This window comes from Parasteatoda tepidariorum, chromosome 9, assembly GCF_982258835.1.
Source record: "Parasteatoda tepidariorum strain Cologne lab strain chromosome 9, Ptep-v5.0, whole genome shotgun sequence".
In the NCBI taxonomy this organism is placed as follows: domain Eukaryota; kingdom Metazoa; phylum Arthropoda; class Arachnida; order Araneae; family Theridiidae; genus Parasteatoda; species Parasteatoda tepidariorum.
This window is the reverse complement of record NC_141763.1, coordinates 38509010-38581098: the sequence shown is the minus strand read 5'-3', so window position 1 is coordinate 38581098 and position 72089 is coordinate 38509010. Positions and strand designations below refer to the sequence as shown.

Below are 72089 nucleotides of genomic sequence, written 5' to 3'. Positions count from 1 at the left end.
TAGATAAATTTTTTACAGTTAAGTATTTATTTGAAGATAATTTATTCAAAGGCAATATCAACATAATATAAAATCTACAACAGAGAGTGGCTTGCCGAAAATTAGAACTATTTATATTGATACGAAACCTTATTCTTGTAATGTAATCAGAGTTTTTCAACAAATTATTTTATTTCCTATAGTTATATTTATGAAGTAAGCGAAGATAGCTCCTTTGAGATACTAATATTTTATTCTACATATTTACATTTATATACAAGTTGGTTTGATTTACAAGAAGCATCATCACAGCAGGTGATGAGAGAAATACTGACAGGCTGTTGGAACGTTGGAAATGAATAGTAACTCAGTATTCGGCGCGAAGCGCCGCTAACTGATTCATCTAAATTTACTAGGCATAGATTAGGTAGTCCTAAATTGAATAGGTACAATGATATGATTGAGTGAAAAAAGGATTGGAGAGACTCCATTTAAGAGATAAATCTATATACAAGCACTAGCACAGTTAATTAGTTAATTATTTACAGGATGAATAATATTAATAAGCAAAAAATATTAAAGTCAAGATAAACTATATACAAAATTATTTACAAATTACATGAATAGATACGAAATTATTTACATTATAATACATGTGGTAATCTAGGTAGCTAAAAACCATTGGTATTATTGTTAATATAGTGACCCGGCCGTCCCGGCAAGTCACCGCTCGTGCCGGGTTGCTCACTATTCTTAGGCTTACAGATCTCTGGCTCCCCTGGATCGGACCCTGCGAACAAGGTTGCTCCTTCACCAGGTTTACCAGAGTTCAGGTGTAGATGTGTTGTTTGCGTGTGTAGTGTGAATTGGGAATCATGGGATGTTATAATACTTAGATAGAATGCAATCTGATGAGAGAAATGCAGCGAGTGGGCTGTAATTTGAATTTTCGCTGATAATATCTGTGTCGAATATCTTATTGAAGTTTGCATCAGTGCAGTCCTGGGCTTTGTTATAGAATTTCGTATTAAGAGTGGCCATATAGTTAGCAATATCTTCTATTTTCATGTCTTTTTTCAGTAATTTATTACTTATTGCCCTTGGGGCCCCAAGCATGGTCCTTAGAATTTTGCCCTCAAAATTTGAGAGTTTCTTTTTTAAGTTTTCAGTCATGGTCGTAAGGGCTGGGCATGCGTATGTTAAAATAGGCCTAATAATTTGTAGGTAAATTGTTCTTTTATTGTTCAAGCTTAGTGTAGAGTTTTTGTTAAGTATTGCATAGAGAGCAAAAAATGCTCCTCTGCCTCTTTTTATTATGTCGTCGATGTGCTTACTCCAACTAAGGTTTTGTGATATTATAATACCTAAGTATTTAACTTGTGTTGTTGGGGTGATAGTGACATTGAATAGCCTTAGGTTGGAGATTTTGTGGGCTTTAATTTTGGAGTTGATGATCATAAGTTGACTCTTGTCGGGATGTAATCTGGTTCTCCATTTGGCACACCAGTTTTCTACTGTGTGGAGTTTATCTTGAAGTAGATCAACTGCCCTATTTGTATTTAGCGATTTAGTAACGATTGCCGTATCGTCTGCATAAAGGGCCACTAGTTCATTATTTTTGTTGTCTTTATTGATTGGAAAATCGGCAGTATACAGAATATAGAGGATGGGGCCTAAAATTGACCCCTGGGGTACGCCTGCTCTGATTAACTTGTACTCTGAGTAGTTGTTATTAATCTTGATTCTGAAATATCTATTGCTAAGATATGAGTTCAGGAGAAGCAGTAGATTACTTTCGAGTTTCATCTCATTTAGTTTTACAATGAGACCCTTATGCCATACCCGATCGAACGCCTTGGCGACGTCGAGTAGGATAAGGGCCATTGTTTCTTTTTTAAATTTTCCGTTACTTATAAATTCCATAAGAGTAATTACTTGTTTAGTGGTAGAGAGATTGGCCCTGAAGCCATATTGTTCATCGGGCAAATTGGTTAGGTAGCTGTTAAGTCTGATCTTAATAACGTTTTCGAAAACTTTGGAAATGGTTGAAAGTAAGCTGATTGGTCTGTGGTTATTGGGGTTTGAGGCATCTTTCCCTGGTTTGGGGAAGAGAATTATGTCAGATTTCTTCCAATTATTTGGGAAGTAGCAATTTTTGATACATGTATTGAAGATTTTTGTTAAGATTGGAATGATGCTAGGGGGTGAGTTTTTCAACATCTCGTTGGTGATATTGTCAGGCCCTGGGGCCTTTCGGTTTTTTAGCTTTTTGATAATATTAATGATCTCGTTATCATTTGTAAAGTGGAAATTATTATTATCAGGGTAGTTTGTTATAATATTATTGTAAGTGTTCTCCACATAATTATCATTTATTGGGCAAGAGGGTTCGTCATTTAAATTAAATTGTTCGTACATTGTGTTGGCAAAGACCTCTGCCTTGTCTGAATCAGTGTAGACTAAGTTGTTTGTGTCTTTCAGGGGAAGGTTAGTTTGAGGTGTTTTCTTGAGAGCTCTAGCCATTCTCCATATAGAATTATCGTCCTTGTTAAGTGATGAGACTTTGTCGTTCCATAAGGAATTTCTGTATTTTTTGCACTCGTCAGATATGGTTCTTTTTAATTTATTGGCTTCAGTTTTGTAGCTTGGGTTGGCTATTCTTTTATAGTATTTCATAAGTTTGTTTTTTAGCCTAATCTTCTCCTTAATCTCCCTTGGGAGCTTGAAGTTATTTAGGTTCTTTATTTTCTCTGTTGTGGCGTCCTCGAGAGCATTTTGCATGATATTGCTTAGATTAGTAATGGCATTGTCGATGTCTTCATTGGTATTGATATTATCAGACGGTTTAAGCTTAAGAGTCAGAATATTGTGATATAAGAGCCAGTCCGTGCTCTTTTTCTTGATAGTGCTCTCATTGATATGCAAGTTTGTGTTAATTAACACTGGTAAATGATCACTGCTTAAGTCGTTGATGACATTGAGAGCGAATGCAGGTCATAGAGTTGAAATAGTAGGTAGAGGAACCAAGTTTGCTTTACTCCTTCCGAAAAGACGCGCCATAGATAGCAAGCAAAGAGCAACAATCACGTGATGGAAAGAGTGCAATACTTGGCGCAGTATCACAAATGTTTGCGCACAAAATGTTTTAAACAGCTTTATTTCGATATTACCGATGCGCAAATAATCGCAGCATTTGAAAGAGAGCAAAAAAATATTTTCGTTAATCACATTTCTTTAATATTATTAAATGGGTTTTTAAAACATAAGGAGCTTTTTTTTTTTAACAAATAATTTTTAATTAAAGTACTGCCTTTATTAAAAAAAATTAAGTAGTTCTCGTCTTTACCCTTAACACTATTCCTTAAAAACTTATTCATTATATAAAAATAAAAAACGATATTTTGCACCACTTATATTTATTACTATATTCAGAAAAAAAAAATTGTAAATGTTTTTATTGCAAAGACCTATTTAATAAAAAAATTTAACAACATATATTGTAATAACTATTATTACATTTAACTATTGTTATTTTTTTTTAAAAAAAATAATAACTTCGATACAAAAATCACGATTTTTTAACGCTTACCAGGGCTTAAAATGTGAATTTGAAAATGTTGCCTTTCTTCTTTAATGAAACATAAGTTCATTTAAAAAATAAATTTTATCTTTACGTTTTAAAAGTTTTATCACTGTTAGATAAAGCAAATTGTAAAATTAAACAGATTGTCTGAAAAAAGTTCGATGCTTAGAAATAACGTTAATGTTGCAACACTTTTATCATTTTTATTTATGCTCACCAAGAGACTGCTCGAGAGGTAATATTAAATTTCGGGAAAAATAGCTTCGAGGAAAATAAAACCCGTTTTTAGTAGAACAGATTAGTTAGAAAACATATTTTTGATTAAATTTAATAACGTCTAGAATTTTATTCATTTATTGAATACATTAAATTATTTACAATATTAATTATTGTAATAAAGATTATTTACATTATTAATTTAGAATTTTGACTTCTTTTTTCCTGACACTTAAAATAGATATTTTCAAAAATTAACTACTGTTGCATTTTAACTTAATACTCAACAATTTGTCTAAATAGGAAATAAAATATTTATTCTAATATAAAAGTTTTCAGCGCCGAATAGAGAAAAATATAAGATTAAAAGTATTAAACTAATAAAAGAAAATAATAAAAGAGTTTAATTAGAAATTTTACTTTGTATTTCATGTACAATCTAATTCCATAAGTTACAAGGAAAATTGAATTGTACACGCAAAGTGACTAGTAGAAAAGCTTTCGAAATTTAAACGAAAAATACTTAAATAAAAGAGAAAGCAATTAGAATTTTTACTTTGTACTAAATTGTAGATTGAAATAAAAAAACCATAATCATTTTATGGACATTAAGAAAATTACAATGCCCCTCCATAAAAAACGTAATTTTCTTAAAAATAGTAAGCGCATTTAAAACTACATCTTTCAGCCAGCTAGCAAATAAAATATATACAATCTATACAAAGGTAAAAACAGTTGAAAGTTTACAAGAAAGGTTCAGGATGTTAAATCTTTGCCCCACAGCCAGCTGTTAGCCTTGGCCGTCTGAACAATTTATTCCATACCAATCCATCACATGAGCTAATTTACTGCATTAATTTACTCCTATACAACTTAGCCACTTCTATGTTATGTTTTTTAAATTTGTTGCACTAAATCAAACTAATTCTACACTTTAATATACTAGTAAAATAAAGTATTTCCAATATAGCAACTATTTTTAAATAAAAAGAAGATAAACAAGTACTTAATGATTATTTTAAATGTACCTTAATTTATTTTCTAAATAGTACATAATTTGTATTCATTTTATGTATAGTAACAGAATTATACAATTTTATTAAAAATTAATAATCTGAATAGCTGAGACTACTATACACTATTTTATATTTAAATACTAAAAATATTTCATAGAATTTAATTATTCATCAAACATATAAGAATATACAAATAATTGGTTTTTTAAGCATTCCTATATAATTTAAAAAACACAATTTCTTATGTACCACATTTTTTATTTAAATATATAAATTTAAAGGAAACATTTCAGAACAAGATAAATATTGGGTTTTAGTAATCAAGAGGTAAAGATATACAAAATCTTCGGAATATACAGAAATGATATCGACATTTAAAGAGAACAAAACAAAACCGAAAGTTAACTGTTCCTTGGCGCTAAAGTATCTCGCCAAGGAAGCCAACAAAGCTTTGCAGCTATTTCAGCTAAAAATAGAGTATATATTGAAATATACTTAAACATTATAAGTTTAAAGTTTAAGAAACAATAAAAACTTATGTTAAATGCAAAAAAAGTGAGCAAAAACGATCGTAATTGATTATTAAAGCAAATAAAACATGATTATCAGAGCATGACTGAGTATCGGAAAAATTTTAAAATCAATTTTAAAATAGAAAAAGTGAAAAAAAATGTCGCCCTTTCTTGTAAAAAGTTATCGGACAGTCCCTAGAAAGCTTCTCCGTGCAGCAAAATGCTCAGGACTTTTGTACCATTCTTATTTCTGAATTAAAAAGACAGACAGTTAATTGCATCAGACGATCGCAATGCTAAACGAATGGACGGGAATCGAAGCGGTCTCAGTGAACGGCGAGTTTGGGCTACAGTCACGTGACTTTATCTTGTCCACGGGTCGGGGGTTATTCTACTCTCTCTACCCAGTATATCAACTCTATGATGCAGGTGGCATGTTTGTGATCATAATATCTAAGATGTCTGGTCTGCTGTGTTGGTTATACGGAAAGTGAGTTGGGTCTGTGGGAGCATATACTGTAAGGCCTAGTTTTTTCACAAATGAGTGAAGCTTCAATCCTTGTTTATTATTAGTGTTGCATCCCCATATAATATTTTTAGCATTTAGATCACCTAATAGAATAGTGTCCATTTGATTATCAAAATATTTCATTAGGTGGGATTCTTTGAGATCATTGTCTGGGGGATTGTAAATAGTAGTGATCTTAACATTTTTATTGGCCAGTTGTACAATTACTGAGGTTTCATCAATGTTGTCAGTAGTCTTGGAGTTGTATAGTGATGACTTGTATTTCTTAGAAACGTATATAGCCGTGCCTCCTCCAATATGGGTCACACGATCACATCTGTAGGCGTTGTATAGGGGAATAGACAGTCTCTTATTCGGTTTTGCATGTGTCTCAGTTATTGAGAATATGTCGGGTGAGTATTCAGCGACAAAGTCGAGAATCTCAGCCATTTTCGTTGTCATGTTGTTGGCATTCCAGAGAATAATACTCAAGCAGATAGTATTAATACTAGTCATAATTGTCTGTTAGGTTTCCTTGATAATTTTCAGTGCTACAATTTTGGGCACTTACTTTAGTAATAAGTTTGGTTAGATTGTTTGCTGCTTCAATGGCTTGCTGCAGTAAAATTTGCATGTTCGGTTCCTCGTTTCCTGGGTTGCTTTTTAGAGCGTTTGCATAACTTTTGGGTTGGGCACTTCCTCTAGTAATAATGTTTCTTTTAAAATCATACGATTTTCCTTTATAGTATTGGTTTTGTATTTTTTTAACAGCATCCTGAAAGACTTCGCATTCTTTGGAGTTAGCTGAATGTTCCTTTTTGCAGTTGCAAAATTTGGGCTTATTCACAAATTTGTCTGGGCAGTCTCTAGTTAAATGATTACCAGCGCACTTAACGCATCTGGGTGGGTGTCGACAGTTTGTCTGGCCGTGAAAGTACTCCTGGCACCTATGACATTGGGTCGGCCTATCAGATTTTTTGTAATCCTCTACTCTTATATTTGTGTCGAGAATGGATCTGACCTCATATATTTGCTTGTAATTATTAGTCTTAACGAGATCGACTATAAAAATTGGTAGTTTACGTATGTTATCTCCCTGCCTTTTTTTAAGCTGGGTAACTTTTGATGCTGATATATTATATCTTTCTAAGAGATCACTATGAATCTCCTCTTCTGTAAAGTCGGCGGGTACACTTTTCAGTACGACTCTTAGTTTCCTTTCACTAGGAAGTGAGTATGTGTGATACGATATTTTTTCATTATCTAATAAAGAAATAATTTGATTTCTGTCTTCCATGTTTTTGACTTTTAAGGTATATTTACCGCTCTCTCCATTCATTTTTCCGTTACAGCCTGTGATACTTTTTTCACGTAAAGTTTTTCTAAAGTTCGTCCAGCTAAAGTTGCTATCATTGATAATAATGGGTGGTGGCATAGAGCTCTTTTTTACTTGTGTGAATCCCTCATTATTATCGTTATTTGGGTTATCATAGTCATGGGTATCCATGGTGTTGTCTGGATTAAGTGGGGGGTAGTCATCATTCCGCCTGAATTTTTTGTTTTGTTTTGTATGATTATGTTTGTCTGGGTTAGGCTCTTTGTTATAATGTTCATGTAGTGAGATTGCGCTTGCTACATTTTGTGTATTATAGAACCCGTACAATTCAGATCCAGTGATATTTTGGATTTCGGCTTTAGTGTCCGATTTTTTGCGTATTTCATTTTTATTTTTCGATAGGTAGTGCATAAGATCACCAGTTTTAGAGCTAAGCTCCATTAGGGAGTTTTCTATGTTTTCTTCTCTATCACTATAGTGTAGTAAGTTTTCTAAGACAACTAAGTTTTTTCTAATAAAATTTGTTAGGATATTTATAAAATTTGACTCAATCATATCATTGGGGGGGTTTTGATTAAATTCATTAGTTGAGTTTTGTTCATATTCCTCTATCTCTTCATCCGTAGTATCCTGAGTACCTAACGGTGTTTTCCTTTTCTTAGTTTGTTTGCCTATACTGGAGCGCCTAGCCATGTTGGATGCCAAAGGTCCCCCAGGAGGCCCGTGCGGTTTCGGCGTAGCCGTCCCCGTCGGTACCTCAAGGGAGTCAGAAGGCTCCAGACTCGGTGACCCATCGCTCTCATGGGTCGCGCATTCACTTTTCCTTTCGGAGAACCCTGATAAGGGCTGGAGTGAAGTGATATGCTCCGAATCAAAGGCATTAGCCGGGTTACTCAACCGCCCGGGGGTCTGGCCCCCACGGCACTTGAGCTGTCCTACGGCTAAAGCCTCCGCTGTTGAAGTTTTCTCCGGCGAGGAATCCATGATCCCCGCGGAAACGTAGCTCGTACTCCGTCGAAACTGGTTAGTCTGATAAGACGTCTTTCCTCCTCCTCGGTCAGAACCGGTCTCCATCTCACTGACAGGCTGTTATGAGCTATGAATCAGAAGAATCTCGGCATATTGGCGCGAAGCGCCACTCACCGATTCGCCGAAACTGTGTGGTCATAAACTAAAAAGTCCTAAGTTAACCTTAAAAAGGTAAACTGTAAAGTTCAGAATTTAGTCTTTGATGGAGTTCAACGTCGATTGAAGGGATGAGGCATCAGTTGGTAGGGGAGACCCCCTTTAGTAGCGTTTGTAGCAGGGACACCACTTCCTGGTCTTTCATGAGATCTTGTAACTCCTTCACTAGTGATACAAGTCGATGGGCTGTGGTTGCAGGAGTCTTGGCTTTGGTCTGGATATTCTTTTTACTGGGGCGGGCCTCGCACCCAGTAAAGTTGGATGTATGGCTTTTTCCACAATTGCAGCAGGTGGCTGGTGTGTCTCGGCTTTTCGTGCACTGAAACGAAAGATGCCCTCCGGCACATTTCATGCATCGTGGTTTTTCTGTACACGTTCGCTGAGAATGTCCATATCCCTGGCATCGGAAACATTGTAGCGGCCGCCGGCCGCCGTAGAAGCGCTCAATGCTAACCGGGTGATGCTTGATTTCTTCCGTCCGGTATACTTTCTCGTGATTGGCTAGCTTGGGCAGTATAACTAGAAAAAGTGGGAGGAGCCTGATGGCTCCACCCACCCTCTTCTGGAACTGAATAACTTTGTAGATTTCTAAGTTTATTTTCCCCAATTCAAGGGAAATTTCTGCTGGGTTAAAGTCCTTAGGAAGGCCACGTATGAGAACTTTCAAGTATTTGGAATGCTCTTTCACATCAGTAGTAGGAGTTTCTTTCTGTTGACTGGACTTCTCTTCCGTAGTTTCCATGGGGGCTTTGTCTGTAACTGCCGGGGTAGTCGTAGGATCCGAGGCTGAGGAGCTGGTTTTCTGCCTTGCTGATTTAGCTTTGCTTTGCTTCTTCTTCCTCTTTCTCCTCTTCTTCCCTGGAGGTTGTTCTAGATTTTCAGAGTCTGAGGCCGTGGCCTCTACACTGAGCTCCATATTTTCCACCGCGGGGGGAGGGGTGATTTCGGCTGTTGGTGTTATGCTTTCGGGCGTTGTAGTGGTTGGCTCGGGAACACTAGTAGTTTCATGGCTTGGCATTGGTTCCTCCTTTTCTGTTAGCTCTTTACTTTCCTTGAGTCGTTTCTCATTTCTCCTGACCTTACGAACTGTTAAGACACCGTCTAGCATTTTTTGAAAGTGATCATAAATCGGTCCATATTCGCAGGAATTGAGAAAAGTCTGAATTAGTTCTTTCATTTCGTTTAAATCATCATCGCTGAAATGAAGGTAGAAAACTGCTGGGCGTTTAGATGAATCTGGATGCATGATGAATTTTGGGTGGACTTTACTGGCCTTGATGGCTTCTTCATATGAATCGTAGACGATAACATCCACGTACTCTCCATCCGATTCCTCCTTCATAGGTGTGATTGGGCGGCTAGGCGGTAACACCTTGCCGCCGCGCGCGTTGTACGGCATTATTCGCTCAGAGATAAGACACGTCTTTACTCGACAAAGGCATCAATCGATCTCATGCTCGGTCGGTCACTGACAGGCTGTCATGTGCGTGCTGGTATTTATACAATTCTAATATGATGACGTCAGAACTCTTATTTCAGTTCACTTCAAAAATAAGTAAAAACACAATTGATTAAAGACAAACAGATACCAAAAGAAATAAACTTGATTTTACGATGAGCGGCGAACCTATCACCACACAGTATCCCCCCAGTGACAAAGTCACGATACCAATAATGATTGTTTAAAAACAATCATAAAATACAAAGTAGTAAATTCAAATATACGTCTTAATTACGAAGAAAAAAAAATTTAACTTGGAAATTGGAATACAATTAATAGATACAAAATATTTAGATGCTTTTATATTCCATACTCTTTAACAAAATATTTTGGGAAATGCACACGGCGACCAGATTTTGTAACAATTTGCTTTTCTTCCTTTGTTGGAGATAATTGCTTTTCGACCATTGGAATTTTTTTTATTTTTAATTTCTCAGAAATTTGAAAAGCTGGTTTAATTCTATCTATTGAGACAGTTATTTTCTTACCATGAAAATCAATAATAAAGGTTTTATCAGAACGGTCAATTACACGGTGTGGTCCGGTGTATGCAGGGGATAGTGGAGGACGAATTTTTTCTACTTTTAAAAATATATGAGAACAAGATTTTAAATTAGGATTAATATAGAACTTATTTTTACTGTGTGCTGATGCTGGTACAGGACTTAATTTTCTCATTGCGGCCATTAAATTTGTGACATAATTTTCTGTTACTGGCGGAGATAAAGAATTTGCGTTTAAAAGATCCGAAGGTAGACGTAAGGAAGTACCATAAACAAGTTGTGCACAAGTTGCATTAATATCAGCTTTTAAAGCTGTGCGAATACCTAATAAGACAATTGGTAAAATTTCGGTCCATTTATTATTTTCCTGTGCTATTATAGAATTTTTAAGCTGTCTGTGAAATCGTTCTATCATTCCATTACTTTGCGCGTGGTATGAAGTAGTATGGATGTGGTTACTGCCTAAGATATTAGTGAGATTTCGAAAAAGAGTTGATTTAAAATTTCGGCCTTGATCGGTAGTTATAGTAACGGGAGTGCCAAATCTAGAGATCCAACCGTGAATAAGTGCTTTTGCGGTGGTCTCGGCAGTCATATCCGTAGTAGGTATAACTTCTGGCCATCTCGTGAATCTATCGATTATTGTTAGGCAGTATTGCTTACCTTCAGAAATAGGAAGTGGGCCAATAAAATCCAGATGGATATGGGAAAATCTTGCGTCGGGTTGAGCAAATGTACTAAAAGGAGCTTTAGTGTGTTGAAAAACTTTAGCTCTCTGACATTTCTCACAAGAACGAACTTTATTTTTGATATCCACTTTCATGTTGGGCCACACAAATCGTTTAGAAATTAAATTCGTAGTTGAATATATTCCAGGATGAGAAAAATAATGTAAATTATCAAAAATAATTTGCCTGTATGATTTTGGAATAAAAGGTCTTGGATACTTAGTTGAGAAATCACATATTAAATTAACATCTTCCAAAGAAAAGTAATGTTTTTCTAATTTTAAAGATGAATTATTTGAATTTAATATTTCTTTTAATTCGGAATCTTCATTTTGTTCTTGTTCTAGCTTTTTAAAGTCTATTAATGGAGGTTTTGAAATTGCATTTATTTCTATTCGCGATAGAGTATCAGCAACTGAATTAGATTTTCCTTTTACATGTTTAATATCAGTTGAAAATTGAGAAATATAATCGAGATATCTGAATTGGCGTGGGGAGCATTTTTCAGGTTTTTGTTTAAACGCATAAATTAGAGGTTTTTGGTCAGTAAAAATAGTAAAACTTCTACCTTCAAGCATGTGACGAAATTTTTTTATTGACGCGTATATTGCCAATAATTCGCGATCGTATGTTGACCAATTTTGCTGACTTTTATTTAATTTTGTTGAGAAAAATGCAATTGGTTCCCACTCATTATTTTGATATTGCATTAAAGAACTGCCGATTGCGAAATCCGACGCGTCAGTCCACAGACTTAAATTAGCACCAGGTTTAGGATATTTTAATAGAGTTGCATCGGCTATTGCTTGTTTTGCATCAGAAAAAGATTTGTTTGAAGTATCGGTCCAAATTAACGGTAAATCAGATTTTTTTGATGATTTGTTAGATTTCTTAATATTTCGTTGTCCTTCTAAAAACTTGGTTAAAGGTGATAAAATATGAGCTGCATTAGGAATCACGTCCGGGTCACCATTGAAGTAAGCGAAGATAGATACTAATATTTTATTCTACATATTTACATTTATATACAAGTTGGTTTGATTTACAAGAAGCATCATCACAGCAGGTGGTGAGAGAAATACTGACAGGCTGTCATGTGCGTGCTGGTATTTATACAATTCTAATATGATGACGTCAGAACTCTTATTTCAGTTCACTTCAAAAATAAGTAAAAACACAATTGATTAAAGACAAACAGATACCAAAAGAAATAAACTTGATTTTACGATGAGCGGCGAACCTATCACCACATTTATATTGATGCTATATTTATTCTATATTTACCTTACTCATGTAACATATGTAATCAGAATTTTTCATAGAAAGGTAATTGAACTGCCCATAGTAGTGTTCAGACTAATAAGAAACCTTTTTCTTGTAGTATTTGTTGTAAGTTTTTTAGTGTCCACAGTAGAATTCATACTGGAGAGAAACCTTATTCTTTTATAATTTGTTAAAAAGAGTTTTACCAGGAAAAGTAATCTAATTGATTACTTCCGGTGATAAACCTTATTCTTGTATGTAAGCAGAGTTTTTCGCAGAAGAGTTCTGTAACTTATCACAGCTTTGTACATAATGTTGAGAAACCGTATTCTCTTTGTATCTGTTTTTCAAAGAAAAGCGATCTTATAGGCCACACTAGTTCTCTTACTGGCAAGAAACCTTATTTTTGTAATGTATGTAATAAGAGTTTTTCACATAAAAGTACTCTAATTTACCACAGCTTTATTCATACTGGTGAGAGACTTAATGTTTGTAATGTATGTAATAAAAGTTTTGCAAAGAAAAATTACCTAATTGTTCACAATAGTGTTCATACTTATGAGAAACCTTTTTTTGTAATATCTGCAACGAAACCTTATTCTTATAGTCTATGCAATAAGAGTTTTTTGCAAATGTGTGCTTTAGTTCAATGCAGTTGTTCATGCTTGTGAAAAACTCATTCTATATAAACTAGGTTGTGTTCATACCTGCTAGAAACTTCATTCTTGTTATATATAATAAGAATTTTATCCTAAAAAAAGTTTAAACCATTACTATCTTTATCGTGTTGAGTTTCGAGGGTATTCGACTCTTTGTGCGTATTTTTTAGAGTCCTTGTAAAAAATGGAACTGAAAAACTACTCATATAAACCGAAAGAAACCTGGGAATTCAATTTTAGTAAATTCATTGACAGGTAGTTTTTTTTTTATCCATTTTTTAAAATCTAGAAAAAGCCTAATTCATTCTATCCTTTTTCAAAATCCTGGAAAACAACCAAATATACTTTTATTATTATAAGTAACCAATAAGAGTCAAAGTAAATAAATCTAACACCTATTCCAATTATTTCTTATAAAAATTTCACAATAATATGGGTGATACTTAGAAAATGTAAGACATAAATATGTTTAAAATTCACTTACTTTCTTATTTAAACTTAGTTTTAAAAATAGCCTTATTTGCAATTCAACAATATAATTTTTTTTCACTGCTATTAGTTTATTTTAAAAATTAAGTTTCCTTCAAGAAAAAAGTTTTGTATCTCAAGTAAAATAATTGTGGTTATCTGATGGGTGCGACTCTATTATAAATTATGTTATACTGTGGGGGTGAGCCATCATCTATGAAAAGGTACCTCCACATTGGTGACTTTCGGACGTGATGTGAACACGCCTACCTTGACAGAAACACCCACTTCAATATAAACACACCTTTCATGACAGTAACGCCTACTTCGATGGATGATCCACATTGCATACCTGCCAACTTTTAATCCTTTCCATTATCATTTTTCCCAGTGGTATTAAAATGGAATTAAAATTTCAATTTTAAGCAAAAAAATACGTTGTGTGTGAAAAAACTTAAGCTGACCACCATGATTGACTGTTGACTGTTGACTGTTGACTGTTGATGATGATGTGGGGGGGATCTCTGCTACTCGCTTTTATCCCCCTTGCTGTAAGGTGTATTTTTGTGAGTTGAGTTGTTGATGCTGAAGATGATGACGATGAGGTGATGAGAGTGTACGCTGTTCTTGAAGAGGCGAAACAAGTTTACAGTAGAGATCAAAATTAAATATTTTCCAAAACATTTTTGGAGAGGAAGATTAGAAAAAATTAAAAACTAGCATTTGGTGGTTCCAATACTTTTGGAGAAACACGTTCATCAAAACAAAAAAATAAGAAAAACATACTCTTTTTCCCAGGCGCTCAGAGAGGCTTAAACTAAAACTTAAAAATTAGTAACTGCATTTAATTATGGATTTGAAAACTGGAGGCTAGAAACGCTTAGTTGAAATTAAAAAATCCACTAAATTTTTGAGAAGATTATCGTATTGGTTATAACTAAGAAGACGGTGAAGGGAGAGTGGAAAAACTCCGATTGAGGCGCGCAGTGTTTGTCTCTGATGCTCGAACTTTTTGCATTCAAAGAGGAGGTGGATAGCAGATTCTGGAAGTTGACAATGGTCGCACAAAGGGGAGTCTACGAGCCCTATTTTTGCATAAATTTCGTTAAGTTGGATTGTGTTGCTTCGGAGACGCGAGATTAAGATATCGTATTTTCGGTTTGGGAGTTGATTGAGGGAAGTTTTATTAACAGGGTGATCAAAGGGGAAACGCTTGTGGTATTTTGAATTAGTCCGGAGGTTACTGAGTTCGCGGTTTGAGTCTAAAACTGCTGAATATGACAAGTCTTCAGGTGCGATAAAAGAGATGGCTCGAGGGGCATTGGTGGCGTGTTTGGCCAGCTTATCAGCGGTTTCATTGGGGGGGATGCCAACGTGTGCTGGTGTCCAGGCGATCGTGATTGATTTCACTTTTGCACTTGCTGAAACTATCTTGTTTTGTAAGAGGAGGATGCTGTGAGGGGATTTATGGGTGGCTGAGATGAGGGCAGTGATTGCGGACTTACTGTCCGATAAAATAACGTAATCTAGATACTCGGTAGTGAATTTTGTGACTGCTAACCAAATCGCTAAAACTTCTCCGGTGAAAACTGAGTTAATAGGATGGATTTGAGAGATATAAGACATGTTGTTCCTTGAGTTAATAGCCGCAATACCTGTGTTCGTACTGGATTTTGAGGCATCGGTAGCCAGGATGACAAAGTCTTTCCAAAGGGTGTGGAGGGTTTCCTGATAGAGAGGGAGGATTTCGTTGGGATTTTTCGTAGTTTGAAAAGGAAGATCGTGTACAAAAAGACAGAGGTTCGGGAGATCTGTGAGGAAAACTGGAATGTGGAAGGGGATGATATTGAATTTACTTATGCCTTTTTGGCTGAAGATGTCCTGAAATTTGAGGAAAAGGTGGGGTTTCTTTTTAAGTCTAGTAAAATGGAATTTATGCAAAAGGCGATTTATTGGGGAGTGAGAACCAAGGGAACAGTGACGGAGGTAGAATTTTTTAGCTGCTAAAACAAGTCTGTGTGAGATTGAGGTAGTGCCGGCTTCTCTGTGGAGGATATGAATTGGAGTCCATCGTGGGAGGCCCGTTGCTGCGCGGAGGCTAGAGTTGTAGATTGTTTCAATTACTCGGAGATGTGATTTTGGCGCAGAGAAGAGGATTGGGCTGCCATACTCTAAGATACTTCTGATTGTGGCATTTACAATCTGAATGAGGTGATAGGTTCGAGACCCCCACTGAGTGCTAGAGATGCAGCGGAGTGCATTAATTTTTTTTAAACATTTCTTTTTTAGATATTGAAAATGACCAAGGAAAGAAATGTTTGCAGTGTAATGGATGCCGAGAATTTTGATGGAATTAACTTGGGGAATTCGTTCGTTAAAAATTGTTAACTGAATCGTAGGTGACAGACGTTTGTTAGAGAAATTAATAGTTGCACTTTTTGAGGGTGAAATAGCCATTTTCCACTCTGTGCACCAAGTTTGAATGGTGATGAGGGCATCTTGAAGTTTAGCAATAACCCTGTCAAAAGACTTTGCAGCATAGTAAATGTAGATGTCATCAGCGAACACAAGAATTTGAACTCCAGTGGGAAGGTGTTTGTGAATGTCTTTAAGGTAAAACATAAAAAGAAGGGGGGAGAGGACACTGCCCTGCGGAAGGCCCTGGGGTTGCTGGAAATCTTTAGACCGGGTGTTGCGCCAAGAGATGTAGAAGGTTCTATCGGAGAGAAAGTTTTGTAAGAAAAGTGCTGTTTTTCCAGATATGCCGACCGAGAGGAGTTTGGTGAGGAGACCATCAATCCATACGTTGTCGTATGCCGAGACTAGATCGAGTGCAACACAAACGATATATTTTCTCCGTTCACGTGCTTCTCGTATGTCATGGTAGAGTATTGAGTGAGTTGTATTACAGTCACGAAAGGGGAGGAAGCCAGTGTGGGAGGGGGGGAAGATATTTTGCTGAAGGCAAAAATTAAGGAGCCTTTGTAAAAGCATACGTTCGTAGACCTTGGCGAAAGTCGAAGTGAGAGCAATAGGTCTGTAGCTGAGAATTTCTGATGGGTTTTTTCCTGGTTTTAAGATCGGAACGATTTTTGCTTGGGTCCATGAACATGGAGGTTGGGCTGTATCTTGAACGACATTAAAAAAGTTAAGGAGCTTAGTTGGGTAACGCGAGTGGATAAATTTAATGAGAATAGCCGGAATGCGGTCTGGCCCGGGTGCCGTGTTCTTTGTTCGACGAATAGCTGCTTCCAGTTCGGTAGACGAGAAAGGGGTATCCAAGTGGCTGTAGCCTGTACCCCAGAAAGAGAAAGGGATTGGACAGGGGCTTTGAGCATGAAAAAGGTGCTCCCCAAAAAGGTTCGCTTGGGCGAGTGGGCAGGTGATAGCTGTCGCTTGGTGGGTTAAAATCAGGTTTTCGGAGGGAGCAGAGGAATTTCGAGTTGAGATACTTTTTAAGATTTTAAAAATGTTTTTTGAGGAACCTAAATTGGAACAAATTTTGTCCCAATAGATTCTTTTTCTGATTTTAATGTATTGGCGGAGTTGAGCGGAGTAGTGTTTGTATTTAAGCCAAAATGAGGATGAGACTTGTTTTTTAGCCTTACGCAAAAATTTGCGCTTTTGACCTAGCAGAAACGCGCATTTTTTATCCCACCACGGAGTCGTGGGATGCGGGGAAAATTTTGTAAATCGGGTATTATCTTTGACTACGGAATTGCAAATATCTTCTATGTTCTTTGCGTTGAAGTTGTTATTTGACAGAGCTTGAGTGATTTCATTTTGTGCGTTTTGCAAATGGAGGCACGGGCGTGGGATGTTAGGGTTGTTTAAGGAGAATTTAACTTTGGTAATAATTGGAAAATGGTCACTATCAAAAGGGTCTGGGAAGACAGAGTAAGAAGATTTCTGGTAAAGTTCAGGGGAAACTAGGGTAAGATCTAATAATGACTGTTGATGATGTGGGCCGCCAAAGTGGGTGGGAGTATTTGTATTCAAAATAGTAATATTATTTGTTAGGATCCAGTCGAGAAAGATGTCAGCAGTTTGGGAGCAAGAGGCAGAGCCGAGGGCTCGGTGTCTTACGTTAAAATCTCCGACGATGATGAAGGGTTTTTCAATATTGGGAAGGAAATTTTCCAACCATTGTGAGGAGTAATTACCGTCTGGTGAATAGATATTAACTACCATGATTTGTCTATTATTAACTTGAATTTTTACACCGAGGGTCTCAATTCGGGAAGGGGGGAGATTATGGAAATAAATTCTTTGAAATGGGATATGTTTTGAAATAGCTAAGAGGGTGCCACCACCTCTATGGTTAGGGGGGTCACGATCTTGTCGGAGAGTAATTTTATTTTTAAAGTTAATTTGATCATCGCTTTGAAGGAAGGTTTCCTGAATTGCGATAATATCGGCTTCTGAAAAGATGTTTTGACTCAGCCAGTAGCGTTTATTTCTAAGACTGCGAGCATTCCATTGCACTATATTAAATATCGGAATTGACATAGTTTATAAGAAATAAAAATAAAAGTTGTATTTTTTTTTAAAAGTTTTTCTAAACGCCTGGGACAGAGTATGTATGTAGTAAGGTAAGAGTTTTTTTTTTTTTTTTTTTTTTTTTTTAATTAAAGCCTTTTCTTAAGGCACAAGAGATAATTCATCCTCATCGTTGTTCAACGGTATTAGAGGCATTGATAAGGAGTTGTCCATAGGCATAGGCAGATCTTGGACTATAGGGTGATCAGCTGTTAGGAGAGGATTTGTAGTGAATTGCACATAAGTTGGGGGTGAGTTCGATTTCTTCTTCTTTTTTGCCCGTTCTGGAGAGAAGTCGGACGAGTAGGATGAGATTTTTGTTTCTGTGATTGCACCCTGGGCAGTGGTGCTTCGTTGGATGTTAGTTATCGCGGGGATAAGAATATTATTTATGGAAGCAGTCAAATTCTCAATTTGGGCTGCCAGTATAGAAACTTGTTTTGCGCAGGTATTCTCGACTAGCTGTTGCATGGAACCCGCGAACTTGTTAAGTTCCGATTTTAGCTCTGCTCGGGTAATGTATTCTCCTGGCACAGACTGAGTTATTTCTGCGTATGAGGGCTTTTTCAAATAAGCTATTCTTCTAGCTTCACTCATCGGAACATGGTGGGTAGACTTAATTCTCATTAGTTTCTCAAAATTTAAAAATGCAGGACAATCACGCTGAATTGGATTATGGTTGCCGTTACAATTTCTGCAGCACTGGACCCTAGTACACGGGCCCTGATGTTCGGAAGAAAGGCCTCCACAGTTGTGGCATCTGGTTGGGGATTTACAGTATTTATCGGGGTGGCCGAAACTCCAGCAGTTTTTGCATAGGGTAACGCTATCTTGGAAGAGTTTAGTCTCATAGTATTGATACCAGAGACGTATTTTCTCAGGGACAACAGTACCTAAGACATTGAAAAGGATTGTGGTTGTCGGTTTCCCTTGTTTTAAGAACCGACGAATTTCTAGAGCTTGTGTCTTGTTTTCAAAATTGAACTCCCGACTAATGTCCGAAACCGAAGTTTCAACAGGAAAGTTCCTGAGAATGAATTTGGAGGAAATGCATTCTAGAAGGCATTTAACTGCTACAGGAATCTCTAGGATCGTTTTTATCTTTAAGATGTATTTTGCAGTTTCTAAGTCGTCACATTGAATAAGGAGCGACCCGCTTTTTTGGAATCTAATACTTTTAATTTTTTTTGTCGGTACAGAAGCATTTAGGTCTGCTTTAAGGCGTACTGGTGAGGTCTGAGGTATAGCACTAGATTTTTCTTTTGCTTCAATATTAAACCAAAAGTCTGTTGAGCCGTTGTTTTTAGCATGAGCCAAAATATCTTCTATGGGCTCCTTGGAGCACCACTGGTAGTCTAGGAGATTGGTCATTTTGACCAGATGGCCCCCAAAAGGTAAAGAGTAAAAGTGGCTTACCTGTTTTTTGGTAATCCTGAAATAAGGAGGGAGATTTTTAACATCTAACTATAAATGCATGGATGTTCGCTTATTATCCAACAAAAAAAAATTTATATTCAGAAAATAATAAAAATTCGAAATAGAAACTTAAACGTGGCTTTTCTTTAGTCACATTACTCTCGCTAAAACCTAGTTATTAACCAACTGACTTCATGAAAAAGCTTCGTAAAACATCAATCTCCAATTGAAAACTCCAACTCCAACCCTGACCACCATGATTGAAACACACATTAATATATGTGCTTAATTTTTTTAAGAATAGTGGTGATCAAAATCATTTAAAAATTAAGTTTATAAGAGAAAAAATAGCATATATTTACTACCACTTTAAATATGCCAATGAAATTTTACGACAAATGCGTAAAAGTTGGCAGATATGACATTGAACAGTTGACTTGTTACTTGTGACAGCTACATTATCCACCTCCTCGCAATGTTGCTACTCAGTCTCGTCTCGATCACACACAACGTCAGCCTGCATGCACTCGACTGCTAATGGCAACACAGGAGGAACCACGATCAGCAAAAGTACGGTGATCTTAATACAGCTCTCGGCTTCTCACAAAACTGCAATGATTCAATTAGTGGTATTCGTTCATCGAATTCTATCATGGATATAATTCTGGTGGGGGAGTACTGTAGTGTATCTACCACTACAAAAATACAATTTAAATACCTTAGTATATAACACACGTTAACTCGATTCTATATCGGGGTACCTTTACATAGATGACGGTTGACATGGTCGAATTCTACACTCCCCACAATATTGTTAGTTTTGATTTTTCCAGTTTTTATTTATTTATCATTATTTTTCTTTTTGATACGTATCACACTTGTTAGTTTTTCATATTCATCAGTTTCATAAAGAAGCCTATATGTTAAAATTAAACCATTTCCCAACCATCTCCCGCTGCATGCGTATCAATCAAACTTGATACGCATTTAAAACCTACCATTTTCCTGAAAAATGTAATAACTTCTTTGAACCACACTTCGCTAATTCTAGCCGATATTTAAAGTGGAAGCAAGAGGAAAGCATATTCTAAACATTAAAGTAACGCAAAATCTCTCAGAAACCGAAGCTAAAACTAAATTCTCAGTCAAAATCTAATATCTCTTAAGCTGCAGCCGTAACCAACACAAGAATCACGAAGTCTTTTGGCATTCTGTATGATTAATAAACAGACCCACTGAATACACATTTGAAAATTTTTATTATCTAAGAAAAGTATAAATTCCCTTAACACAAAATTTACTCAAAAAATTCTCAAATATGTTTACGACAAATATCCATAACCTTCTCAACAATCACAACGTTCTGTAAGTTTAATACCTACTCTGACATCATCGCGAGATATTCTGAGAATAATCAATTTTTGAAATTAACTTGAAATGGTAAGCGTCTGGCATATCGAAATTAATAATAAACTGCCTATTCGTAGGAAAACCTAAATAGGTGTCTAAAAATAAACAAAACCGTTTCAATGAAAATCGTAAAAATAAATTGCTACCAAAAAAAACAACTTTCAAATGCTATGAGCATTGATAGGAATTGCGAAGAGGTCCTTCTGTCTCTAAGAAGAGGGAAGTAGAGAACGGTATGAAAACGCTGACTAATTTCTGTTCCAAAAACCCAAAATCGAAAAAGTACTACATAATGGCAGATACGATTGTAAATTTTAAATGTGGTTTCTGTTGCAATTTACCAGTTATCAAAAGCATAATCGACAATCATATTGCCATATGCTTTGTTTTGCAGGAAACGTCCTTAATATCTGCTGTTAAGTTTCACTTCTTAAGTTTATCAAGTACCCATTTTTTTTCTTATTTTACTAAAATCACTATCTAACTGTTACCTCTCAAGTAACTATTAAATTCCTAATTACAGTTTGCATTTACCCCCAATCTGGAGAATTGATTTATATCAGTTAACAAGACTGATATGGAAAATCTTGTTAACTACAAATTCCATTTCTCATAATAGGTTATTTAAATGGCCACAACACATTTTGGGGGAAGTAATATTTCTAATCCTCTTGGTCTTATCAGATTGGAAAATTAATAGATGATTATAACTTTGTGCCTGTTCAATAGAAATTAATTAAATTATTTTTATTTTCCCTCAAGAACTTATAAATTCCATAGACCTTGCCTTCTGTTTTTATATTTTTTCATTTTTGCAATTTTCTATAAAAGATTACCTTTATTAAAGAGAGCATCTTCCTCAAAATTATAGATGCTTCTCAGTAGTCCCCGTGTAGTATACAGCGTATCCCAAAATTCTATATGTCTGCTTCAGAATGGTTTTAGACGTCTATCTCTATCACTTAATTCAGACATTAAATAAATGGTAATATATATATATACAGTAGAGCACCGATCATTCGAACACCAATTTACCGTATCGTTCAAGGACCGTGTGTTTTTCTTACTTTTTCAAAAAAAGAAAAGAAAATTGTGAAAGTGCTTATTTATTTTTAGAGCATCTGACAGGGGTCGAAAAATGGCTTTTGTCCAATAACTGACAAATAATGACCTTTAAAAGAAAATCGCGTTTTTTCCGCTCAGTTTCAATGTGGGTGTCAAGTAGTTTCTAATAATAATAATAATAATAATAATAATAATATATATATATATATATATATATATATATATATATATATATATATATATATATATATATATATATATATATAAGTTCAAAAGGAAGATAAAACAAAGGAAAATTACAGACATATGAAAAGGGGGAGGGAAGAAAAAAATAACAAGCTGGGGAAAAAAAAGGATAAAATTTTTTTAAAAAAATCCGGAAAATGAAATATATAATCTTTTCATCAGCCCACACGATTATATCCGTTAAAAAGAGTGCTTTCTGATATTGTATCAATATAGCCAAAGCAAAATATATTAATACAATAGTGTTTCGATTAGGAGTTCCACTGGTTGTTGTTAAGTGTGACACTTTTGTTTTTAAAAAGTAATGAAATATTATGTTCACCAACAGTTAATAGTATATTATTTCTAGATGATTTTCGCATAACTTGTAGAGCTGTGAATAGGCGCTTTATACAGCTTAGACTTTAACAATGCAATTAATGGAAAACGTCTTGTGTACACTTCTGTCAAAAACGAGGCTATTCACCCCGAAATATTTCTGAAAAATTCCACCATTTTCGTGTCAAGTGAAATCGAATTTCTAGAGCTGAGCTAAACTGACATTTAAATCTCATATTCAGTACTTGAGGGACAAAGTTAAATATGCTTAAAGTACAAGTGGGACAGATTTAAATATGCTTAATACCGGATTTTTCATGGGGAGCTGTTACTAATTTTATGATCAAAACATACAGAAGTGTCATTGGGTCAAAACTTTTTGGATGGATCCGTAAACAAAATGATTGACGGATCTACCTAACCATTGAAATTCAAATATTTAGACATCGTTCAAAACAGGTTCATACTAACAGCGACAGTTTCTTTTCGTACTTCACCCATTAAAAGTTCACAGTAATAAATAATGAAACATCTCTCACTTTCCGAACTAAGCTAGAATTAAATTACTAATTTTACTTGAAAAGTCATCCACATTATTATCCCATGTTTGAGTAGGTTTTACACCATATTATGATGTCCTTTTTAACAATACTGTAAGTCCCTTTTAACAATACGGAGTCTTTCTTACTTTGGCTAACGGTATACTTTTAACTGATTTAGACAAATAGGAATCTTAAAATTTTATCATCATGGTAAATTTTCCCTCATGCGATTTATTAGAGATAAATATTATAATATAGTAGTAGATTGATTATTATTATAATTGTATATTAAATATTATGCTATAAAATAAATATATTTAAAAATATTAACTCGTTTCGTAGTCACTCAGTTTTGGTTCGAAGTAGAATTTGTTTTTAAAACAACTGAGAGCGATTTGTCTGATGGGTGGAGTTTTTCTCATGACAGTAAGTCAATATTATAAATTTTTGTGTGAAAAACAAACTCTGTAACCCAGTTCTTGTTCGAAAGTTAAAGTTATCCAAAAGATTGTAGCCTACTTTGATGTTATAAATTTGTAATATGCTGAATAAGCTTAAACATTTGTAAAAGGCTAAAGACTGTTAAAGACCCCTACTTAACAATATAAAAAATACATTTTCGAGATGGTATTATAGCTTTCAGTTTTTTGCGTAAAATATTTTGTTTATTGAATCAAAATTTATCCTTTTCTATTTGGTGCTCGGTTTAATAAATTTGTTTTCGTATTATTTTAACGGCGGTAAATAAACAATAATGTCTAACAATAAACTCGTAATATCACGCTGTGGCGATACTGTGCTGACGAAATTAATCAAATCTTCAATAATTTTCATGCTTTTCTTCTGCTTTTTTATTACTATTGTGAGGAGTCTTTGACAAAATGAGTAAAAGTTAGCAATTAACAAGGGTGGTAGAAATTATGTGTAATTGAAGAAAACGTCAATCAAATATATAAAAAAACTCATGTTCAAGGCTTTTTTGCTTAAAAAAAATAATTAACAGTTTTCTTAAAAACCATATTATGTAAATGGCATTTGTTAAAGTTATAAAATGAAATTATAATTTTTTACTTGAAAATAACTTCAATAAAAATTAAGACATTCATTAATGTGTACTTATGCTAGACAATGTTAATCTGCATATATATATATATATATATATAAATTACAATTTTATTTTTCTAGTGAAAGACCTTTTTATGCGCTCGATTTTCTTCTCATACCCGTTTAAAAAAACATGCTTGTTTTATTCTTTATTTTAACCTTACCCACTTTTTCATTAAAGTTCAGAAATTCCGAACTATTTGATGCTTGGTTTCGGTATTTTAACATGTGAACTCATTCCACTTTAGTTAGAAGAAAAAGAAATGTTTATAATGGTATGCAGGCAGTTTTAATCAAGTGAAGTGTCATTTCAGGTACGAAAAAAAGAAAATATTATTTTTTAATCTTTTTCTTTTCAAGAATTGTGTATTTTTTTTACACCGAATTAATTAGATTGAGAAAAAATTTAATATTTGCGCAAAACAATTTGTGCAGAGGGTACGAAAACAAAATCTTCACTGTGCTTGTTTTCGTTTTCTTTATCATGATTCCAAAATAACCGAACATTAAGGAAATTAAGCTTAAAACGGTAAAAAATAAACCTTTTTATGATATCAGAGATTTTGATTTTTTTAAAAATGTTTAGCGTTACTTTTAAATGAATGAGCTAGAATAATTATGATAAAATCATTTTGATTGAAATAACTATAACAGAAAAATAATCAGTGATTTTTACGTTTAAGACAATTTCAGCTTTATGACTATCACATAATTATTTTTTTGATTTTTAATTCATAGCACAGTATACGCAGCATCCTATTAAAAATTAATAAAGTGGCATTTCATGTACATTAAACACCAATAAAGTATTTCAATTTTAGTTTTCACTTAATTTTAAAACTCATTGTTAGAATTAAATACAATCAGTTTCAGAGTTAATATCTCCTGGTATTAAAATTACTACTTTCCTAAAAATTGGATAAAAATGTGCTGTTTTTCCAACTATTTTTTTAATAGAACACTGCGACCCCTACCTATTGTAAAGCATAATCAATAACCTTTCATGCTTTTTCTATATCTGAGAAATACCCTTGGAAGCTGCATAGCCAAACCAGCATCAGGGCCAGCCAATTTTTTTTTCCTTATTGATCATCCACTTCCTACATTTTCTGCCAATAAACTTTCAGTTGAAAAACATTAGTCTTTATCTACGCCGGCCCCAATCATAGTCACTGGATAGATAAAATCGATCACTAATTATATTACATCGACCCTGATACGTACCTTTATATGTACAAAACTATAGTTTATCTCTTTTGCATTTCATATAATAAACTATATATAAATCGTAGCAATGTCTTCATAAATCTGGTTATTGTTTTTGAAAGGAAAAGTGATATCCAGTATTTGAAGAGAACTGTTCTGATTTTTTTAATATTGACTATTAATTTTCATAATAGATGCCTTAATTTGATATGGAAATATACAAAAATCAAATGTTATTTGAATAACAGACTCAGCTATAAAGTCTGAGAACCTTGGATTATATGAATTGAGCAAATGAGATTAGTTAGGCGTCTTTGGGAGAAAGGGCCTGAGAAATATGTTCGGTTACACTAAATATTGATGCGTGACTCCAACTTGACAACAACTCATACTAGTTATAAGGAACCTGTTATTATTTATTTCATTAAAACAATGATAATAAAATGGGCAAGAAATGTCATTAGGATGGATGAAGATCGCATCATTAAAATAATCTTTAGTGTTTATTCAATAGATATTTACATAGCTGCTACTTTATGCAGTCGTTGAGAAAGTGGTAATTTAATTATACTTACGATGGAAAATTTGCTTAAAGATCAATCTATATCACCAACACTTTAAAGTATAATTGTCCAACTAATATGTATGTTTGAAGTATTGATCTGTCATAGTAGGTAAAACAATTTAAGATTCAAGTTTTAAAATTAACGATTTATACGTTACTACCTCTAGGAAAACATTTTCTCAACGACCATATAAGTTGGTACTCGTTTTATGCACTATTACACATTTTTGATTGACTCATTTTATCGAAGACAGTATTGGAATATATATTTTGTTTGTTTTATATCATATTTATTTGATAAATTTTGCGTTTACCCCCGGTTTTACTTGCCTGTTAAAACCAAAATTATTCGGTTGCCGTAGTTTGAAAATCATAGTCTTAATAAGAAGAAATGGCGGTCCAAATTTGTAATAATAAGATGGCTTAGAAAAATATATGATGGTACTGCGGACAAAACACTGGAGAACACTTGCAGGTGGAAGAAAAGGCCAGGGCCCACAAAGGCTTTAGAGTCTATAAAGAAGGCATATAAATTTTATAAGCTGGTTTATAATTTACGAAGTTCCTTAAGAGCATACAAATCATGTCACTATTTTTAACTCTAAATGATCTCTGTCTTGATTTATCAAGACAACTACGACATCTAAAATCACTACGAAATATTTTATATGTTTAAGAAAATTACAAAGAAGCTTTAAACCCTGTATTTTTTGTCTCAAAATGTTAAACGAAATAAAATGTATATATTTGAGTGAGTTTGGTGTGTTAAGTTTTTATTTCTTTAAGAAAGTCGTTTTATTAATATGAAATTAATGTTTCTGAGTGCAGTTTCTAAGTAAGCAATTCTTGATCTTAAGAATTATTCGAAGATATCCTAGTAACATTGATCATTCCGAACGGTTATGGCAGAATTCTGACGCAAGATATCCATAAATAAGTATAATATGACATTGGATCAAGTTTTAGTCGAGCTAAACATACTCGTTCTGAATAAATGAAGCATGAAATTGGAAGGAATGGTCGTATATCTATATCTTTTATTTATATCTATACATTAACTTCATTCATCTTTTATATGATTAAATAAGTTTCCTAAAACTAGCTAAAACGATAATTTAGTTATATTTTGATTTTATATATATATATATATATATATATATATATATATATATATATATATATATATATATATATATATATATATATATATATATATATATATATATATATATATATATATATATATATATATATATATATATATATATATTTTTTTTTTTTTTTAAACTCTATCGAGTAACGTAATTTTTAATTTATGTTCAGAATTCATTACTATTACTCAATTAATTAGTTCCATTCATTTCACCGGTGGTTACAAGTCCAAAAAACAATTTCGCCGATAAGTTCGCGCCGAAAAAAAGTTAAACTAAGCACATTTTGAAGATTAAAAAATATGAAACAAAAAAAATTATTTTTAATTTATTCGTAGTGAAACATTATTTCTTAATCTTGCATATAATTTAATTCAAATTTTGAGAAAATGCATTTATTACGCACATGATTCATGAATATAGCCTTACATGCGTTGTTTCCCACATTTAAGAACTTCTGTCATTTTATGAAAGAGAAAACAAATGATCAATTTTAAATTATCATGGATATGTAAGGAATATGTGCTATAATTTTTAATTTCAATTTTAAAAACAAAATTACTTAGAAACAAATCTTTCTGAGTTAAAAGCACAACTTTATTGTAAATACTTTGACAGAGATGGTGGCTCTGTATTAAAATACGTACAGGTCTGGTTACCATATAGGCAGGGATAGCAGTTTTTGAAAAATTACTGCAGAATGATACATTGTAGCCAGGTCTTGTTTTCATACTTTTCAGTAGTTTTTGATACTTTTTGAAATCTAGGAAAACAAATTCAGAAATTACTTTTCTAAATCCCACATTCTATTGCATGGCGTCTTTTGTTTGCTCATCCTTTTGCTGAATGATGCATGGTTTACATCCAAATTTATACCAGGGTATGGTGTTCGAAGTAGTTTTCTTATCGGGAAACCCAAGTCTCCATATCAACAGTACTTTTTTATTTGTGAAGACCAGGTGCTGTTTCAGCTGTCTGTACAATTTAGAATCCTTAAGTATTCCTGAATGAAAATATTTTTAAAATTTTATTTGTATTTGCATAATACATCAATTATAGTTACAAAAAAATGTTACCTGAATCATGCCTTCTTCCTGGGCAAGGGCCCATTAAACAAGAGATTATCCTATCAGGACATAAGATGTCTAAATGCTTGAGACAATGAAATCTCTTATGCCCTGAGTAGTATTGTTCAAGTTCCACTTTGGGCCGGCAAACTGCTCTAGCTGTACCATCTGGTTTAAAATATAACAGGAAAACTATTAAATTCTTGAAATAAAATTAAAATAATTTTTTGAATCTATAATTTCTATAATAATTGATAAACATTTATATTTAAATCGTTGTATTCAGAATCTGCAAGAAAATGAGAAACACAAATTGTTTTCAGTACCTTAATATTTTTATTTCCCAACCCTGAATGTTAATCAGAATATTGAAGGTAACATTTATTTCCACTCTTATAATTATTATTTGATAAAATATTTTAAGATGTCTTAATTTACCTATCCACATCAATTTTCCAATCTAACACCAACATCAGAAATCGCTTTTGCATAATATTCAAGTCTCTTGGGTAAAAAAAAAAATTAGCACTATACTATTATTGATGCCAGTAATGCTCAATTAATTGTTCTAATTGAAACAAAAAAAGTGATTTACGTTTCTAGAAAGCAAATTAAATGGATGAACTAATTCATAGAAGAAACATAAATAATCACCGTAACATTATCGAACCACTTCTAAAATAATTCAAAAGAGAAGACTGGTCGAATACGAAAAAGTAAGTGCTTTACTTATATACTAATTTTATTAAAAATGTGAATGTAAATCGTAAATGCAGCTTATTCTAACTGCTATACATGTTTACTATATGTACTCCTATATTCACTTTAATCAATCTCAGAGTGCAATAATTTTAAAAGAGAATATTACAATACTATGAAAATATTGATTTCATAATAAAAGTAATATTTCTATACTCGTTTAAGCGAGAACAAATAGCCGAGATAAATAAAGTCACCCAACGCATGTCATTAGTTTTGGTTGATAACAACAAGGTTATAACAAATAGGGTTCATAAGAATAATAGCTAGTACAGAAAGAATCGCCAGTTCAGAGAGGAATCAGTAAAAGTATGTTATGTTGGCGATCAACACTTGTCTCACTAATATTATTTCCATATAGCATTAAAACGAAACAAAATATTCCATCGGAGCTTATATATATGCTTGTAATATGAATTTCTGTATATCATTAATAGTTGCAACACATTATTTGAAGTTGAACATCACTTGTAGAACTATTTAGTGGTTGATATTTCGTTCGAGGAAATCATTTTATGATTCCTCGATTCTCAGCTTTCTATCTCGATAAATTTTCCAAGTTTTTCATATTCTTTCACTGATTCATTAGCATTTTAGTACTAGTTATAAAACAAAGTTTTAAAAGTTTAACTTTCATTAAAGTTTTATAATGTGGTGTATGTCCTAAATTAGCAATTTTAAGAAAATAGTACTGAATATTAAAGAAAAAATATTTACTATATGTAAAATAGATATTAAAAGGACAAAAAAATTTCGCTCATTTTTGTTAATTTTTTAATAATATGATAAACAAAGAGTTAATAATCTATATTTTTAACCTTCTGTCATATCTGTTAAAATTAAAAACAGTATTTTATGTCTTGAGTCTTTTATATTTTTTAAAATTTCAACATATATGTTAAGATTTGTATTTTAAGATAAATTTTTAACTCTCTCATTTTTTATATTTATTCATTTTGTTGCGTTTGACATCAAGTCAAGCACAAACTTATAAAACGAAGATCTCGAGAAAAATAAAATTTCAACTGGATAAAATAGTAATTATTTTGAGCCAAAAAGAGAAGAAAAATGTAGCAATAACTATATATATTGGGTTGTTCGGAAAGTAATTTCGTTTTTTTGGGGCGGGGGAGGAAATGAAAGACAATTTTCGTATAATGAATAAATATTTTATTAAATTATGTATTGGCCATTCTGGTCCAACACCTTTTGCCATCTTTCTGGTAGTAGCACGATTCCACGCTCATAAAATGTTTGGTCCTTGCTGGCAAAAAACTGATCCAGGTGATTTCTGACCTCTTCATTTGAAGTAAAGGTTTCATAGACCAAAATTTTTTTCAGTGACCGGAACAAAAATAATCCGAAGGCGCCAGATCTGGAGAATATGGTGGGTGTAGCAGTGTATCCCATTTAAGCTGTAAAAGCTTTTGGCGAGTGACCAAACTTGTATGAGATCTCGCACTATCTTGGTGGAGCACTATACCTTTCCTGTTGATTAATTCTGGCCTTTTCTGCTGAAGTGCATCATTCAGTTTGTCCAGCTGACGACAGTAGACTTCCGAATTCATTGTTGTGTTATCCGGTAAAAGCTCCAAAAAAAAAAAAAAAAAAAAACTATTCCTTTAAAATCCCACCAAATAGACAGCATCACCTTTTTTTGATGGATATTGGCTTTCGAAATGCTTTGAGCCGGTTTATCTTTTTTGCTCCATGATCTCTTGCGTTTGATATTGTTATGGACAACCCATTTTTCGTCCCCAGTAATGATGCGCTTCAAAAATGGATCATTTTCGTGACGTTTGAGAAGCGAATCACAGATTTCAACGCGACGACACAAATTTCTCTCCGTGAGAGCACGGGGAGAACCCATATATCGAGCTTCGATGTTAAACCCAGTCCATTCAAGTGGTCATAAACAGTTGAATTCGATAAATTTAACCTCTCACCAATCTCACGCGTTGTTATTTGCCAATTTGCATCAACTAATGCCTTTATTATGTCTTTATTAGCTTCAACCGGCTTTCCAGAACGTGGCGCATCTTCGACATCAAAATTGCCGGATCGAAATTTTGCAAACCAGTTCTGGCGCAGGCGTACTGTCAACACATCTTCTCCATACACATCGGTAAATTTTTTGTGGCATGAGCAGCATTTTTACCTTTTTTTTAGTAAAAAAGCAAAATATGACGAAAATGCTAATTATTGTTCTCCATATTTAAAAGGGCACCAATCAAAAACAACTGCTCAGAATTAATTGAACTTTTTCACACACAAGTCTTGCTACATCAGCTTTCGAAACATATAATGATAATGCGGCTTAAGTGTGAAGGTGGGTTCGAAAAAATACAATTAAATCCTCCGTCGAAAAAGCGAAATTACTTTCCGGACAACCCGATATAGCAATATATAGCCAGTTGTTTTACTATGGTTTTCAGTTTATAGAAAGACAGAAATAAATTTTTTTTTTTTACCAAACTGTTTAAATCTAGCATTATGCTTATTCAATAATTTTTATTTGCAATAATTTAAAACCATGCATTTTGTCAATAAAGTAATGAAAAAATATTCTACTAAAACTGTTGAAACACTAATGAAATAATTAATACTCTTTTGCCTTTACAGGAAAAATATCCGAAGAAGGAAAAAAAAGCAATCATAAAAAAAAAGCAATACATTTTTTTCATGGTGGAACACTTCAGATATATTTTTTCATCCCTTTAATTTAATATCGCCTTTTAGAAGCTAACTAAAAAAGTAAACGTTTTAAGTAGCTTAATACGTAGGTTAATTGTTGTCAGGAGAGAAAAAAAAATATTGAGATGAATTTACGTAAAAATTTGATAAGAGTACCTATAAAAGGCATAATTTTTTACTCTTTCTTTTCTTATTTTAATGTTTATGGAATAATGGTTATCCTTTAATTTTTTTTCACTCTGAGAATAAGCACTTTTGTTTTGTTACTGAATAGAAGAATTTTTTTTAAAAAAAACTATTATTTACACCAAGATAACTAATAAGAAATGCATACAATAAAAAAAAATTGAGGAGCATTTTATATCGAGGTCGAAATTGGGTTAACATTATCAACAAGGATGTATGATTATGCACAAAAAATATTTCTTTTTCAGATTTTGTGTTACAACGTCTAAAGCTTTTAATTAAAGCTTTTATAAAAAGTCTATTTTAGTTAATATTGAGTTCAAAAATATCATAATAGGAGTTAAATACATTTTAAATGTACATACAATAATATGGAATTTTTAAATTTGACTCATAATTGGAACGATATGGACTACAGCTAAAAAGTACACAGTCATAGTATTTGATAAAACCCTTTCAGCTATGGTATTTAAGAGCAAGTTTTATAATTGTATTATAGTGCAGCTTTTTTTAACGGAATGTATTACGTAAAAGGAATCCAAAATTTGAGACGATGCGATTACGTATTTTATTATATTATACGAGACGTATTTTATTATTGCACCGAGCTTCTCTTAAATAACCAGTACACGAGATCTGCTCCACAACCCTAACTGTCTACGAATTATAGAATTGGGTACTTGTACTTTGAGGTGAAGATTATTGATACCCAGACATGTGACTCATGACCTCAGCGCCAGCTGATCGTTTATAAACTAGATGACGTGTTAAAGTCGAGCTAAGTCTCTCGACATAAGTTAGAACGTTAATTGACGTGAGGTTTATTAAATACAACGCCGTATCACATATCAAATTTGTTAAAATATAATTATTTCTCTTCTACGTCTTACTTAACTTAGGCTTATTATTGGTTTATGTATTTTATTGTTACCATGATATATTTTTGTTTTGTGTACCTGGCAAACTTCGATGTCGGACCTCGAATGTGACATTACGAGTACTGATTACGAATGCGATATGATGGTCAACTGTTCTTCCGGGATTTATATATTCTCATACTCACTTGATTAAACACCGATCGCCATCTATCAGTATAAAATGTTATTATTTATTATTTCATTCACTACAACGACCAAAATTCAAAGCACACTATTTGGGAATGTATATAAATAATTACATAGAAAAAGTCTTTAACTTAACAGCTTAATTGAATTAAATTTTCTCTGATTGTTATTGTACCAATTTATCTTACATAGTACCCTATTCATTGTTACTGAAATCCTGATGTTTTGGACATTACTGTTACCAATTTTAAATTTCCGATGGTGGTAAGCACGCCATTTGATCTTTCATTTGACCACAATTCCGTAATTATGACTATTGAGTCGAGAAAACCTAACCCTAACTCGTAATCCTGCCTGATATTCGAGATTGAGGTAAATATTTACGTTTTGGCTACAAGGTCGGTTAACAGTTAACTTTATTATGTCACTTAATGAAAAATGCACGTCTTGTCTATGACTTAATGCTAAACTTTTTGAAAATAGTCCCTTGTAGGCGATGGTGGTCATACAGGTATAGGTTCTATTATTTCGTGAACAATGACATGCTGATGGCAATGCATTGGACACTGACCGCATTTACTTCTAAGACTCATTGATTTGAATCTTGTTGAGCTTCAAACTGAGCCCTGATTATTACAATGGCAGTTAAGTGCCTTAACCATTTTGCCATCACGGTCCTATCTATTGTCTCATCAGAAACAAAAACTTTAATTACGGTTCTTAACAGCAAATGAGTTATTGTAGCTGTTGTTTATTTACATCGCACTAGAGCTGCACAATAGGGCATTGGTTACGGTCTGGGAAACATCCCTGAGGATGATCCGAAGACAGGTCATCACAATTTTGATCCTCTGCAGATGGGATGGCACTCCCACTTCGGTTGTCCAATGACCTGCACGTGAAGTCGAGCAATTTACGGTAGAACAGTTTAACGAGGACCCATACCGCACACCCTCGGTCTCTACGCAGACTGATCCAAGTGGTCACCCCCCGCACACTGACCACATCCAGTGATGCTTGACTTCGGTGATCCGTTGCAAACCGTGTCTTAATGATTAGTTCACTACGAGACTGAAGAATTAACGAAGAATTAAAAAACTTACATTTTTGATTTCATGGGTGAAATGTCACCCCGATCAATTTTTTGGGCAGCTAACGAAGTGCAGATTAAAAGGGAATTATCTTATGGTAATCGTTTCTTTTCTAACATCATATATGATTACAGGAAATATTAATGTACCAGTAATACATTTCAGGGGTAATAAAATTTAAATTGAATTAAAATTATTAGAATCTCCTACTATAGAAAAACACCTGAAACTTATCAAATTGTGCCATAATGTTTGTACCTATATATACATTTAAATATATTTAAAACATGGTTCTAACAAGCATGAAGTGGGTGGAATGTTTTTAGGAAAGTGTTTAAAACAAAATATGTCTTCCGATAAGTACATTTAGTATCTGAAAATGTAAGATTTATACATTTTACTTTCGCAATGCATGCTAATTTTCGGTACAGTTTTTACTTTCCTTTGAAATTAAAACGTTATAGTAACATTTCCGTTTAGTTAGTTTTAATTTTATGAAGTGACATATAAATAACTCAATTCCAAAAACGATTAGTTGTTTTGTTAATAATGGATAAAATAACTTTTGATTGACAAATCAAAATAATTATATCCTTTTCATTCAAATTTATGCCTTAAGAGAATACTAAATTGTAAAATAATTCGCATCACCCCAAAAGATTAATATCGAGTCATTCCTTAGTTAGACATTCAATGATTCAAAAGGTGAAGTAAATATAGTACTATTTCGAACTTAAATGTATGTAGTCGTGCAGACTTCAGAATAATATGAGATTAAGTAGATTAACAGAGGTAGAACGGTGCTCATCGAAACTCCAGCTAAGCGTGAAATTGGAAGCAATGTTCGTAAGTCAAGAGTTCGAAGTCGACTGCACTTGCGCGTTGGCGTTAAGCTGCTGGAGTTTCTCTGACAATGATAAATTTGACAATTTGTAAGGAAATATACATTATTGCAGCTTTTAGAACTTCAAACACTATTCATGTTTTGGGTAAACGTTGCACAAAATTTAAATGATCTAAAATTTTAAATGAAAACATATCGAGGGAAGCTATTTAATACATTTTCTCTGCGAATTGCATAACCATATATTTTTGGCATTAATTTATGTTTTTGTCTTTGATTGGTTAAAGTGTTTTAAACTTAAAACAATATCCATCTTCCATGAAAACTGAACAGAATATTTAATTTAATATGCATATGTTTGTTAATTGTTTTAACAACTACAAATTAAAAGATATCCTTCACTATAAAAATGCAGATGTTTTGTTTTTGCAATAATTATACATTTTTACAAAAAAAAATTTTTATTATTATTTTTTTGTTGTTTTAGTTTAGTTTAGTTGAATGCTTCAAACCTTAAACAATATCTAAATTTTGTTAAATCCCAAACTGTCCTAAATATTATTCCAAAATAATACTTACAATTAAAATAATAACACGAAATACTATGTCAAATAAGTAATGATATTTTGCGCTCAGTCAACAGTAGTTAACTGTTATGAACTCTAACATCACCAGGTAAGCACATCACAACAATAAAACTGTGTTTGTGTTCCATTTTATGCGGCCATATAGAAAAATGGATCTGTTTGTGGCCTTAAATATTTTCATGTGCAGATTGTAAACTATAAAACGTCTTTTCAATGTGGATAATTAAGAAGAGTGTGAAAACAAATTTTACTATTAAATTTTTGTTCATCATTGCTATTTCACAGAATAACCTTAAGTATCCTATTTCAACCCTTTACCTTAAAGTAAAAAAAAGTTAATAATAATATCTTAAAAATGTTCTAATGATACCATCTTTTAGATTCCTGTCTTCGGGTTTATGAGACGGATAATTCGCTTAATGCTCGTTGCTCAATAGTAAAACCAAAAGGTTTTGCTCCCTTTCATATATAAGGTCGTAGAATATTACAAATTCCTTTATAAAATAGCATTAGTGTTAATAATGCGGGAGTAAAAAGAATGATACTGAAAAAAGAAAGAAAATTCAACATATGATCTTTTTATTTTTAGAATATAAATAAAATAAAAGGAGAAGGATTTTTTTAATACATTAACTGACCTGACCTAAATTAACAACTAAACTTGATCAGTAAACTTTAATTAGTAGACCTGGTTAAAATAGACTACAAACTAAACTTATTAAACGAAATATAAAAAATATAAAAAGAGACTAGCTTTTACTAAATGAGGTAATTTCAAGGAAATAGTCTTAATTTTTAAGTAAAATATAGATAACGTGATGACAATTTAACGTTTCCGATCTTTGATGGTGATTAAGGTAAAATTTGGCTCCTCAAAATTGGCGCATGGGTTGAAGACGGATGTTTAACTACCGAAGGCTAAATTGGACAGTAATTAAATCTCGCCGTCTCTTTTTCATAATTACGCCAAAAACCTTTGGATCTGTTGTACCAGAAAATCATTGTTAAAAATTAATCATTATAACTTTTTTCACTTATTCGCTGAAATGTATTTTAATCCATCTAATTGTATTGTGAAAATTACAATATTTGTCTAAATTTTAATCCTTCCTTTTCTTTGAAAATAAATAATTTTCACCACTTCCCAACAAATGTTTATTCTTTCTAATTTTTATATGTTACCATCTACTGCTTAATATATCTAACTGTTCGTTATTCATGCACCAGAAATAACTAACATTGATTTTTGGCTGATGCACCTAACTTATGAAAAAGTAGAGTATTAATGTTTAATTAGCAGATTAAATGAATTATCTGAACAACGCTTCTAAGTATTATTTTTATTTTTAGAAAGTAATTTTATGTAGATATGAAAGTTTAAAAAGAATTAGGTTTTTTTATTGTATGTGTTAGATATCATGAATTTTGAAAACACGGATGTTTACTTTTCCTTCAATAATCGAACAAGGTACGAAAAAAGTTCTTAAAAGAGGAGTAACAACTCGGCAAAGGCGAAAAATCGAATTTACTTATAATGCCATATCCAATTTTCTTCATTAAAATTAAATTTAGTTTTTTTTTTATTATAATTACGAGCACACTTGGAAAATAAATCAGATTTTTGTGTAGGCGGATTAGAGCAGCTGATTTCTGTTTCAAAATATGTTAATCAAATTCAAGTTATATAAAATAAGAGTAATTAGAATCGGTTTGAAAAATAACTAATTGAAAACGTATAATCTTATTTATTTGATTTTGAAAAATTCTTATTCTCATTAGCTGCTAATTAGAGTTTAATACTTTGGGAACGTATATTTGTATTAAGTTTTTTAAAAATATTCTACTTCTCAATAAACTAATTAAAGTTCATAGGAAAGTTAGGTTGCAATGATTATCACTGTAACGAGGTATTTTGTAAGTATGTAGCAATTACATTTAATTTAAGTAGATGTATATAATAAAAATAAATACATGAAATATATTTTTTACTCTTAAGTGAATTATGAAATTTAAAGAAAAAAAAAGGAACAAGAGTTGAACAATGGTGAAAGCTGATAATAATGAATATAACAAAAAATACTACGAAATAAAATTGCAAAATTAAGAAAAAAAACACTTGCTTAAAAAATGAGAAGTGTAACGATGAAATTTTATTCCAAACTTTTAAGCTATAATTAATAAATAAGTTTTATAAAATGTAATCAGATGTGAGAGGTTTTTAAACTAAATAGGGGTTGTATTGACTAATTACTTTAAAAAGCTAAGCCAAAATTAATACAGAAATCATATTGAAGTTATTGCCTTATTAAACACTAGAAGGACTGAAACTTAGTATATACCTATATTGCCCAAAAGCAGTCAAATTGACTAGATTGTAAAAGAATAAATAATGTGTAAAGAAATTCGTTAAAAATTAAAATTTTTAACATTTTTTTAATATTATTTACAGTTATATAACAAGTTTTTAGTAAATAGTAACAATAAAAAATTATATATTGTACAAAATTCTAAGAAAGTGTGTCATTATGTACATCATTGCTTTCCTAATTGAATTAAAAGTAGTCCAGATGACTTCCTCAGGCAATCCAGTGTTAATTCAGTAAAGTACAAAATAATAGTCCTTAGTGAATTCTAAATTCAATTTAGTTTATTCAATGTTTATTTTTATGCTTTAAATTAGAAAGATGGTTCAATTTTTCGCCTTACGAAGGTTGTAGCAAATTCGTGCCGAATGACGGTTGAACTCATGTTTCTGAGACATGAAACTCTGCCGATTTTCAGATCGGTATCTCGGAACGGAAGCTTAATGTTTGATCAGATCAAAATTCATGAGAATATTTTTATCATAAATTGCGATGTCCTAGTAATTCAAGCCACTAAACCGTCGTGAAGGACTGAGGTTCAATACTCGGCGGTAAAGTCCACCCAACTTTAGATCTACAATTACTAGCTTGCGTGGGCTGTGAAGGCGTTATTGTGCTTAATGCTGGTCATATTGCCCTACTCATGCAGTTAGTTACGAAATTATGAAGCCTGCAAAAAATGTAAATAAGAACACATTGTGAATCCACCGAACAAAATCCATGGTTTATTAGTATTAAGAAGTAGAAGGTCTCTCTGTAATAGTTAATAGAACAAGTAAACTAAAGTTCGTAGAGCAGCGAAAATACTTGAATGAAGCAGAGTTTATGGAACACCTCTCTGCTAAAACAAAGTACACCAGAGTTCGTCATACGTCAAAATAGTTAAACGTTCAACTCAGAGGACACTAACTCAGAACTCACTCAGAAGACACTATTACATTGCCTTGTAGCATAGATGTTCAAAGAAAGCTGCTGGAACAGTACTCCAAGGGATTATCTATCGTTTCCTTCTGAATTTGATTTCACTGTGTATATGACGAATTTCAAAAACGGCACACATAAAAAATACTTATTCCCTAAAAACGTGGAACGACTTTCTAAAGTGTCCATTGCATACCTGCCAACTTTCAGTCCTTTCGAGTATGATTGCAAAGGTATTATTTTCTTTAAACGTTAACCTTATACTGCATGGAAATCTAAGCGCAGCACTTCAAATTAAAAACGATAACTGATGACTTTAAATTTGTAGTATTGTGAAGATGAATATGATCACTCCAAGTAATCACTGTGAGTCTCAGACCTGGTATTTTCAGTTCAAATATGTAAGAGAGAGTCTCATCTAGAATGTCGCTCCTCCATCCAAACTTGTTAATACTCCCACCAGCAGAGTTCCATCACAAGTGACGAATTCTCAACTGCAATATTTTACCTACCACCTATTTTTATAAACAGATGCCAACAAAAAATGTATAAAAATTAACTATTAAACCTTATTTGAAAAAAAAATATATATTGAATGCTGATTTTTTACTTGATGTTAAGGTAGCAGATTTACCCCATGGCGAACCACCGTACTACTACCAGAAACTGAAATAAAATGGTAACAAGAATAAGAAATTTTTTTCTCCCAAATAATAGTTATATTTTTGCAAACACATCAACATATTTAAAAAAAGAATAAAAGTTGGAAATGAAACTAATATTAAATTCTGTCATTTCCGTAATTTTTTCTTTCTTAATGTCATGCAATCGGTTTTATAAGAAGAAAAAACGTAACTCTTTAAATGAACATACTGCATGCATCATACGTTTCTTTAGATGTTCTTACAAATGGTAGTCATAAAGAAATACATAAGGTAAAGTAAATAAATTCGAAGCAGAAAGAACTAGAAAGAAACATTTCGAATGCGAACTCATTTATTTTATGAATTTGTTTCCTAGGAAGATAAGTAGCATCATAGTTCAGTTGCCGAGACAGTTCTCTTTTTGACTCCCTTTTTCAGAGAATATAGTGTTATAAAATGAAACAATTGAAACTCTTAGAATAGGCTATTTTACGGTAATGTTACGACCAAAAAATTTCTCTATTCTCCAAACTCATAATAGTGTTTAAATAAATCCTCTTTTTACCAAATAAATTTTTTTGAAGTGATTCGCGTTCAACGTAGGAAAAACAGTGGTACAATATTCAGTCATGAACTAAATTTCTAACTATTTTAGACTACAAAAGTTTATGAACTTCTCTTTTATTAAAAAAATCAAAATTTAAATATTGTATTGCGGTGAATAAAAATGTATTGATTTTCTTTAAACGTTAATTTTTGTTACAGCCTTATACTTCATGGAAATCAGAACGCAGCACTTTAAATTAACATCGATAACTGAAAACTTTAAATTTTATTTTATTTTATATTTTATAACCATCGTTGATCAGTCGACCCAATTTTATGGGTTTACAACTACTAATGTTCAACTCCGTAGCCTTGTAATTTTGAACCCAATCCAGAAGACAAGGGATCGAGTATTGGGAGGAATTTGCCTTCGTGGAGGACTTTTTGATGGAGCTAACCCGCATTTGCATTACATGGAGAGGAAGACCATGAGAACCTCCCTCGGTTAGCCTGACGGCAAGGGGACTCTACCACTGAGGATAGTTCACGTCAGCACCATGGTCGGTGCAAGACGGATGTGGAATTCGTATCGACTGGGTTTCGAACCCGGTTTGCCTCATTGGAAGGCGAGCGCTCTATCCCCTGTGCCATCGCTGCTCAAGACTTTAAATTTGTAGTATTTTAACACAAAATACTTATTCAAAAAAATTACCTGTGCATAATCAGATCACAATCAAATTGTTCGCTCATCGATCTGGGCCTACCTTTTTTCGAACGTATTCTACACAAATTCATCCTTCAAAACCGATTTCGGTTATTTGTTCCAGATTTAAGAAACAATTTAATTTCTGTATCTAAATTAATTGATAAAGGCTATAAATTAGAATCAGATGAGAATAATAATATTTTGATTTTAATAATAATGATATTGTTTTCAAAACTATGTATGTAAATAACCGTTTACAATTAATATCGAACTTTTTAATGATATAATTTGTGCTGCCTAAATTGAATGCAATGTAGTAAAAAAATTCTGATTTATTAATTGAATATATAGTATAAGTTCTGATATATTAGGTTGGGGAAAAATAAATCCATTTTTTTTTTGGCAGATGGCTGAAGTAATCGATATCTCGTCAAGTATCGATCAAACAATTTCCCGATTTATGCTCGTTAGAATGGTGACTAAAAAAAATTCTTAGCTGTTTCTTTTATTTTTTTGATCCATTCATTCAGTTGTGAGTTACAGGGTTGCTAAAAATGGAAGTCAACAACGATAAATTTCGGTACATTTACAGTTTTTCCTTGATAAAGGCTGAAATGCAAGTCAAGCGGATGATATTGCGAATTGAGTTTATGGTCCTGATACTGTAACAGCCAATTACGTTCAATTTTGGTGGTAACGTCGAGTCCTTTCAGGTATTTTTGATGTTAAAGATGCATCTCACACAGGAAGGTCCGTTAGAAAATGTCGACTAAATCGCGGAAATGATCGAAGTTTACCAGCCTGTTAACAGTCGCAGCATCACCCAGATCAATCATAAAATAATTTTAAATCATTCACCCAAAGCTGGATTCAAAAAGAAGCTTGAGGCTTGTGTGCCATACCAATTAACACATACAAGAAAGAAAAAAATATGTATGGATAGAATTTTCATCTGCGAAACCTTGGCTAAACGACCCATTTCAATTGAAAAAAATCGACCCATTTCTTAAACGGATGGTGACTAGGGATGAGAAATGGGTCACGTGCGGAAACGATTGAGGACAAAGCGCGATGAAGCAGCTTAAACGGTGGCGGTCAAACCAGGACGATGCCAATTTATTTAAATGATCAACGTGATCGTGGTAGCATAATCGGAGTACGTACCAAATTAGTATAGGTTATAAGAATAGGTTATCTGAAACAACATGTTTATTTGGTTTATGATCATGCTTTTTAAACGTGTTACTAAAAAACTAAATTATTTGAAATTAACCGTAATGGTACGAATTCTTTGGGGATAAACTTAAAAACGCCAATATTATAATTGATGCCAATGAAAAATAATTTCGGTAATAGTTACTAACTGGGTACTTGCACATCGAAAAGAAGTGAAGTGATTATGCCCAACCATTTTACTTAAATTAGATTTAACTAGGACTCTTCACCCCCTGCTCGGTGGTGCTCGCCTACCCCCGGAACTGCTTTCGCAGTTCATTTCGGATTGCTTCGCAATCCGATGCTCGCTCATTGGATACGTTCTTAACCTATAGCTTTTGTATACTTTTTTGAACACTGAAGTTCCGAAAACTTTTCACTGTAGAAAATTTTGAACCTGTGCATTTCAATATTAATTTGAACTTGCAAACAGTTCACATATTTTTCTTAATCACACTATTCTAAATTTCAGTTGTTGAGAAAAGTAACTGTTGTAAATTTTGTTTTAAAGTCTTTCCCACCAGAAGGCTAAAACCATGTGTTGTAAAACAATAAGAAATAGTACTGAAAGCCGGATGTAAAACATCGGCTTCGATGAAGATAATTTTGTGAGAATTTTTTTGATAATTCGGTGAGAATTCACCCGATTAGACATATGATATGCTCACTACGTGCTCTTGCGCGCTGAAGCCTATCAATTAAAACGTATTAGCGTTTTATATAATATAGATCAGCCATATCATGCTCACTACGTGCTCTTCCGCGCCGAAGCCTATCAATTAAAAATGAAAACTGTTGCCAACGCGAGAAAAGAAATATCATCGGTTTTATTGATACATACGTATTAGCGTTTTATATAATATAGATAGATTGCATACCCGTAAGCGACGTCACTCTTGTGTGTCTAACCTGATTGGCTTCTGAATTGTCAAATGTCAGGATTTACCTACGCTTATATAACTTGTAGTTATCCAGTTGAAATGAAAATATAAGCTAGGTACTAAACGGAAAAATTAGTGGAAAAATGGTACTAATTCGTTTAAGAGATAGTAAAAAAAATTGGCAAACTATTATTGAAGTCAATGGTACCAATAGATACTATTGAAATAAAAAAAATAAGCTAGGTACTAAAAAGCGAGATCAATGGAGAAAACGTGCTTATTTGCTAAAAAGAGCCGTAAAAAGTCGCCATACTATTATTGATTGTGGTATATTTTAAATGTAGCTTAATTGTGGTATATTTTAAATATCATGAGTTACCTAGATCAACAGCATTATGAAAGATAATACTGAATGCAGCGAATCTTCATATTGATAGCATGAGCTACTTTATAACAATTTTGCTAAGTCTAATAACGTAAAGCCATTGAGAAGAGCAACAAATAATAATAAATAAATAAAAAAAAACTAATGATTATTTGTTATTTGAGTCGGTATTTATCTTACAGTTTTGTGTATGATTTTTTTATGCTATTCCTCAGTACCGAATTATTGATTCTTTTTTTCTCACCCCGTATGAAGCACGGGTATTAAGCTAGCATTGAACTTATAATAAATAAAATTCGGATAAATTATAAAATTTTGTTTCTTTGATTAAATAAAGCTCAAGAATGTTCAGAATGTTACAACAAATTCGTTGAACCAAAGCATTAAAATAAATACGATTTCTTATTTTCAATAATAAATATTGCGTTTAAAAAGAAAAAAAAACTATGGTCTTTAAATTGTAGTGTATTATCACTAAAAAAAGTAAAAAGAAAAAAAAATATACATTCTCTTAAGCTAAAATGATAATTTTTTTGCTCTTTAACTTTCTTCTAATTACAGAAAATGTTTCATAATTATTGTTTTTAATTGTGTTTTGTTTTGTCGCACATGATGAAGACTAATTCAGTTAATCGGTAAAAAGCATTTTTACTTTTAGGGCGATGAATAAATTTGATTACTCTTTCAAGTAGCTTTTTTGTTTTCCGATTTTATGAACGAAAATAAAAACATAAAAATAATGTTATTTGATTATGTAAATGTATTCGCTGAAAGGTCATATAAATTTGCTTAACTACTGCCACGCAATTATCTGTATAAAACTATCGTTCTATATTGAATCAATCAAATTTAAATGAATTACTTTAATTTCATGTCTCTTACTCTTAATTTGAGTAGGTAGTCTAGTCTTTCAGAGATTATTAACTAGTAAGGGTCTTATTTGTTAGAAACGGCTGTATAAAAAAATTACCTTTGCTGAATTTTATTCATTTTAATTTAAAATTTTACATTTACCACAAATGAGTGAATAAAAAATGTTTTACTTAAGTGCTACCTTTAGTTGAGTAATGCGAAAAAAAGCATAATTTTGGTTCATAAAAAAATTAAAATTTAAAGAATAAATTCTTGTCCAGCAAATTTTTTAATAAATAATAGTTATACGCAAGCAAACTATTAGTGCTAACCGAATTATAAAAAATTTAGCACAATTGTAAAATTTCGAACGTTAGCCACTATTGAAACTATCATCGTTTGAAAAGGTAGTTCAACACATGTCGAAATAATGTTTATTTTCTTCCCTATATGGCAACGTTACTTTTAAAAAGTAACGAGTAAAAGTACAAGTATTTTTAAAAAAAGTAACGAGTAAAGAGTACAAGTAAAAGTACAAGTACTAAACAAAAAAAGTAACGATTTAGAAGTTCATTTCTAGGAAATCGAAAATTCAAAGTAACCTAAAATTTTATTGAATAATATTCTTATGTCCTTTAATGTTTTTGCAAAATTGTTGTTATTTATTTAATTATTTTTAATTTTGAAAGTTATGGATATTAATTTATTTTTAAATTCGGAAGAATATTATAATATAATTTTATAATATAATCGTATAATATAATTTAAAAATCAAATATAATTTTAATATCAAACTTTTTAAGGATTTGCACGAAAAAGAAATTTTATCTATTGATTTTAATTTTTAGTTTATTATTTATTTAAATTACCATTGATTTAAAGTTGTTTTAAAATTGTTTTACTTGTTAGAAACGCGTTTTAAAAGCACAAACATAAACAAAGCAAACACGGGGTTTCAGATATCTTTGTGATCTTTGAGCTAGTAAAAAATAATTGAATGTGCAGTATAAGTTGAAACAGAAGGTATTTAAACACGAAGTGAGCTGTGAATGCATATATATTGCACATTAATTTTAGAAATTACAAAAACATCAGCATTTTTTTTTAGAAAGTTTACCGAGTTTAAGAAAAAAAATTAACGATTTCATTCGATATTTCCGTTACAAATACTTGTACTTTTTCTCCAAAAAAGTAACGAAAGTACAAGTAAAAGTACTTAATTTAAAAAGTAACGAAGTACAAGTAAAAATACGTACTTTTTATTTGTACCGGCAGTACAAGTAACGAACGTAAAAGTACTGCCATATATGTTTACTTCTAACCATGAGTTAACTAAGCTTAACTTGAAACTAAGGTTGCTTTTATTTTTATTTAAACGATTGAAAACTCCTCATGCACTACAAAGTACAGCATGAGGCTGACGGAAGTAAGTAAAAAACAAACAAGAACATTTAAAAATTTACATTACAAACAAAATTGCGCAAGGCAGAAAGACTTTCGATACTTTTGACCAGTTCTAAAAACACAGCAGGCCAACAAATAGAAAGACGCCTCAAATCAGTCTTTAATTTAATTAAGGCACTCGCATACAGTTTTCAATGAAGAAGAATGTGCTCAGCATCGCCGCAACCACCAAGTTCACTGGTCACCAGATGGAAACGAAATAAATATCTCTTAAAATTTCCATGGTTTGTTAAAATTTGGGTTAATTTAAAATCAGTCGCAAAGAGTTTACATTGAAAACGGTGAAAAATGGATGGAAAGAACCTTTTCGAAAACTAAGGTTTGGATTATCGAATTCGAGAAATGTCTTGAGTGCCATTTATTACACGAGTTAAGATAATTTTCACTGAAAAACCTCGACATTTGATTGTCTTTTTTCGGAAAAAGTAATATTTTGAAGTCACATTGTTTAGCACTATTTCACAGAAGATCACGCATAAGAACACGCAAAACGAGTTCTTTTTTAAAATGCTTTTGCCTAGTTAAAAAGATTGTGAATAAATTGATCTTTTTCCGTTAAGCAGTATTTAAATGACCAGCAATATCCACAAGAAATGCTAAGTCTCTTAATTGCTTCTGATCACACAACTTACAAATAGACTATTCTTTGAGTTCCACGTTTGACTTAATGATTGAAATCAATTTTTTTAAATAAAAAAAAGGGTGATATCTCCACGACATGAAACTGCCTATGATTAATCCTTTGGACAGCATAAAATTAACCGCTTTTACAACTACATTCATAGCGTGTTTCAAATTTTGAAAAATACAAGTTTTTCTAGTGGATGATGAAGGGTAAGAAGCTCATTTTTATTCCATACTCTTGCATCAAACTTCAGCATTGCTATCTAACCATGGAGAAGCACCATAAGTAATTACGGCAAATATATTACTGAAGTTTAATATTTTAAAGTTATTGATCAAACAAGAATATTAATCCGAATCACGAGTAGTACTTTTAAGTGCAACAGCATTAGATAATTCCTCTTATTAAAGTTTCTATCATTGCCAGGAATGAAAATGGCTGCTTGTGCGTCACCTGTTGAATCATGCGTTGCTACAGAACAAAACACGAAATTCTTGCCTTTAAATTTCAGCAACGTGGAATACGTCGGAAGGCAGATCCGACATACTCGCTACAGCTTTACTTTGAGATGAAAGAAGTACACTAATTGCACATGAAAGGCATTCTTTAACAAACTCTTCATAATTAAAAAGTTTTTCACATTCTTGAATTTTTTCGGCTATCATATGCAAGCCGTTTAATATTATGTAGCTGTTTCTTGTCACATTAATCTGCCTGAACCCAAATCGATTAACTCCTTGCTTTACTTATATTATTTCTAGACAGCTTGAATCAAAGCGCACCCTTGCGGCATGTTTAATAATTGAGTGGTGTAAGTTAAGGCAAAACTTATCGCATTTTTTAATGAACGACTCACATAAGTCAAAGTTCTACATTATTCTTCTGAGAGAAATTTTGTTTAAAAAAAATAGTGAGATGCGTGAGCAATGGTCAACAAAAAACTTAATACATGATTCATCCGATTTCTTTGCTTATTTCCGTATTCTTGAATTTTGCACTCCTGATTACCGTCCTAAATGCTATGATATTTTTTTTTTCATCGAACAATTTTTTAAAAATTTAATTGAATAATTTAGCGAGACTCTATAATGGCATTGCCGGACCACGAGTTTAATCGTTAAAGCATTAAAAGCTCTAAATTTAAAAGTAAAGATATAATTTATACACGCGTACAAAAAACGCTTTAAAATAGTTGATTTGATTTCACTGTGTATATGACGAATTCAAATAACGACACACATAAAAAATATTTTTGTCCTAAAAACGTGGAAAGACTTTCTAAAGTGTATCATTAAATATTAAAACATGTTATCACCAAAAAAATCGACATTTGGAAAATATTATTACTCGACCTCTAAGTCAAAAATATGGGTTTCTTGCTGAAAATACGTAAAATTAACTTCTAAAGTATTCTTTGTAACGTTAAATTTGAAGAATGTTTTCATGAAAAATACGACTGCTATTTTCGAGAAAAGTAGCAACTCAAATGCTTAAATGTTTTGTACCATTTTAAAGCAAAACACACGTAGAACCTATTACGGTGTTAAAAATGTTTACTTCACACTGTAAATTAGTGAAATTAATTTCTTAAGTGCCCTTGTAAGAAGGTTAAGTCACGTTTACATTCTTTTAAAAAAACTCGTTTTCATTTCACTTTTATGGGAACAACAACATCAAAAGCCAGGTTGCATTTGTGTCTGCCTATTTTCATCCGATCTCCAGATCTTCTAGTATTTTATTTTTGTGTTTCACTAATGTTATAATTAACCTCATGGGAATTAAATGTTTCTTGATCATGTGCTTTTAATTAATATTTCTTTTTTGTAACATTCTTTTTCCCAAGTTAATCAATAATTTAAAAATAAGGGACATAAATAAAACTTGTTTATTGAAATTACTGCTTTTGGCAAGTTTATGTGCAGTAAGTATTTATGTGCCACAACTTGTAGATGTGTTTTGCATAAATGAGTTACATTTTATTTTTTCCGTTGTTTTATATAAAGTAAGAATAAATTTTTTTTGTTGAATACTTTTTTTGCTCTTTATTACCTTCCTCTACTTAACAACCAGATAAATAAAAATATTATTGAACTGCGAGTCTATGGTTATAACAGATAAATAAAAAAGACTTAATATAGGAATATACTTATAGAAAATGCATATAACTTCTTTTATAGGTTAATATTGAAATTTAACAATACTTAGATTAAATTTCAAAGCGTTAGTTTTTAGTCAGCAAGAAAAAAAAATCAAGATTGGTATTCACGCGATTTCAAAATTAAAAGTCGAGACTCATATTCACACAATTTAAATAAATAAAGTACTCTGATCGATATCTTTATTAAAACGAATTTTAAACATTAATAAATTTCAAGTTTTTTTTCTTCAAATATTTAAAAAGTGTTTTTGCACATAACATTTTTGGATTTCTATTTTCAGCCTTTCGGTTTTTTACCAAATTCATTCATGTGGTATGAATCAACATAAGATTATAGTTACAACAGTTATAGGAATTACAGTTTACAACAGTTATAGGAATTATATAACAATAATAGAAATTATATAATTAGAGAATCAAAAGACATTTTAACAAAATAAAATATCATCGTTTGCTTAATTTATTTATTTACAAACAGAGAAATGAATGTAATATATATTTTCATGTACTTGTAAGTATATCGTTAAGTAGTGTATTATTTAAGTAAGGCATAAATTATAATTCGTGTAGCTCATTAGTTTCAAATATTTCAGCAATGAATTCACCGAATGACAGTGAACAAATTGATACCTAATGGAAACATGTATGAAGCTTCGATAAAATCATCGAGGCTTGAAATTAGAAAGCCTCTTTAATATCTTACTAGTACGCCGGAAGCACTGACAAGTACGATTAATTACTAAGGATTTAAACAGCATTTCATATTAAAGAGTAAATGCTTTTATTATTCTAATGTATATCTATATATTTTAGATGAAATGAAAATAAAAGTGTTTTATTCCCTCTTTTAGAGATATAACCCTAGTATGCATGACAAGAACCCTTTTTGTCATACGGAGTTTTTCTTTTACTTGCAAAATTTTTGATAGAAGTGCAGAGTATGCAGTATTTAATTATGTTTAAAGCAAACTTAATAAATGAACTATCTGTATATGAGTGCCTTGAAAGCAATGGTGGATGTTTCTAAAAGACAAAATAAAACAGGATTTGTTTACTGACCCAGATGTTTAAGTTGGTAAAAGTTATTACTTTCTTAAATAAGATCAAATATGGTAATTTTTTTTTTCTGAATTTAATTTTCTAAAGTTAGTCTTAAGTACAACTCTTAATGATTATACATTTTGCTTAATGACATGACTTAATTTTAGAGCACCGTCATTGGATTTATTCTTAATTGCTAATGAACTTGGTTATTTATTTTCTGTGAAAGCAATTATTTTTTAAATGCTTTATAAGATGGCTGGGATGACTTAAAGAAAGAAGATCGACTCAGTTTGAAATCCGAGTGATGTTTGACTTAGTCGTACAGGGAAAACATCGGAAGTTTGACAAGCGTAGTCATTTTCATATTTAAACATTTATTCAGCTGATCAGCATCAAATCGCAGCATGATATCAAAGAAAATACAAAGCGAAATATTAAAATAAATAAAAACAAGTAAAATATTAAACAGAACATTTTCATTCTAATGCCCACATGGAGTAATACAGGCATCTGAAGGGCAGATATATTGACCACTCTTTCAGGGGTACCATATTAGGTGGACCAACGCTGCCCCCACAGTAAGAACAGATATTACAGATAATGAAAGAAGATACATTCTTTGCCCGGGATTCGAATCCAGAACTTTTCTGATGCAAGGCCAGTTTCCTGACCCCTAAACAGGCCGGTCGGCTATTAAACAGAATGTAAGCTAAAGAAATCAGGGAGAAAACTCATGTCATGTCGATTTCATCTCGAAAAGTAAAAATCTAGTATTTTCAAAATAAGGTTTTGTTGCCGGTTTATATCTTCTGCGATATTTGTTATTAACATAGATGTAAAAAAAAATAGAATCCTTTACAAACTTAGTGGGCTGATCGTTAAGACACGGTTCCCAACAGATCACCGAAGTCAAGCATCACTGGTTGCGGTCAGTGTGTGGGTGGGAGACCACTTGGATCAGTTTGCGTAGGGACCGAGGGTGTGGAGTATTGGTCCTCGTTAAACTGTTCTACCTTAAAGAGCTCGACTTCGCGTGCGGGTCGTCGGGCTACCGGAGCAGCGGTGCCATCCCCTCTGCAGAGGATCAAAATTGTGATGGCATGTCTTCGGATCATCCTCAGGGATGTTTCCCAGACCGTCGCCAACAGCCCATTGTGCAGCTCTAGTGCGACGTAAATGAACAACAACAACAGCAACAACTTTACGAACTTAGATTGATATATTTAAAGTCTAGATTTATTTTCTATTTCTATGTGCTTGTCTTCTTTTTCCCCACAATGACTTTTCAATTTAAAAGAGAGAAAAAGCTGATAATTCAATTGTCTTCAGATACAAATTAACCTATTTAACAATTTCAATTCAGATTTGTGTATTTTTCATCAATAAGAAAATATTGAGAATTTCTGTAAACAAGATTATTAATTGTAACATTTAATTATCGTTGCATAAGTTTAAACAACTCTTTTAATTTCGGTTGGTCAAACCTTTTTCAGGTTGGATCTTCAATTACTTTTGTGTGCAAGAGAATGAAGGTCACACGTATTTACATTATGATTTATGTGAGTATTTATGTGAGTGCTCATCTTTCCCGCATACCAAACTTATCATCTTTGCATCTGTTAAAGACCATAAAAAACACCTTTATAACTTTGTTTGGTACAAAATAACGTTTAGTAAAACTCGAAATTAATGCGCGTCGCGGCATCAATTAGGCAGCTTTATGGTTGTTTTTATTTTGATATGTTTGAAGAAAACTGTTAACTATGCCAATTACCCTAACAATGGAGCTTACTAATTTCCAATTACACCAAAGTAAAATTTAGAAGCATACTCAGAAAATTCAGAATTTAACTCACACTGATACTAAAAAGAAAAAAAAATACCGAAACGTAGTCTATCTATCTTTTCTGTAATGTCCTCATTATTTGATAAATTCCATTATTTTCCTTTTACAAAAATATAGTTTAATGAAAAAGACGCTTAAATCCTTGATATTTCCATGAAGAAATGGCCTTATAATGCATTTCTGCTTTTTTCAAAACTGCAAATAGCATCATAAATAACGTTTCTGCCAGAGCTATAAATATCCTGAGAAATATATAAAAACTATTTTAGTCGATTTGGTGTGTACTTTCGAAATTGATAATTTTTTTATTTAGTAGTTTCTAGATTTAAAAGGCTTTCAGCGATGAATTGTAGAAGACGACATTACTGTATCAATTTGAAATTGGATAATTATCTTAAAAGCAATTTAAAATTTGTTTTTTATTTTTAGAAACCTTATTTTTAGTAACTTGTAAAAAGGAATAATAAAAGCTCTAGTAAAATTTAAAGTTTGAGGGACTTACAATTTTAAAAAAGTTGAATTATAAAAACCGAATATTATCAATAAGTAACGATTGACAATTGTAGAGCTGAGGAATCTTTCTAATATTACGTAAGATTTTTAAAGTTTTCTTATTTACTGACGAGGTGAAAAAAATACCATTGCTTGTTTTCATTTTAAAGTACATGAAATTTTTATAAGTATACAAATTTTATATCAAATCTAAGACGTTATTAATTTAAAAAAAACTGGAAAGCTTAAGGGGGGGACCCCACCCTGAGATGGTAAAATATTAACGTTTTTCTTGAATTTCTTTTAAGTAATAGAGATAAAGCAGAGACTCCTTGTTTTTTTTTAATTATTATGCTACAATTTAAGTCTATTTTAAAAAAATTTCTTTTACAAAATAATAAAAAAGAAGTTGGTGGCAGCTCCGTGTGTGGCTGGTCATCAAAAAGTAGCACTTCACTGGCCTCATGGATTTAAAAGTCCTGAAACATAGGAACACGATTTTGTTTAGATTTTCTGAAACATAAAGACATTATCTAAAAAGTAGCTTAGCGGTTTTTTGATATTCGAAAAATTACCAAAATGGCAGCAACTTAAAAAATTAAACTTTTCATTTAAAAAATATTCATTAAAATACTAATATAAAATCGAAATATAAAAATATCAAAAAAATCCTATGCTACTTTCTAAAGAATATATTTTTACGTAATTTAAAGTAAAGAACAGCTTATTTCGTTGTATAGATCATGAGAAAAACGTTTGACCAGGTGAAAAAACAGCGTTTTGAGAAAAACGCGTTTAAAGTTTTGACTTATGTTCAATCTAGTAAATTATTAAATTAGTAATGGCTGACCTTTATTCTGCAATTCCAGGTCCATATATCTTCTCCGTCAACAGAATGGATGAGACACAAAAAGAATGTCGCCCCTCCTAATCCGGCCGAAAGGGCCTTTCTACCTGCTTAGCGACGACTCTCTATTTTCTGGTATCACTTCTAAACGAAGTAAGGACCGAGAAATAGTTTTAGGCAGACATCAAGAAGGGTACAAAGATTCGAAAAATGCAATAAATTTTTTTTCAATTTTTGAAATATTCAGGGTGGGGTCCCCCCTTAAAGAAAACGTTTCATTAGAAACTTTCTCTCTGCTCCAGATTCAATAAATCAATTTTGTCCTGATACTTTATTTTGTTAATTCACCATTAACAAAATGATAATTCAAAATAATAATAACTCAAAACATTAATAATGTTAAACAATAATAATAAAATATAATTCACAATAAAACAAAATTAAACCTTGTGTCTCTATAAACAAGTTAAATTATATTCAAATGTTTCAGAATCAAAGTTTCCCATTACTTTTTAATGCCAGTTTTCAAGTCATGTAATACAAATAGATAATTTTCTTCATAAATTCTCGTTAAGTTTTCCATACTTCAAACACAAAACATCAATAAACTGCTTTGCATTCTTGAAATCTCTCGGCAATATCTTTGCTTCTGTAGTATTGCCAAGAATTTAATGTGCGTATCTGTCTCACATTCCGCGGCCCTGATTAGATCTTTTATTGATCGAAAAGAGCAGATTACGACGTGTGATAAATGATTAGTGGAATAGGAACTCCTTATTCTACAAGAATCTGGTCTATAATGTTACCGAAATGCTTCCCTAGGGAATATTCAGAGCATCTTTAGAATGCGAGAACAGAGGCAATTAGTTTTGCCCCACATCTTCTGCTTTGCAATTCCGAAACGGGTTGAAAATTGTTTTCTAATTTTAAAAAATGTTTATCAACAAACATCATATCAATTTTAGTAAATTTTATTTCGATATGAATATTCCTTAAAAAATTTGCAGGTAGTAGGCAAGAATATCCAAGAGAAAAAACGAATTCATCAGAAATTTGAAAAGAGTGGTTAAAGTGTTTTAATTAATAATTTGCCGATTGGCCTACGTAGGAGGCAGGGAACTGTCCTTGCACCAGAAAGGTCCTGGGTTTGAATTCTGGGCAAGGCATGGATGTTTCTTTCTCTTTGTGTGTGTTCTATGTCCTTTCTCCTTTGTGTGTGAATGTGACCCGCCCTATAAACGGGTTGTGGTTGTGTGAATGGCGTGGCAGAAGTAGATTTCCTGGCCATAGATGGCGCCACTGAAAAACAGGAACAATCGCACCCCACTGCCTAAACAGACATACGACAAAAAAAAAATAAAAAATAAAAAAAAAATTAATAATTTATACATTCTTGCATCTAACATTTTCTCCGCATTTTCAACAATTCCCTATTCAACTCCAAAGGCTTAAGAAAAATTGAAAATTCATTTATAAAATTCGTTTTTGCAAATTTCTTGTTCTCTTCTTTTTTTGCATTTTATTTGACCCTTTTCCAAATATATTTTAAATTTCATCAAGGGATAATCACACATTGGCCTCTTTTTTGCCACACCCAGTTTTATGTTTAAAGTACTTAGCAAAATTTGAACTTATTAATAGAATACCCACCTTATCCATCAGCAAATAAGTAAGTTTCCGAATGATTCATTACAAAATTAACTAACTTAAAAGTGATAATTTCTGTTAGTAGTAGGTTACAATTGCTGAGAATTGAGGGCATACATTGCTTTGTTCTTTCGCTTAAAATATTGAGTGATTTCAAAACGGAGAGACAATTAGGAATTATATTATTAACATGTTTTTTTCTAAATAAAAATTAAATTGTTTCCATTTAGGCGTACTTAAAAAAATGTTTTTTTGACAAATATATTAAATTCATGCTCTACGTGTGGGATAAAAAGGATTAATCACCTTTATGATTTTAGTAACCACTATTTACTTCTGTACTTTTTTGCAAGATTTTAGCAAAAGTAAATTAATTTGTCTCCGTTATTGCCGTGGTTATATAGATTGTTACAATCTTATTCCAGTTATCCAGCTACTTTTGTTCGAAACTTTCAGCTGATGCGTGTTGTAGTTGAACACGCATGCCCGCATTTTTGTACCAGTCGCCACGAAATTGATGTGTTGAATTAAGCCTACATATAATATAGGCATACATAAAGGTAATTAGAAAGCGTGTTGAACGTGGTTTATCGAAAGAGTTGTCGAAAATCACCAAACAATAATATGCACCAAACAATAAGATTCAAAGGAATAAAGCTGTTTATTTCCTTTTGAATCTTTCTGTGCATGGTGAAACGCTTTAAATGCTTTTTTTTCGGTTACATTCGTCTCATGTTCTGTGCAATTTTAAAAAAAGAAAAATGGAACTTAAAGTTAAATTTCTAATCATCAATTATAAGCGAAGGATCCGTTGAAAGCAGATACTTTGAGATTTCAAACGGCCTAAAATTTTAAATCCGAGGTTGGCTTTCTTGAACCTTTTGTTCGAACAAGTAGATATGGAATTCGGGAAAGACTCTCTGCTTTCCTCGTACTACTGTTACTATGTAATTTTTTTTTAAAAAAAGAAGAAAATAGTAATAAAAATAACGAAAGATGAGGTTATAAATGTTAAGGTTCTCCAATCATCGTTAATATATCGTACCCCGGCAGGAAAAGTGACACAAGTAAAAAAAAACAGCATTTGAGAAAAATCAACTAACTAATCAATCCAACAATCCAGAATACTATAAAACTTATTCTGAAATAGCACAATCTTGAGCACAAACTAGAGATAAGACACTTTTTGAGCTTGATGGGGCACTTCATACGTATTTTTTATTGGCATAAGCTCAAAATTGTTGTTTTTTTGACTTGTGCTGTTTTTCCCAGAATCTTCCGGTAAATGTCAATCAAATCTGGCGTCATAAAGCCCTGGGAAACTTTTGAATGCAGGATGTCTTATTATTGTTAATAGAAGGACATAAGCAACTCAGAACTTACATGTGTAGCTCAGATACATCGTTTATATTCAATCGAGTTAGCTCCTTTTATTATGAAAGTATATATTTCTATATGGTTTTATTTAAAATGCTTATTGACCATCAAAGCAGCTTCTGTGAACCTATAGCATACTCTATGATTATTTTTTTTGGTTGCACTTTTATAAATGTCACAAAAGCATTATTAATTTGAAGAAAAAGTTAATTAAAATAAGTTATAAATTAATAAGATAAACCAAAGAAATTTCGAATCAATTCATGAGTAATATTTCTACAAATATACAACGTCCGCCAGGTAGTTTATTTTCATAGAACAATTTTTAAAAATTTGTATGACCTTGTAAAGTTCAAATTTGACTGTTGCTGTGGAAAATAAAAATATTGCAGAAATATTCTGAAGAAAAAACAATCTCCAGCTATACTTTTTTAATGCATAATTTTTATAAATAATTTGTTTTTATCCGACAATTTTTTTTAAATTTGAAAAATTTACGAAATTTTGTGGTTTTATTATAATTTTAAAGCCTTTATGAAGTTTAAAGATAGTGTATAGAAATTCTAAAAATTAAAAATCGCAAATTATATACTAGTCCGTATTTAACTTTTGAGAGATAGTACTTGTTAATTTTCTAGTCTCCTTTCTATTTTCAATTCTGCTTTTCTCGCTTTACCCTATTGTAGACACAGTGCTTACGTAGGTAGGCCAACTTGCTCTGCTTTGCGAGAAGCTTTTTTTCTTTTAAAAACAAAATTTGTTTTAATATATGAATTTCGTTTTAGTAAGTTTGATTCAATTTCATTTTCTCCAGCACTACATATAATTACTTCAACCACTGTAACTTAATTATTTTGTGACAAAGTGTTTAAAGTTTTGCCATATTTATGCAAAATTTTAGAAGCTTCAGTTCTTACACGCGTTCGTTACATACGTTCTTCTACCATTGTATTACATTTTTTGCAGAAAGCTAAGCAGTTGTAACCCTGCTAATGTGAGTTGGAATGAAATGAAATCGGTGAAAATCTTTTTGAAAACCATGAAAGGAACTACCATGAAACCTAATTCATTATACTTATCATTAACGTATTTTTTAATAACTTTTGAAATTCTTAAAATGTATAGCAGAAATGCAAATGTATAGCAGAACGGACAAAACGATCACTTTGTTCGTTCTATCCTTGTTTTCTTTCTCAATGTACGCAATAAAGAAAATTTATTTTATTGATTACTTTGTATTTAGTCAACGAAGTCTTCATCTTTGAGAATTTCAGCGAAGTGTACAGAAACGATTAGTTTCAAACAGTTTTATTTAATTTTTATTAATAATAAATTACTTTTTCTTCCATTGCTTTTTTAAACTGATACTCTATTTTTCAAAAATACCATTTATCAAAAAAAAAAAAAAAACGTTGACGTCAGTAGATTATTACTTTTTACATCTTTTAATGACAGTTTTAGGAAAGTAATTTTATTTACGATGCATTTCAACGCCTCAGGAGAAAGCAATTTTTATTTTTTATTTTTAATCCATTTCAAGTTTATGAAATTTTTTTTTTCCAGTGTTGTGGTTTCTATGTGTATGATTTATTTATTTAATTATTTTTTTAAAGAAATTTTTTTCCCGCTTGAATCTTCAAAATAAATAAAACTATTTGGCCCTTTATATTTTGTTTAACTGTTATTCGCGATTTGCTAAGCATTTTAAATATATTATGCAATTAAATTTATGCAATTAAATCACGCAAGAAAATTTTGTAAATAAATATTTCTTCAAAATTCGTTTGATTACTAATTAAAAAGATACGTTAGTTAATGATAATTTCTACTCGCTTTTGCTTACAAAACTCAAAGGAATTTAATTAAATTATGTTAGAGTTATATTTGAAAATATGTTTTGTGTTTAAAGGTGGCTTAGACTTATTAGTTTTTCAAAATATGTGTTAGCTGCTGAATATTTCTGTGTTTTAGTTATTTTATATAAAATTATGATTGCATTATTACCATCCTTAATTTCATAAATAAAACACATCTCTATTCCATCAGGTGCAAAAATGTTTGAAATAATTACGTAATCATGTGTTTTCCCTTGCACTTTAACACACTTTTATTTTAATTTGTTTACTTTTTCGGGTAAAGGAATAAAAATTGAATGTTTCTCAACTCTGCTGAAATAAAACAGTTCATTTTAATAAAAATATAACTTGTGATTTAAAAAAATGGCTCTAAATTTTATACATAGTCATATTTTCATATATATCATGAAATAACTGAGATTAAACTGTCTCCCCTTTATGGGCAAATTTTTTTTATAATGCTAACAAAGTTTTTTTAATGTTCAATTGTTGATTTAATGTATTAATTTTAATTTAATGCTATTAATTTTAGTTTAATTAATTTTATTTAATTATTGATTAAATGTATTAATTTTATGAATAATTTTAAGAAATGTGAATTTGCCTACCGCGACATTTAATGAATTCAAATTTACTTTTAAAGTGCCACAACTTGCTCCAGATAACTCGTTGTGCGGTTTTTAAAGCGTTAGCAAATTTAAACAAAATTATGCAAGCTTTAAGTTTTAGTTCTAAATTGCTTTGTAAGATCTTTTGTTGAAATAGAATAACTTCAATACTCGCAATAATGAATCTGTTTGTCCCTGTGCTGATTTATGTGTTGAGCACATCACTTACAAATACAAAATGAAGCATGGTAGACATTGACTCAGGTTTTTTTCTACTTACGTCTCCTTGCTAGAGAGTGTTTTCAGAGAAGCTTTCCGTTATCACGATGAAGGTCTTTAAGAATCCCATTTTTTCACGTGATGCAACCAGACATTAATTTTTGCATTTGAAAAATATAATGCTTTACAAATTTCGGAACCGTAAGTTAATCCCTTCCTTCTCGCTCCTGTGAAAATGACGGGCTGAGGTTTCGCCCTCTATTTCTCGCTCCCGTGATATTTCCGAGCTGGAGTGTTCAGTAGTAACGCGCCAATAAGAATAAAACTAATTCATTTCTTTTGCCCGGAAAGCATTTAATTTCTCATTTTACACACCAGGTGGCAGTACCAGGATATTTTTAAGGTAATTGTAGATAGTTAGTTAAAACTAAATGTCAGCAGTAATCAAACATCACTATAAAAAAAAGCACTATTATGATCGTTTTCTTGAAAATTAACCGATCGTTAAGAGGTTAAGAAATGAGAACTGGGACAAGAATGGTTAATTCTCACACAGATTACATTTAAAAGGTAAAATATTTCGCGAAATATTAGTTCTTTAAAATGTAAGTTGTGAGGATTCCGTGAGTGGTCTCATAGAATGAAGAAAATAAAAGATGTACACTTAGTATCGTTACTGGCATTTTATGTAACCATCATAGATACAATACATTTTTAAAATTAGTCGCAAAGCTGTTGTCATTATGTGCTTCTTTGATATGTTTTATAATACCTTTGTTATCTTCTTTTTCGTCTTTAAAGCTTATAAACCACTAAAAAATCCTTTTTTTTTCCTAACTGTTTTTACACGGTACATCTTCACTTACATGTCATGGATTCTGGGCCCAGCAAATTAAAAATTGACTTTCACATTTTTGTTTTATACTTATGACTGGCATGCCTCCCCAAATAAACGCGTTAAATTATTCATGGAGTGCAGTTCTGCTCAAATGTAGTGATTTAGAGGTTGGAGCACTTATAAGCCACTGCCTCAGCGTAACATCGTAATCAGCACGGTTATTCAATCAACGTTTCAATCACCAAGCTTATCAAACCCGCCTTGAGGAATATTATAATAAAAAGTTATAAGTCTCACCAAACAAGTTTATTGGAAGTTTTTATAGAAAAGTTGAAAGAGGAAAAATCGTAAAATAAAGCTAATTTCAGAAGACATGCCAGTATTTTTTCAAGATATATCACAAAATTTACCTTTAATAATTCACAAAAATTAGCGGAGTAAATTTATTGTTATATTTGATCAATTTATAGTTATATTATTATTAATACTCTATTATGGGTACAATTCTTATACAATAGTTAAATAAGCATTTGTTCGAGTCAATGTTCTCTTTTAAGCATTGATTTTTATACTTTATTTAATTATCTTTATAAAAAATATTAGAAGCATAGTAAATCTTTTGGCGCCCGATTTCATTTAAATTATAAAACTTAAAAACTGGAAAAAGTTTGTATTTGAAGCTTCGAGATGCAACATTTGTTCACTGCACTTTTGAGGTAAAATAATTTTTAGAAATTAATTTTTGTTAACAGCTGGAACTTGCTTCAATTCTATTTAGTTTAACTTTTTGCACTCGGTTATTTCAATAGTTAAAGAACGCTACCACTGAAATTTTGCAAGACAAAATTATTTATTTGCACACTTACCAAATAATTCCTGGTGAACTCCAACAAAAATGGTCACTAAATATTAAGATGCAAAAATTTTAACATTTATAATGTTTGATAATTTATAAGTAACAGAGGCACCTGAGAGGTGCCCCTAGAGTGTTAATATTATGAACACTCGAAGGGTTAATATTATTAACTGTAAAAAAATAAAGTCGTAGTTCATACGGTTTGTAACCATACGCCTAAAAAGCAGTTTTAGCAGGGTTTGAATATGGGCTACTCATTTCATCTAATGTAGTTAATATATTCTTGCCCCAACAATGAAATAAATAAATTCCTAGTGCTCTTTAACATCCAAATAGAATCTCGGTGCTGCCATCTTGTGTGGCAGAAACTAGACGTCCAAATTAACATGACTAACGGTATCTCACCCATTGTAGTGGTCCTGAAAGAGTGGATACCACCTCTGGAGAAAGCACTAGGTCTGCTCATCGGGAAAAACTGACTGTGCAGCTCATTGGAAATAAAAAAAAAACAATGAAATAAATGAAAACAAAGTTTTAATATGTTAGAAAAATCAGTGAATGACTGAATTCAAACTCAGCTAAAGAATGATTTTAATTTAGAACCCTGCATTTTTTTTAAATGTTTCTTTTAGAAATCATTCTACAGGTGTAGCATCTAGGCTACTCAGCTCATTTAATAAAATAAGGATATTCATGATCATAATGAAATGAATTTAAAGCAAGATTTATTATGCTTAAAAAGATCCACACAATGAGTGAATTCAAAGTAAAGATTTAGATATTCAAACCAACATTAAATCAGGAAAAATTAAAATATATGAGTGTTTGCAAGACAGCACTTCTTCAGGGGTTCCTGTGTGTTTGCAAGACAGCACTTCTTTAGGGGCTCCTGTGTGTTTGTAAACAGTGTGTTCCCTGAAGAAGTGTTGTCTTGCAAACACACATATATTTTAATTTTTTCTGATTTAATCTTGGTTTAAATATCTAAATTGAAATAAAGCAAATTTAGTTTTAGCTGACTCAGGCACTTTTCCATTTTGATTTTATGTTTTAATAGTTCATTTACTTTTTTACCTATTTTTGCTTTTGTAAATTGGATTCATTTTATGATTTAATTCAAAATAAAGAATAATTCTAGTTTTGAAACTTGCATTTTCTCCATTTTTTTTTCATGTTTCAACAAGAAAGCAATTAGGAAATTTTGTATCTGCGCTGCTCATCTAATAAAACCAAGATTTTAATAATAGTGCTCACCACAATAAAATAAATAAAAAGAAAGTTTCATTATGTTTTTTTTTTTAAAAAAAAAAACCTCTTAAGGGCTATATTCAAATTGAAATAAAATATAGTTTTGAACCTCGCATACATAAGAAGCTAAATAGAAAGAATTTAAATGAACGTTAATTTTATTCCAGCTGTAACAAATCTGAAATTTCAAAACCCTATTTCTCTAACGATCAGTCTTGATGGCCAGTCATTTGAGGAGGAAATGGCCATTAAGTTGCTCCTTTTATAGCTTTCACCGGAGCCTCCTCAAGTTTTCCTGTTCTATGAGGCTCATCATTTTACTACTCTTAAAAAGAAAATCTCTATGATGGGAATCCTATGTTGTTTGCGATAAATATAATAATTTAACATAACCGCGATATTAAGCCATAATGAGGTTCATATTAATAGTACAGATTTATTGAAAGATTAATGTTTACGGTGGGGTTAATGATTTTTACTAATTTCTTTCTGATACGATAGAATCACTGCTGAGTAATATCCAAAACAAAAATTTTTTTTTATAATTGAAATGCATCCTTTAAGACGTTTCGCCTTGAATTACACAGATTTTTCTTCCCCTGCTTAACTTAGACTATTATACTGTTAAACGAGTGAGTTAATAGAAATATTAAAATCTTATAGAATATTTGTGCAAAAATAAGATATATTAACCTTAACAATTACTAAGAATAAAATAAATTTACCCTACGTAAAAATTAATGTTCTGAAATAAGCATGACCAACCCAAATTGTTTAACGGGCAACTTTGATAATGGGGTCGTTACAGAGGGTCGCACTTCACACATGCTGTTAAAAAAATTAATCCAAGCACATAACGATTAAACTAAATCGTTATGCTATATTGAATTTTTGAATAACATTTAATGAAAAGTTTTTGTTCCTTCTTTACTTAATTCTTGAAAATCTATATTTATGTACAAAGTTGCACATTTTAGTTGTTTTCTGTAGTGGCATCAGGTAATGAAGCTCTTGATCAACACTTGCTGTATTTTATCTTCAGAAATAAATTTTCCAAACATATGTGGATCTAGAAGCACTTACGAGTCACTGTACAAAATATCTTTAGTTAGAATATCTGTAGGATGTAATGTAAGTAGTGAAAACAATTTTTTAATTTTGACGCAATAGCAAAGAAATGCTTCTTTTCACCGTTGCTCTGTAACTCAACTTTATACGCAGATTTTCATTATCAACAAGAAACACATCAGCAGATTCGCATTCGTACAAAATGGGCATAAAAATATTCCATTTTATCATATTTCATTATTTATTAAAAATGATTGTCAAATGGAATGTATAAGTATCTTTATTTCATTAGCATGATTGGAAAATTATTTAATGGCTAAAAATGTTAGTTGTTAACGATGATTTTTTGTCGAAAGCTTGGATGAACTTAAAAATATTCATAATTATATTATCCTTTCTTTGTGACTAATAAAGTTTTTCTGTCATTTTTTTGGAATTGAATTTATGTTTTTAGCGCATATAAGTACACAGCCATTCATGAACATATCCTTGCTTCTAATTAGTAAGCAGATCTATTTCTTCCCGTAAAATAAGAAAAAAAAACTTCTTTTATCTAACATTTTTCCCTATTTTACAATCTAACATTGATAAAATCGCCATAAATCGTTATCGCCATATTCAGAAAATAATTTGCTAAGAAATCCTTAGAACTGCGCGAGAAAGCAGATCATTCATTATTTCGTATCGTGATTCATGGATAATTCTCGAGCACATAAATTTATTGATATGTTACCGGCAAAGTATGAAATGATTTATATTTCACACATTGCATAGGCATTATATAGAATGCCAAATGAGAAACCGGCAAAGTATAAAATACATCTCCGATTCGTCAAAATGTCATTCAAAAGTGACAAATTCAAAACGTCATCCGATTTGATATTAATTTATTCGTGGATATAATTACATTTATTCGATATTTTAATACTTACCGACGATAGATTAGAAGAAAAATCAGATTTTGGAGTATCGGGCATATATATGCCGGGCAATGGCACTTGACCTTAAAAACCAACAGTGTAGGGTATACCGGGCAGTGGCACTTAACAAGATGATAACAAGTGATGATTTTATAAGATTAAGTGCCATTGCCCGGTATACATTTGCCCTGTATACCCTACATTGATGTTTTTTTAATGATGATGTTTCTAAGTGTTAGCTATTTTCAACCTTCTGGATAAAATCTCCTTCAAATGCGCCTTTTTAACATAAAGACTGTACTTTCATCAAATGCCGAAGAATATATTTTGAATAAGCGAATTTAGTGCTCAAATTTACAGCGATTTTATCTGAAATCGTTGTAACTTTGCTAATTAAAATCATTCACGCCTGTGTATGATCAATAAGAAGACGTAGAACATCTTTCAGAACTGCTTTTAAACTGTTCTTTAACAGTCTACCATTCCAAAGTTCTAATTTTCTTACTTTGACAATAGTCGATAGCAGTTAAAACGATTAAAACATTATTTGCAGAGCTGGAGGGATCGTATAATGACGAGCCACATGCGATCTAAGGAGTTGACTCTGCCGGTATAAAAAGCTTGGAATAAAATAGAATAATGCTACTATCATCACTCAACCATGGCTAAGCATTTAACCCAATTTTTAGGGATCTATCTTTTAACGACCATGTAATTTTGATCTTGGTCAGATCACGTGGACATTGCCTAAGCAGGTAGCCCTCTCTCCAAACTTCCATACAACAACCAACTAGAAGACTTCCAGCCTCGACAGTTCTAACGTGATTTTTGCTGTGAATATGCTCCGATTGTTTTCACAGTCACCGGCATCGAACTCACTAATCCAACCAGCGTCGTGATCGGTGCCTTAACCTATTGCGCCTGAATAATGTTACGAGTGCATTTCAATTTGCTTTGTTTATAACTTTTTGGAAACTTCATTTGAAATATTTATTCAAAATTGAAATTCAACGTGCTTCATTTTCATTGCAAATAATCAAGCTTTCATCGATAAGTGCTGCATTAAAAAGTAATAAAAACACGAAAATAAATAAACTCCATAATACGCACTCTTAGAATTTTCATTCTAAAATACAATAAAATCACCAGCTGCAGATTTTTCATCCAATTGACCGATTTCTTTACAGGTTTGAAACTATGAATAGATAAATAAACGGTTGTTTTAACCATTTACAACTAGCATGGTTTCAAAACCGCAAAAATGAAATTAAGGTTTTTCGTTAGGTAATGGTTACTAAAGTTAGGTTGTGGTTGAGGGTTGTTCAGTGAACCATTGAATGCGGCTTAGTTAGTTTATCTAGTGGAGCCATTTATCGTGAAAGATGGGCAATACTAGAATTTTTTCAGTTAAGCATTTTCGTGATACTACAATCAATGCGTAATGAAAATTTCAAATTGTAAAAGTCTGGATCACCAATTTAGGAGTGGGTGCTTGATTCTCATTAGTATTTCCTCATATGGTAAAAAAATGGATGAAATATTGTGATGTCAATACTGGGATTTGAACCCCCGTTCAGTTGGTCATAAAGTCTGACAGATTAACCCTGTTCATTAAAATATGTTCCTAGCTACTAGAAACTAAGTGGCTTAACACTTGGTTTACGGACGTTTCTTATATACCTATCTCTACGAACACGCGTCAATTTGCCGTATGAACGAATACATATAACAGCACTTAGAAAGCAATGTAATTATATACTATAAGAAAAAAATTAAAATATGAGATCTATATTTATGGAAAGTTTATCATTCAATAATTTTATTATACATTCTTTCAATATTATGCATTTATTTCGCGCATCTTTTACACTAATACTCAATTTTCGACTGGTTCGACTAACGTTATAACTTCAAATTCGCCCAAGGGTGTTGAAGTTTGCATTTCATCCTTACCTAAGTAAGGCAACCCATTTATAATATATTTAGATTGAACATCTACTGCCAACCAAAACTTTATGCCAAATTTGTGCTGCTTATTTGGCATATATTGTGTGAATTTTTAGCGGCCTTTAGTAAGGAACAGTTGCTAGTCTATTGAAATATTCTCGTGAGGTTTATAACAGCATTGGCTATTGTGTATAAATTGATTCCATATTTCGGATATCATTGTAAATTTGCCAGTACGTAAACGTTTAGATCGTTCCGTTTTTTTTTTTTTTTTTATCAAATCGAAGAATTTGCGCGAATTCAACCTTGGGCATCGTATTAGAAAAAAAAGTTGGTCCCCATTTCTTGGACCATAAATAAAAAGCATTTGGCAAATTTGCTTCATACGCTCCCCTAGCGTACAAAATCCCAATGAAGGCAAGTAACTTTGTGGTTGAAATCTTCCATTCTCCATTCAAAACACGACGTACTTCTTCTTCGGTACAACTCCTAATATGTTCTATCATGTTTTTGGTTATAACCAAATGGAAATTACTGCTTACGTTACCCTCTATCACATTTCGTTTTGCGTGGCCAGTAAGCCCTGCGATGTCTTTGAAGAGTTTGTGGATAGGATATCAACGACTAGAGCCGCCCACTTTTAATTTCGTCCAAGTTGTTCCATCGACCGCTATTTTTGTATCACAGAATGCATTCGAATTTTGTGACTATCCCGTAATACTTCTCATTCTCAAATTCAGAATCGGATAGGATACGCATCTTTTTTTCTGCGAAGACCTAATTTCTAATGATTTCCTTTTTCACTGTCTGATGATTCCCGTCCTTGCATACTTTCATCAGATTCCAGAATCTCGATTTCATCCTCGTTTCGAATCACTTCATTTTCATCTTCATCAGAGCCAGAATATTCCTCACAAATACTGACTATGTTTTGTAAAATTTTATTTCCTCTTCTAGACATATTCCGATGATAAAGAAGGGCTTTTTGTCAAAATAGTATAAAACTGAGGTTCACAATGATATTAATAATTGAAAAAATATTCTAGTATTTTATTTTTCAATACTCGAACTAAGCAACTGAAACTTTCAAAATCTCTTCGCACTCTGACATCAACTGACACTCTGCGTTTGTTCTTTCTATTATTGCTCATCGGCAACAGTTGCTTATCGCTTGTTTCATTTGATATAAAGATATCGGATAACGGATCGATGTATTGTCGGTACATTTCTATTTGTTATTGATGTGATGTTTGCATGTTTACTCAAAATTTTGTCTAAATTACGATCGCGTCAAATTGAAGCATATCCTTAGAGACAGGTATACCACAAAGAGAATTTCAATATTTAAACGCTTTTGAAGAAGTAGACTTCAATATTTACCTCGGTCAACGGATAAAAGTCATTACAAGAGATAAAATAAAAATGCAAACGGGTTTTGTAATTTTCCTTATAAAATTCGAAATGCTTCAAAATGACGCGTCCTGTAAACCTAGCGTTAATAAGGTGTTCACCACATTCTTATTACTGTAAGAAAATTAAACTATCCTTGTTTTGTTAGGCACTCGATAAGGGAAAATAAAAATATGAATCCGTAATCCTTATCACATGGACTAGTTTCCAGCTTTCGAAGAACTAGCGCTTGATTCTCATTGGCTGTGAGTTTAAATGGAGCGGCTAAAATTCTTGTAACAATTAAATAAATTGTTATTTAACCATTTCTTTCTGAGGAATTTCTAACAGAGCAGTTCAAAATTGTCTTCTCCCATTCATTTGAAAAAATATTTAAATTCTTAAGAAATATACAAGCTAGATTAAGCATGATATTTAAATTGGATTTAAATAAAAATCAAAAATATTAATTTAGTAGTTTTAGTTTACTCGCTTAATGACGTATTATTGAGTTTATTTGTATCTCGACCCGCCCTATTTAAAGGCATACGAGACTAGATACATACATAAAACATACATTATAAATACGTTAAACTCAAAAAGTTGCATTAACAACGAGTATAAAAATCAGAATATCTGAAATAATGATCAATACAATTCCATTAAACAAGTGTAAACCAATCAAAATAGTAAAGTAGTAAAAGGTTTAAAAAGATACAGTTTGGGTTTTTATTGAGAAGTCCATTTTGGTATTCTCCAAACACTCCGTGTCCAGTAAGTAATTGTTGAATTACTTACTGGACACATACTTGTTGAATTACTTACTTACTGAAAAAATAACTGGTAAATAATGAATTATTATGCAGGGATAGCGCAAATGGACAACCGGATTTAATTTTTTATATCTTTGAAACTATTACACTTGTTAAAATAAGTGATACACTTATTAAAATAAGTGATACGAAGGTAAAGAAAGATATACTAATTATTTTTTCAGTAACAAATGCTCGATATGTAAGCCTTTTGTTAAACGCCAGACATTTAATTAATCAAAGTTCCAAGCATTTTATGGTTTCTTACTGACTATAAGGCTCCTAATTCTTGCACAAATGCGTTTTTAAACTTCTTGTAGTAGATACTTTGGCATCAGTGGTTCAAAAACAATGTTTAAGCTCTGTTGTTGGCTAGTGATTTTTACAATTAGTCACATGACCACCAAGATTTCCGGATGTCAAGTAATTTCTTTTAATGGGTTTACATAGACGATACCGTGTTTGAATCGCCCATGCTGGAAAAAAAAATCAGAATCTTAACGTATTTGTGCAGCATTTGTAGCCATTGACAATTAAAGCTACGAATATATGTGTAAATAGCTTGATTAAATATTAGATGTTAGTCGTAAAACGAAAAGGCCACACTTGTACAGTTTTCTAAAATTTCGATTATAATTTTCAGATCATTCCATGTATGCTAACATGAAAGTCCGAAATTTTCTTATATTTAAGATGGTACCAACCTAACAATCAAGGTTAAGCTTAATTGGTTTAATTTTGCCATCAATTAACATTATCGTTTCACGACTATAAAGTTTTTTTTGTTCAAATCATTCACAAATAGTGATGCTCGAAATCGTTGTACATCAACTTCATTAATTTTAAAAATTAAATAGTAGAGCATAAAATTTCCAGCCACATAAAATACTCTAGAAAAATCTCCCGTAAGAACGAGAGAATGCATGTAATTATTTGGAGCTAATCCTGTAATTCTCTAGCTCTATTAATATCATAAAATTAAAAATTTATAAATTAATATTTAGTTTGTAAATTTTCTTCTCGATAAAAATGGAAACGTTGCTTCGTTTCTCAACTCTTCATGTTTCGTAATACATTAACATTTAGAGGGAAAACCCGAAATTATTAAAGTGAGAAAATAGGATAGTGAAAGATAATGTACAGCTAATTCAGTTAAAATAATCGAAAGCCGTTTCAGGTAATCGAATTGTGAGGTTAATGATATGCAAGGGAGGCGTTGACTATTAATTCAATGAATGGATAGACATTCAGAAGCTTTCCAATGGCTGCATTAAAATTAAGCTATATTGAGAATAACATAAACCGATTCTGTGTTACGAGGAATTATTCCATTAAAATGCTTATGAATTGCTTTGGAAAAGCCATGATAATGGTTGGGGGAATATATAATTTTAATTGATTGCTGCTTTGAAACCACGAAATTTAATTTATTTTCAAATTTAATCATCTTATAACGGAGTTTCAAGTATAGATTAAAGGACAGAAAGTAAGTGAGGAGAAAAAAAATTAAAGGGGCATTTTTAAATTTGCATAACAGAAGATTTTGTATTTACAATACTTTATGAAGAATTATATTTATTTTGTCATAGTAACAAAGCCAAAAGATCGTCTATTTACATTATAAAGAAATGTTTGTGTTATTGTTGCAGAACGAAAAAGCACGTATTTTTAATACTACGAGGGTTGCTATTCATATTTCTCGCCTAATAATGAAAAAACAAATATGTAGGATCGAAATTGGTTTTATTCTTTTTCAAAATATTCTCCATGATGATCAATGCACTTTTGCATGCGTTTGAACCAATTTTTAAAGCACTTTTTCCAGTCCGATTGAGGTAACTCCAAAACATGCGTTTTGAATGCATCAACCGCTTCTTCGGGGGTCGAAAATCGTTGTCCACGTAATTTATTTTTGATGTGTGGGAATAAGAAGAAGTCATTGGGTGCCAAATCAGGGCTGTACGGCGGATGACCCATCAGTTCGATCTTTCGCTCCGTCAGAAATGCCTTTGTTGGAGTCGATGTATGAGAGCTCGCATTGTCATGATGAAGAATGATTCGCCTGTTCTTCTGCTCTTTTCGAATTTCTCCGATGACTTCTGGCAAACAAATGGTCGTGTACCATTCAGAATTGACCGTCCTGCGTTGCTCTAACGCCACTGTTGCCACATGACCGTTAATGCCGAAGAAACAGGCAATCATATGTTTCGATGTGCTTCTTCCTCGAACAACTTTTGTTGGTTTTGCCTCGTCTTGGAAGACCTATACAGTTGATTGCTGTTTTGTTTCCGGCTCATATGCATAGATCCATGATTCGTCCCCTGTGTAGATGTTATACACAGCCTTTGATGTACCTTGAACGTATTTTTCCAACATTTCCTTGCACCAATCGACACGAGCCTTTTTTTGAGCGATTGTCAGATTATGCGGGATCCAACGCGAACAATTTTTTTTTACGCTCAAATGTTCACGCAATATTTTATTGATGCTAGTCATACTAATGTCCAAAGACGCCTCTATCTCACGGTATGTCACATGACGACCTTGCTTTATCAGTTCACGCACAGCATCGATCCTTTCTGGCACAACAACGGATTTTGGACGACCTGCACGGGATTCGTCCTGGATCGAGCATCAACCACGATTAAATTCGTTATACCAATTTTTTACAGTGCTGTAGGATGGCGCTTTATCTCTGAATAAAGAATTAAGTTCGTCGAAGCACTCTTGTCTTGACAATCCACGTCGAAAGTTATGAAAAATAATGGCACGAAAATGTTCACGATTCAATTCCATTTTTTGAAAGAGAAGAACTTCTCAATTTACTGTCAACAACACAAATGAAGCTATAATGGTAAATCGTCTGCTGAATTTATGTTTAAAAATATCAAACTTTCGATTAAAATCGTCTGCGGTCACCTAGCAACACTTACTGTTGCCAAGGCCAGAAATATAAATAGCAACCCTCGTACTTTGTCTCTGGACGGCGTGAAAATAATAGAGGTGGCGTTATTCACGCATATAATATTTGTATCAGTTTATGCGGCGATGAATGAGTTTGAGGCCTTGATTTTGAAACCCATATTAAATAAATAATTTAAGATTAGGTTCTGGATTTCGGGTATTTTTTCGGCTCCTCAGAATGAAATAGTACCGTTTTTTTAATAAAAATATTTATTGCACCATTGTTGCAGGAAAAAAAAACTTTAATATTTTCTTTTAAATTAATTGTTTTGTGTTTTTGTTGCATTTAAATGGCGATTACCTTTTAAAACACGTTATCCTTTTATTAACTTAAAAAAGTTAAATTGAATGTAGATACATTCGGGAAAAAATTGGTCCATCGTTGAACCATCACATCATGCTGTTTAACCAGCATGAAATTTTTAGATTTCTTTCTGACTCCAGTTTTCACTCATTCTTTAGTAACTCAATGAAAACAAAGTTTTCCATTCGTTGGATCATGTTAGTAACTATACCATAAATTCGTAGATGTTTAAGATTTTCTTTTTTTTCTATTGTGTTGTGTGTAATTTATTATTTCTTTTATTTCAAATGAGCTGCTCAATCGGTCTTGCTGATGAGCAAACCTAGTGCGTTCTCCAGAGGTGGTATCGACTCTTACAGGACCATTACAATGGGTGAGATACCGTTGGCCATGTTAATTTGGACGTCTAGTTTCTGCCACACTAGATGGCAGCACCGAGACTCTATTTGAATGCTAAAGTATCTTTTCATTAATTTAAAAAAGTTAATGAAGTTAAATTGAATGTGGATGCATTCGGGAAAAAATTGGTCCATCGTTGAACCATCACATCATACTTGTAATTTAATATTAAAATGAATACATTTTTAATGTTGCATAAATCGTTTTAAGTTGTTTAAACAATTTGAAACCGACCCTGAGATATTCAAATCGGTATTACGTCTATATTGCAAATCTGCTTCAACTTTAATAAAGTGTTAAAGTGAATTATGTATTTCTTTTAAAAATTAAATCATAATATCATATAATCAAGTTTAAGATGTTTTAAATTGCACGATTAAATGAATGGATTTGACTCATTAAGATTGAAGCAGATTTGAAAGATATTGTGGTTCTACGTGCTCAAACATATCTTACATGGTAAGAACAAATTTGAAGGATTTGAAATTTTACGTATTTATAATTATTTAATTCGTCTTTGCCCTTTTCGTTTTTTTTATGAATGACTTCATTTTTGCAGAAATCTTTAGTGCTCCTTAATAAATATCATTTAGCAGTCAATTTATCAAAGTAAACTCTATTCATGTTAAACTCTATATATTTTATTATGAAAGCGATATTTGAATTCCCTAGGAACAAAGCAAGCTACCTAATGGAACGCGCGAAGTAGATATTAAATATTTTTTTTCTCAAGCACTCACTAGAAACAATTCAAGGAAAAAAATAACCTTCTATAGAACTTCATTAAGGTGGATTCAGAACATAGTGTGATTTTTAGCGCCACTTTGACTTAAGTATAAAGTTGACTGAAGTGTCCCTTCAACTATGCAAGTCCATCTTGCATAAGAGACAAGTCCATCTTGTAAAATCCAACTTGTAAAAAGAAAAAATTGCAAATTTTGAAACATTTTCCCTTTGGTTGAGCTCTCATACGCTTGTGAGCAGATATTTTCTTCAATGAATTCTATACAATCGGCTAAGGAAACCGCCTTGTTTCAGTTTTAATTTAATCTTATGAGGTATGAAAGTTATGACCCAATTGTAAGTGGCCATTGCTCATAAGGTTCAACAACAAGTGCCGCACTAAATAGATTTTAAAATTGTTTTAAAAAGGAGGCAAATTTCTAAAATGTTAATAAATTAAAAGCAATTATAAATTGTTAGAGAATTAAAAACACATTATCATTAATTACTTTAGTTTTATTATTAAGTGTACGCACTTTTGGATGGGTTGCGGGGTATTGGTTGGTTGTCTGGCTGTGGACAACATATTCCGTTGCTCTGTGGCTTTGACCTCG

General features: G+C 32.0%; 1 protein-coding gene and 1 pseudogene across 1 annotated transcript; both read right to left on the bottom strand.

Annotated features, from left to right (window-relative positions):
* Positions 1-14327: 14327 nt before the first annotated feature.
* Positions 14328-17648, bottom strand: LOC147803974 (uncharacterized). Its single transcript, XM_087151359.1, has 2 exons — positions 17116-17648; positions 14328-16908 (listed from the first exon to the last, which is right to left on the bottom strand). Exons 1-2 carry the CDS (start codon positions 17646-17648, stop codon positions 14328-14330), a joined length of 3114 nt encoding a protein of 1037 aa, XP_087007485.1.
* Positions 17649-27616: 9968 nt separating this feature from the next.
* On the bottom strand, positions 27617-65845 carry LOC139426798 (uncharacterized; annotated as a pseudogene).
* Between the last annotated feature and the right edge of the window lie 6244 nt (positions 65846-72089).

What these genes read in the sequence shown, in the direction of transcription:
- LOC147803974 (XM_087151359.1), bottom strand. Translation starts at nt 17,648, where the DNA reads ATGGTAGTTAATATCTATTCACCAGACGGTAATTACTCCTCACAATGG. An exon ending in CCGCATCCCACGACTCCGTG is followed by an intron (nt 16,909 to 17,115) that starts GTGGGATAAAAA and finishes AATCTTAAAAAG; the next exon opens with TATCTCAACTCGAAATTCCT.